Here is a 72,089-nt window from a genome sequence, read left to right on the forward strand (position 1 = left end):
GTGAGACAAAAACGTCTACCTTGTTACATGGAGGTTATTTTCAGAAGCAACCAGAAGAAAATATAATTCCTTTTTAGAGCTTGGGGGATTATTAGGGGATTAAGGAGTTATTGCTAATTTTCTAAAGTTAGGTCCCAGACCCATTCTCCTTTGACACATATGGTACAGGAAATCCCCAAAAAGGATGGTCAATGAGTAGCTTGGAGAATTCATCTCAATTCTGTCTTACTAATTTTTATATGTAAAAAAGTAATAGTACATCATCAAATATCCATCAGTCAATCCAAGAGACCAGTGTGGGTGTTCCTTTGCCATTGCTCTAAATGCGTTATTTTTCTACTGATAGTTCAATTCTTGAAAATTTTATTAGCCGTGAAAATTCTCCTACCTCAGACATGCAAGAAAACCTAAGGTTTAAGGGTGTGGGAATTTATTAAAAATTCTAATACCAAAGGTAGGCAGTAACAGGCCTAAAGAAAGCGATGCTATCACAGCAAACAGTGAACTTTGCATTTTCTTTTATTACAGTTACACACACAGATTTTTAATTAAAAAAAAAAACCTTAAAACCTAAGCTGTTAGAGTGGCGAGTCCCAACTGAGACTTTTAACAGTTCCTCCTTTCCCAACACGCCCTCAAAAATCCTTGAAGAGAAAACAGACACAAGCCAAGAGGGCGGGAGAGGAGGGGAGAAGCAGAGAGAGGAGAAACAGAGAAGGCGAGAGGGAAGTTAGGGATAAGAAAAAGTAAGAGAAGTCGGGTGGGGGGGAGGACAAAAGGACCCTTGAAGCCTCTGCTTTCTCCCTGTCTGGTAACTTAATTTCGTACCTTCACGCAGCCTGCAGGGATGTCGGAAGCGACCAAGCCACCAAAAGCCGCCCGCTGTTCCCCCTCCTTTCAGTTCCTGCCGCCTAAGCAACTAATGTCGGACAAGCATAAACTCCATCACAATGGGACCCCAAGGGTATCTGTAGGCAATGCTTCCGGCCAGCCAGAACCGCCCAGTTTCAGTTTCAGAGCGTTAGCCGCCGCGCTCTGGCTGCGCTCCCTCTGCGATAGAGGCGGCCAAGCAGAGTCCTCCTGACTGCCATTCCTTTTTTGATGTGACTCTGCCTCCAACCGAGGCAAAGTCCTAGCGCCTAGCTGAGATTTCACTCAAGACCGAACTTAAAATGAGTGCTTCGGTTCCGCACTTTGAAATGTCCTCACTGTATGTCGGAGATCTGCATCACGAAGTGAATGAGGAAATGATGTATGAGAAATTCAGCACTGCCGGCCCAATCCTATCCATTAGGGTCTGCCTTGACTTGGTCACGCGCCGCTCCCTAGGCTACGCGTATGTGAACTTCTTGCTGCGGAAGGACACCAACTGGGTCCTGAACACAATGACTTTGACATTATTAATGGCAAGCCACTGCGTATTATGTGGTCCTAGCGTGACCCATCACTTCGTAAGAGCGGAGTGGGCAATATATTCATCAAAAATCTTGCGAAGTCTATTGATAACAAGGACCTTTATGTGACTTTTTTTGTCTTTGGAAGCATTCTTTCTTGTAAAGTAGTAACCGATGAAAATGGATCAAGAGGTTTCGGATTTGTGCATTTTGAGAAACCAGAAGCCGCTGGAAGCGCCATTGAAAAGATGAATGGGATTATTCTGAAAGGTAGCTGAGTTTTTGTTGGGCAGTTTAAACCTCTCAAAGATAAGGGAAGCAGAACTCAGAGCTAAAGCAAACATATTTACCAATGTCTACATCAAGAACTTTGGAGATGATATAGATGATGAATGTCTTAAAGAGGTTTTTGGTCAGTTTGGTTCTATATTAAGTGTGAGAGTTATGACTGATGAAAATGGAAAATCCAAAGACTTTGGATTTATGAATTTTGAGAATTTTTAAGATGCCCAGAAAGCCATTGAGGGAATGAATGGAAAAATCCTTAAGGGAAATCAAATATATGTTGGTAGAGCACAAAACAAAGCAGAGAGACAATCTGAATTAAAACACAAATTTGAGCAAATAAGACAGGGTAAACTCGCCAGGTGGAGGGTGCTAATCTTTATGTGAAAAATCTTGAAGATGATATTGATAATAGACGACTGAAAAGAGAATTCTCCCTCTTTGGCACAATCACTAGTGCCAGGGTCATGATGGAGGCAGGCAGCAGCAAAGGCTTTGGCTTTGTTTGCTATACATCTCCTGAGGAAGCTAATAAAGCCATCATGGCAATGAATGGGAAAATTCTGATTGCCAAACCACTGTATGTGGCTATTGCACAAAGCAAGGAGGAGTGCCAGGCTTTCCTTACCAAGACCTACATAGAGAGAATGGTGGCTCTGAAAGATGGAGGTTATCCTATACTCAACACATGCAAACCAGTAAGAACATCATCCCGTAACTGTGTGCCAACTCATTCTCAGCCTCAACGTGGAAGTGAACTTCCTTGCAAGCCTGTGGTCAGGACCAAACGTCATGCATCTCCAAATATACATTATTCTATCCACTCAGCAGCAGTGGCACCTAAGCCATCATTCAGCATCTCCAGAACATCGCAGGGAGGCAAGTCAGCCTGTCATATCACCAATACAACCCAGACCATGGCTGTTCACCCTCAAACTTCAGCCTTGGGACGACGTGCAAATCAAAGATTCAAAAAAGTTGCAGGTGCTGCAAATGTTCGCAGGCCTCTAAAGTTTAAAGTAGGAAAGCCAGCATCCATCCAAAAGCCTGTCCCTGTTTGTATGCAAGACCATGATATGTTGAATGTGTCTATATTGGCATCAGCTAGAAGATCTTGGCCGAAAAGCTGGTTCCTCTTGTTCAATCCATTCACCCAACTCTGTCTGAAGAAATCTCTGGAATACCGTTGGAGATGGATGATGCTGAAATTCTTTATATGGTCAAATATCCTGAGTTTATCCATACCCAAACTGATGAACTCATCTTCATTCTTTAATCCAACCAAGCTCAAAATACTGCCGTGAGAGCTATTACCAGCATTGTCAATATTTGACTTGTGTTAGCTGAAATTCTCACTAGCAGAAAGTTCCAAACAATGAAAAACATAAGCATTGGAGAAAATTAGAATAAAAAAGACATTGAAAAAATAAAAGTATACTTTACCAAGCAAATTACTGGTATTTGATCATTTGCTGTTTTAAATACAGAATATAAGAACAGGGAAATAGAAAAAATGTAGGGAAAGCAAAAGAATTAAAACATTTTTAAGGATGTAGTAAGAGTAAGACAAAATTAAACAGAAAATAATTTAAATCGGTTTTTAATATTTTTTCTTTACTGTTAACAGTGCAAAATGACACTAGTGCATTATATTTCAGAATAGTGGTATTTGGATTTTCCTCACTAATTACTCAGTAATTTCAGAATGAAATGTAATTTGGATTTTAAAATTCTTATTTAGTAAAAAGTTTGGTAAAAAATGAACAGAAGGTAAAAATATGAAAGATCCCAATAGCCACAAATACCAGAATATTTCATGAATAGGTTCACAGATACTACAGTATGAAATGGAAAATACCAAAGGAAAATACAAAAAATAAATTTTGCATTGACCTAAAATTAGATTTTTTAGGAAAGGAGCTAGAGAGTAAGGGGATAAGAACAGATAAGAACAGAGACTATGCTATGTAAATTTTTTTAAAGGGCAAAATCTCCCTTCTCACTATCTTATACTAAATCCACGCTATTGACCAAAGACTAGAAAAGTAGGAGTTCCCATCATGGCGAAGTGGTTAATGAATCCAACTAGGGCCCATGAGATTGCGGGTTCGATCCCTGGCCTTGCTCAGTGGGTTAAGGCTCTGGCATTGCCATGAGCTGTGGTGTTGGTCGCAGACGCAGCTCGGATCCCGCGTTGCTGTGGCTCTGGAGTAGGCCGATGACTACAGCTCCAATTCGACCCCTAGCCTAGGAACCTCCATATGCCGTGGGAGCGGCCCTAGAAAAGGCAAAAAGACAAAAAAAAAAAAGACTAGAAAAGTAGATTAAAAAATAACGCCATCTTTGTGGAGGTTTATTTTTTCTTTTTAAATTGTTAAATACATCTTTCTTGCTGATGGAAAACTGTCTCGAATTCCACATTAGCAATTTGCAGTAAAAATTGCTGTTCAGTATAAATGATTTAGTTTTTTTCATAAGGTAGTTGTTTAGCTAAAAATATTTGATAACTTAGACTTATGATCTAATAAAACAAGACTAATGAATAGCATTCAATAAATGGTACGCTTAGCAAAGGATTATAAAAACTAATGAAGTTGTGTTTTGAAATATATTTGATTGGTATGCTACATTCAAAATTTCTATTACTAGGATTTCTTACTTAAACAATACAGCTTTAGACCAGAAGAACTGACTGCTGAACTCTTATCTAAATGGTTGGAAGGAAATACTTACCTTGCAAATGAAAGGAGAAAGTAGTAAATTCAATTTTGAAAATATATAGTTTCATATCTTAAGCTGTTGTCTGGGTATAAGTATGTAATTCTTATTTGTTAATAGAGTATCATGTCCAACTTCTTCAGTAGTCAAGAGAGCTGGTCCTTGAGGAATAGCTGCAGTATAAAACCCATCCCAAGCAGTGACCAGTCTATCTAGGTTTATTCCAAATCTTTTAGTTTCTTCATGCATGTCTCGCTACCATCTGGTAAGAATGGCTATTTTACAGAGGAATGTGTTCACCACCAAACACAGATTGCCCCTCTGGTTGAGGAGCAAAGATTTGACCTCTGAGCTAAAAAGGCAATAATTGTTCAAACACAATACAACCTGCCCAACTGGCTGGCAATAAATAAATAAATTAAATTAAAGCACTGAACCCACAAATAAAATATTAATCACTCTGGGGGTGGGGAAAAAACTCATAGTTTTATGGTTGTTTTTTGCCAGAGTGAAGCTAGCATTGGGGCTGGCTCAACAATACCCACTCCTTTTAGCTGGCCCAATAACCTGGCAGGTTTCATTGTTGTAGTTCGGGCCCACGGACTTAAGTTTTTCTAAATATTTTCTTTAAAGAAAAAAACAAGTTTTCCCTCTTCAAGGGCATACTGACTGGGTAGGATGTGTTCAGATTTGTTGGAGATTCGATTTGGACAGGGCCCTGTGCCAAATGGCAGTGGTAATGGCAGAGACCTTGGATAGGGAACCAGTATTTGTAAAGAAGCAATGGAACTGTTGGGAAAAAGTAAGCAGGAGCAAAAATCACAGGTGCTATTAGCTTCATTAAGTATGTTAGCCAAAAAATAAATAAATAAATAAATACCAAAGACTTTGAAATTGAGGAATGGAGAAAGGAGAAGGGGCAGGAGAGTAGAAATAGAGCAAGAACAGGATGCATTTCTGTGATTAGCACTTGGAGGTAATTTTAAAGATGTACAAATCCAAGGTTAGGATGAACAGGGAGATACTAAATTTGAGGCAGTTTTTGTTCCACTGTTTTGGGCCGAAGCTTCTCACTATCTGATGTCATCTGCTTGTTTCAATTCTTTACGTAAAAGCTGTCTCCTTTGTGCCATCATGTGCTTCAGAAAAGTTTTGAGAAACCTCAATTTAGTGACTCTGGTTAAAGCAGAAGCTGAGTTAATCACAGGTGGATGTCTCTTCAGCTGGGACACAAGGAACAAAAGGCCCATTCCTTGTAGCTTGCCCACCCTGATAGTGATAGTGGGATCCGATAGATGACTTTCCAGTGGGGCTTCAGGGCAGTTTTTGTTTATTTGTTTTGGTTTGGTTTTTGGCCACACCCATGGCATGTGAAAGTTCCTGGGCTAGATATTTGAACCCATGCCACAATTGTAACCAGAGCCACAGCAGTAACAACACTGGATCATTAACCTGCTGAGCCATGAATGAGCAGTTTTTTTGGTTGACGTCTATTCCAATAGACTGTCTTCTGGTTCTAAATCCAGAAGGTGGCTTCTTAAGAAAGATAGCTTGATCCTGTTGATGATAAGTGTGAATATATCACATTAGTCTTTTACATGTTCTTGGTTAATGTTAGTCCTCTGGAAGAGGGGTGGACTAATTTCAGATCACCCATCCCCTGTAAGGAGTGAGGAATCAAAAGGATAATCTTCCTAATGTTTCTGTTTGGGGTTTTCCTAAGGGAATATAAGAAAGGAGAGGCACCGTCAGGAGTGTATTGACACATTAAAGTTCTATTTATTTTTCCCACATCTGTAGATAACGTAGCCCAGAGGAAGTTAGGTATTACAGAAAGTAAATCAGAAAATGTAGATAATTCTAAGATGGAAGACACAGGAATCTAGAATTGTCAAGTGGAGTCATATAATAATATATACTTGACTATGAGAATCTTGGACAACAAGAAAAAATCCTTTGAATGTATGCCTAGAGGTAGCTCCCAATGGAATGAAAATATCCCATCTTAATAAATTAGTAGAGGTGGAAAGAGTGAGGTGAAAGTCTTTTTGAGAATTTAAGAATCGCAAGGAGATAGGCAAAGTGGGAAAAGGAAGAGAGAGAGAGGAGAAAGATAAAATGTGTTTGGTAAGTCTCACCATCAAGACTTTATTTTTTTTTTGGCCACATCTGTGGCATATGGAAATTCCCATGCAACTACTGTAAAACTTGAAGTTGCAATGGTTGGATTTTCATTTTGCTTATAGGTATTTTAGTGCAACCACATTTTTGCAGTTGTCAGAACAGCCCTTTTAAGACCTGTCTTTATTAGCCTTGCAGGCTCTCTATTAACTGCCTAATACCCGTTAAATTTCATAGGAAAGTAAAAAATTAAGAAAAAAAGGAAGAAAAAGGTGGAAGGGGGGGGAGAAAAGCAAAAAGAGAAGCAGGTAAAGTGGGATCTTTTAAAATTCTTTTGCAGTATGTTTCAAGTAAATGTTAGTTTCCTTTCCTTCCTTTTAATAGCAGATTTAATGTACTTATTCTAGCTAAAATTATTGAAAATTTTGGCATGCACAATATAATACCAAGCATATGTTAGATGCTCATTAAATAGTTCTTTTGAATAAATAGGGCAAATTTCAATTTCGTCTTGTATGAATTGTTCCTGATACTAAAACAAGCCAGATAAATTGGGGTTTAGCAAATAATTCTCTAACTTTAGAGTGTATTTTATTTTGAAATTAACTTAAAATTTGGCAACCTTAATGACTGAGTTAGGACAACTCTAAATCAATAGCAAAGATTCAAGAATTGAAATATAAAATTATTCCACTGAAAACTGAATTTTCCTACCCATATAATGTCCAGGACACTTTCTAAATAGCATATATTCATACTTTAGGTTGTACATATTCCCATTGTACAATGAACGTGGGAAAAGTACATCATAATATTTTCTGGTGCTCTACTATGCTTCCAATTTTAAGAAGTTCTAAAAGACTCTGTCACCACTTTCTGTTAATTTACTATCTTTTAGAATACTCCCATGTTTTCAAAATAAGGAATTTGGGGGTATATGCTTTAGTTTTGAAAAAAAATCCTGGTGGTATTTCTGATATGCTGGCAACAGATACTGTAATTACTTAGATAAGAGTTAAAACAGAGTTTACAAATTCTAAAATAAAGTAAGAAGGAACTTATTTCTATTGAAAAATAACACTGCTAATTAATGAAACACATATTATAATATTGGCCTCCAAATTTTACTCAAAAGTATAAAATAAATGATAATTTTGGCCACACCCACAGCGCATGGAAGTTCCCCAGGCCAAGGATCAAACCTGCTCCACAGCAGCAACTAGAACTGCTGCAGTGATGATGTGGATCCTTAACCCACTGTGCCACAAGGGAACTCCTAAAATAAATGATATTTTTTAAAAAATAAGGGTTTGGTGAATGAATAAGGCTTGCACTCAATATATTAGAATGAAGTTTCAGATACTGCTATCATATAGAACTAAAAGTTCTTGACATTGGATGAAATGATCTTTGTAGTAATGTTATCTCTTCTTCATACAATTTGATAATTTGTAATTTTTCTATCTTCCTCTATAAGAATTGTTTTGTGAACAACATCCTCTCCTGTGGAAGATATAAAATATCCTACTGAACACTGAGAAAATACACTTTGTTATTCTTATACATAAACATACAGATATTCATAAATATCTAGATAGTTCTTGTATACCAGCAAAATGAAAGGATAGTACACAGTTTTTCACCTATCATCTTAATGTTTAGCATTTTGTAGGGTTATCCTATAATTGAAATATATGATGAAGTATCACCATGATTTTACATCTTAGTCTATGTCTACATATGCAGATTTGTTGACTGAATGGGGAAAAAAGTCCATTTAAATTCTTTGGGGAATCACTGCTCCCTGTTAACTCTTCTCCAAATAGGGTTGCTTTAAATCAATTAGTCCCCTAACAAATATTTGATACTACAGCTGATTCATGTTTTTCTTATACCAATTACAAAATGAGATATTAGGATTCTCTCTTATTTATAATTCTAATTCCTTGGCAATGAGACCATGTCATTGATTTTGCTTAGAATTTTGGCTATGTAAGATCACTTTTATAGGGTCTTCTTCACTCTGATACAAGAAAGTCACTCCCTGCTTTTGTGCTGCTGCATAAATTCTGCTTCATTTGATTCCTGCTCCTCTTCCTCAGCAACTGTATCCGTTTTATAGACACATTCTTCCTGAGAACATCTCTTATGTGGTGGGTACTGTTGACTGAAAAAAGTGCACAACCTGAAAAGTGAGAATCATGTTTTATTCAATGGCTTTAATGAGGTCTATAGCCTGGGATGGCAGCCTGTCAGATAGCTCTGAGGTACTGTTCCAAAGAGATAAGGGAGGAGGCAGGATACATAGATTTGCTGAGAAAAAAGAAATATGTGGTGGAACACCAAAAGGTTGCTGCTAATCACAAAAAACCAAACACCTCAAGTTAATAATTTTAGTGCTTTTCTGTGTATGGGAAGATATAAGAGTCTGGGTTCATTTCTTTGATATGTGTCTTAACTATCTAGGGCCAGTATGCAGTTTTCCTCCATCCTAAATTCCCCTTCAATGTATACCATCTTGGGCAACTGAAATTGAGGCAACATTCATTGTCCACAGTACTATGTGAGAGACAGATGGAATGAGCACTAGATTTGAAGTTAGAAGGCCAAGATTCTTCTCACAGCTTTGCTACTTACTAGCTATGTAGCTTCAGGCAAATCACAACTACCTCATTTTAAGAGATTGTTATGGGAGTTCCCATCACGGCTCAGCAGTAACAAACCCAACTAGTATCCATGAGGATGCAGGTTCTATCCCTGGCCTTGCTCAGTGGGTTAAGGATCCAGTGTTGCTGTGAACTGTGGTATAGGTCACAGATGTAGCTCAAATCTGGCATTGCTGTGGCTGTGGTATAGGCTGGCAGCTGTAGCTCTGATTCAACTCCTGGCCTGGGGACTTCCATAAGCCTTGGGTGCAGCCCTGAGAGAGACTGTTATATATCAGGTGAGATAATAATGTACATTAAAATGCTTTTGTAAAGTATAAGAAATACCTCATAAAATAATAGATGGAAATTAAATAGTGCTTATCAAGGGCCAGGTATTGTTCTAAGCACTTGATATGCATTATTAACTCATTTAACCCCCACAAAAACTTCATGAAATATCTATTGTTATTATCTCACTGTCACAGATGTGTAAATCAAAGCCCTGAGAGTCAAAATCATTTCCCCAAACTTATATAGCTAGTTAGTTGCAGTCAGGATTGTGAATGCAAGTAATCTGGATCCAGAGTCAGTAATCACTACCCTGAACTGCCTCTAATATATACTGCATTAAAATTGTATGTAATAGTTATTTAATGCTCATTATTTACCAAGAACTGTTGCAAATGCTTTTCAAATAGTATTTAATCTTCACAACAACATCATCACCATTTTATAGGTGAGGAAATTGAAACACACAGGGATTAAACCACTTACTTAAGGTCACACAACACCTATGTGGTAGTGTCAGAATTAAAATTTAAGCACTCTAGGTCTAGAGTCTATGAGCATAACCACTATGCTATGCCATGATGACAGCTAGAAAGAATGTTTTAGGCACTATACAAATATGAAGCAGCATTATCATTAAAATAATTCTACCAGCAGTGGTCTGAATATTAAGAATATTGAAATGCTTTTCTAATTCTTAGGAGGCAGCATTGAATAATGGGAAAGGAAGAGTCTTTATAATTAGAACTGGGTTTGATTTCCATTTCTACCACTGTACTAGTTTTCAGACCACAGTATTAAACTTTCTCTCTGATCTGCTGTTTTCCTATTTTTGAAATAACCTATATATAACAGAATTGTGAAGATGCAGTAATGTGTTATTAGATGTAAAATCTTGCTGTAATTGGAACTCAATAATTACTAGTCTTCCCATGCCTCAAGTACCTCTCCACTGCTAATAAGAAGATTCTTCTAGGAGTTTCCCGTCATGGCTCAGTGGTTAACAAATCCAACTAGGGACCATGAAGTTGAGGGTTCAATCCCTGGCCTTGCTCAGTGGGTTAAGGATCTGGTATTGCCGTGAGCTGTGGTGTAGGTTGCAAACGCGGCTCGGATCCCACATTGCTGTGGCTCTGGTGTAGGCCGGCAGCTACAGCTCCACTTAGACCCCTAGCCTGGGAACCTCCATATGCCATGGGTGTGGCCCTAGAAAAGCCAAGAAAAAAAAAGAACCTCTAAAAAAAAAAAGATTCTTCTCTTGATCACTCAAATCTTTCCCTAAACTAACACTTCTGTGGAGATGTTACCCCATATAAATTGGAGGGACAATTACAACCAGTAGATGTATAGACAACATAACTTTACATGTTCAAATGGGTAAAATCACAGTGGAGCCGTTCCTGTCAACTCCCTGGAAAGAAGACAACACTGTCATCCCATCAGCTCCCTCTGAATTCTTAACATGTATATTACTTATCCTCAACTTTTCTATAGTTAATTTACTATGAAACATGTATTCATTCAGTACACATTTTGTGTACAGTCCTATGCTAAGTGATGTGTGCTAAGTATGCAAGAAAGTGGACAAGCATGACCCTTGCTATCAAGGAATATTCAAGCTAACTGGAACAATAATACACAATGGAACAATAAGACAATAAATGGTGTTGCTTGTAAATTTAATTGGAGTTCAGAGAAGTGACCTCAAAATACACTTGAAAAACATTTTTGGAGGAGGTGGAACTTGACTGGGGTAGGAAAAAATGGGCAGAATTGGGAGAGACACAGAGGAGAGGCAGAGTGTTTTTAAGATTTGGAGGGGAAAAAAGCATGAGCAAAGCAAACAGCTAGAATGCATATCATGTATATAGTATTGTAGGAGAAAATGTCCCAATAAAATGTAGAAAGGAGAGACCCCAGCCATGATGACTAAGCAAAGTCTAGCCAACTGCCCCAACCAGTCCTCCCCCATGCATCTGCTTCCGCATCTACTACCTTGCCTGACGTCACTCCAGTCCATCTAGTCAAGCTTGGACCCGGAAGACGTAGCCCATAAAAGCCTTGTGAAACCCTTCTTCCGGGCTCAGACTCTGGAGAGCGATCTTCTCTGAGCCCGCCGGCATAATAAAACTGAGTTCTCCAACTCTGAGTGCTCGCTTGGTTTCTCGCCGGGTAAAAGAGCTGATCCACTGCAGCCGCAAAGCTGCCAGAGCTGGTACGCTACAGCCACGGGGCTGTCGCCAGAGCTGATATGCTGCAGCGCAGGGCTGCTGGGTATCTGTCGTAACAGTATAGGATAATGAAATGAGATAAACTGCCTCTAAAATATTCTTCAACTTTTCCTACCTCCTGGCATCCTTGTCCATGCACTTTCACTTTGAGTATGGACTATACCTACTGACTTGCTTCTAACGAAAAGAATATAGAAAAAGCGAAGGAACATCATTTCTCAGATTAGGTTACACAAACGCTGCAGCCTATTTTGCTTGTACTCTCTGACTCTTGTCACTTCTCTGCTCTATTAAAGGAATCTGCCATGTCGTGAGCTGCCTTATGAATAGTCTCATATGACAAACAAATGAGAGAGGCCTCTGGCTAACATCCAGTAAGAAACTGAGGCCCATAGTCCAATAATCCAGAAGGAATCAAATCCCGGCCTCAGCCATGTGAGTAGATGTGGAAACTGATTCTCTCTTAGCCTAGCCTTCAGATAAGACTACAGCCCTAGTCAAAACCCTGACTGAAACTTTGTAAGAGAACTTGAGGCATCAATATTCAGCTAAATTATATCCAGGCAGTTCTTACCCACAGGAACTGTGAGATAATATATGTTTGCTGTCTTCAACCACCAAGTTTTAGGGCAAGAGTAATATGATGTAGATGACAAATATGAATATGATGGAGAAGTACAACTAACTGAAGAAAAGAATGTGTGCTTTTCAATAACCAGTGTTGGGGCTCAGGGTGGGCTGCCCCCAAATATGCCACAATGACATTTTTACTATTTTGAATTAGAATTACTTAAGAAATGGCCAATTCCAGAGGAACATTCTGATCCTACTTTCTGTCTCCCTGAAAACAAGAAATGATTCTTTCCTGTGAAAAGTGCAGTCTCTGCATCTGGAGATAGAAGAATACTTTTATCCTCAGAGATAAGGAATTCAGGCCAAGACACCTAGGTAAACAAACATTGTTACCTCTTTAATTTACTACCCCAAGCCCAAAGTCTGTTTAAATTCTTCACTAGATGTGCATCCCCAAACTTAAATTACTTTGTCCTCTTAAGTTTTTTAAAGTTGTAGTCGATTTACAATATTGTGTCAATTTCTGCTGTACAGCAAACTGACCCAGTCATTCATATATATATGTATACACATTCTTTTTCTCATACTATCTTCCATCATGTTTTATCCCAAGATATTGGATATAGATCCCTGTGTTGTACAGTATAGCACAGGGGATTGTTCGCAAGTTTATTCTTTCTTGCCTGAAAAGTATAAAAACTGCCTGCTTTGGCCATTTCTTGCCTATATTAAAATGTTTTTTTCTCTTATTAATTTTTCTTGTGTCAATTTTGGTATTAGTCCAACCATAGGAACTCAAGAGGGTTAGAGGGAGAAATAGCCACCTCTCTGACATCAATACAAAAATAAGCTTCTCCTAGACAACTTTAGATATTTCTACACTCAACATTGAATTATGGCTAGTTCAAGACAAGCATTATTACTGCAGTTAGCTGCCTGTGAAGGCAACAGTTGACAAAAGCAGAGTTGATGGTTGGAAACTTATGTATCAATCAGAGGTGGGCCAAATCAGGCATCATCCAAAGGAATAAAGGAAACTGTTAAGACTTATGAAAATAAATCAGAATAAATTTGAGGAATGAAAATTATAAACTACTTTTGTTGGAACAGTGTGTCTTTGACTAAATGACGAAATTCAGCTGTGAACTCAGCATATACTTGAACTCTTCAGCCACGTTAGGAGTGATGGACACTGACCCCCTGCGCAGTCAAAAATCTTTGTATTAACTTAGAATCAGCCCTCCATATAGGTGGTTCCTCTGTATCCATAGTCTGCATGTACAGATTCAACCAACCTCGGATCATGTAGTACCATGGTATTTACTATTGAAAAACATCCATGCAATTCAAATCTCTGTTATTCAAGGGTCAACTGTACTACTCAATAAATTTCACCCTATGGAGATAGCCATATGTTAGTCCTATACATTCTCATTGTGATGGCCCTGAAGATAACCTACTAAAGAGCAAGGCATCCTTGTATTCAATATATTTAACCATCATGTCTACTATCATGGCAAAATATTTGGTCAATGCTAGTTTTACCTCTGACTCATTAAAAATAAAACTGAATGACTGAAGTTTGAGTGGAGCTATTACAGAGTTGAACAAGCTTAAATTCATATCTCTTTGACTCTATCATCTCTTCCAGTATTTCTTTTGCGGGCAAATATAACAGCCTACTGATGAGAAAAGTGAGCTATTTCATGGAGGAAAAAAGATACATGCATGCATGAGTGTTTAGTGTCTTCATTGTAAAATTATCCACATTGATTCAGGGTCAGAGATATTTTAAAAACTATTATTCGCATATTACAAATAGAAGCCTACCCTCTTTTTATGGAGATATAATTACCTTTTTTTGCCACAGCATGCAGTGAATTGATGTTCAATCTCAGTTCCCAGACCAGGGATTGAACACAGCTTGCAGTGGTGAAAGCACTGAGTCCTAACCTCTAGGCCATCAGAGGGCTCCCCATAATTAACTATTTTAAAGTGTACAATTCAATGGTCCTTAGGATATTCACAGAATAGTGCAACCAATCACCACCTTCTAATTCCAGAACAATTTTCATCAACCTAAATGGAAACCCCAGTATCTATTAGCTATCAATCTCTAGTTTTGCCTTTCTCATCCTCTTTAAGTTTGCATTTTTGGTCTTTTCAAAATTGTGATTTTTCAACTTTGTGTTAAACATTTATGAAAAGTTTTCTCATCAAGAACAAATGCTTAAAGGAAGAAATTTACTGACATCTTCCAATATTTCAAGCAAGTGCTATTGCCTAGTGTTGAGACCCTGAGAGCTCTGAGCAACACAGGGACATCTGTCTAGCACCAATTAGCAAAAAGATGAATGAGAACATCTGTTACTTTCAAAGTGGTCAACATTTACAACTGAGAGGAAATATGAATCATTTGAGATTTGAAGCAAAGTACATTGCCTCCCTTACTATTAATAACAATATGTGACTGCATCACACATATTAAGAAACAAAGCACAACATTGGCAAGTGTACAATATTTTCTGTCTCATTCTTCTTATTTATCCCATTACCATTACAGACTTTGTGTCTATTTCCCAATGTTCAAGCCAATACATAAAGACATCTATAGTTTGCCATGCCTTAAATCAATTTCATTATTTATTGTTCAAGAAGTGCAATTGCTTCAAATAGATATTAGGTAAAAATTATAATCTCTTCTCAGTAATATGAGTGCCTTCTATTGTCCTTAGTCAAAATTAATGTATACATTCTGTGGTATACACTATATGGATGATGACCAAACCATATTAATAAAGGCAAAGATATTGATTAATGTCTAAAATATATTTAATAAATTGGCAATCTCATGTTTATCATGTGAATATCAACAATTCATGCTTATACTAAAATTACTAATAAAATGCTCAGAGAGTTCCCTGGTGGCCGAGCAGTCAAGGATCTGACATTGTCACTTCTGTGATTCATGTCACTGCTGTGATGTGTGTTTGATCCCTGGCCCAGGAACTTTCACATGCCATGGGCACTGCCCCCACACCCCAAAAAAGCTCAGAAAAAAAATTTTCCTTTATCATATCAGTTCTTAGCTAGTTAACTTGGGTCATATAAACGTTTGCCAACTCATGATTTGAACCAAAGTACGTATATTCTATAAATGAAGGTTTATTTCTTAAAGGCTAAACCTACTACAATATCAGAATACCACCTGATTAAACATTAATGGGAGTGATAGCTTATCATTTTCATAGGTACTGTCTACACTCAAGGAGCAAGAAATTATTCAAAGGTGAGGGTCTTTGGTAGTCATTCTTAGAATTCTTCCTACAACACCATCTTTCCTCAAAACAAAGGATTTTATAGAACATTATTTTTATCTTCTATACACTAAATATATATTTAAAACAATGTTATGAATAGGTGATATAAGTAAATACAGTAAATAACATACTCACTAGGATTATTCAACCCTTTCTCCCTGATTTGTTATTATAAAAGAAAAAAAAAGCAAGGTAATTTAGTGGGGCAGGTGGGAATTATGTAATCCCTGGATTAATATAATTATCCAGTATTCCTTGCTTTTTTTCTTAATGTTCTCAGCAGTAGTTTGCTTTAAGAGAGACTATGTGGGAGGAGTTCCCGTCATGGCTCAGTGGAAACTAACCTGACTAGTATACATGAGGATGAGGATTTGATCCCTGGCCTTCTGCAGTGGGTTATGGATCTGGTGTTGCCATGAGCTGTGGTATAGGTTGCAGATGTGGCTTGGATCTGGCATTGCTGTGGCTGTGGCATGGCCTGGTGGCTAGAGCTCCAATTCAACCCCTAGCCTGGGAACTTCCATGTGGCTCAGGTGTGACCCTAAAAAGACAAAAAATATATAAATAAAGAGAGAAAGAGACTGTATGAATGATTCAAAGAAATGTGCGATATTTAATGGAGTATAAAGAGAAGTGATAGCAGGAGTCATAATAGCTGTTTGGTCCTTATTCTCCCAAACTAACATTGCTTAGATCATAGAACTGATATTTAAAGGGTGGAATATTTAATATAAAAAAGTCCATTTAGGAGGTCCTGTCATGGCTCAGCTGTTAACGAACCCAACTACCATCCCTGAGGACATGGGTTAGATCCCTGGCCTCAGTCAGTGGGTTAAGGATCCGGAGTTGTTGTGAGCTGTGGTGTAGGTCACAGACGCAGTTCAGATCCCACACTGCTGTGGCTGTGGTGTAGTCTGGCAGCTACAGCTCCAACTGGACCCCTATCCTGGGAACATCCCTATGCCTCAGATGTGGCCCTAAAAAGATAAAAAAAAAAAAAAAAAAAACCAAAAACCCATGGAGTTCCCGTCGTGGCTCAGTGGTTGACGAATCTGACTAGGAACCATGAGGCTGCAGGTTCGATCCCTGGCCTTGCTCAGTGGGTGAAGGATCTGGCCTTGCCGTGAGCTGTGGTGTATGTTGCAGATGCAGCTCGGATCCCGCGTTGCTGTGGCTCTGGCATAGGCCGGCGGCTACAGCTCCGATTTGACCCCCAGCCTGGGAACTTCCATATCCCGGGGGAGCGGCCCAAGAAATGGTAAAAAGACCAAAAAAAAAAAAAAAAAAGACAAAAAAAATCCATTTATTCATCAAATAACTATTGAGAGATTGTTTTGTGCCAGAGAGTGCTATGTGCTTGAAACAGTAGAATGAACCATATATACATGATAACTGCTTGCATGTAGCTCCTGGTCTGGTGGGTAAGATGGACAGAAGGTAAGCAAGAAAATAAAATAATTGTGACAAGTGCTGATATCAAACAGGATACTGAAACAGGGAATGACAAAGTGGTTTACCCTAGTGTGGTAAATCTTTCCACTCTAATGTGGAAAGATCTTCCAAGGATGTGACAGTGTTGAGCTTTAAAGGATGAGAAGAACAAAAATGATCCAAGAGGAAATATGACTAAGATTCCAGAAATGTTGACCTTAAGTAGCCAAGCTCTGACACTTTGTGTTTATTCAAATGTAGTTCCCTCATCTGTAAAATGGGAATAATAATATGAAATATATTCTTGGGATTTCCCATTGTGGCACAGCAAAAAACGTATCTGACTAGTATCCATGAAGATGCAGGTTTGATTCCTGGCCTCGTCAGTGGGTCGGGGATCTGGTGTTGCCATGAGCTGTGAGCTGCAGTGTAGGTTATTGATGCAGCTTAGATCTGGTGTTGCTGTGAACTGTGGTGTAGGTCACAGATGTGGCTTGGATCCCATGTTGCTGTGGCTGTGGTGAGGCTGGCAGCTGTAGCTCTAATTAGACCCCTTAGCCTGGGAACTTCCATATACCTCAAGTGCATCCCTAAAAAGCAAGTAATAGTAATAATAATAATAATTCTGGACATTTCAAAGAATGGCACTGGAGCTCAAAGGAAATTATTTTGCTCATAATTAAGCAACTGTAGGAATCTAAAAATTCTATAGTTCCTATCTCCAGAAACTATATTAGTAAATTGGAATCATAGGCTAATACATTTTTTGATGATTCCTATAAGAATCTTTTTTTTCCTTTTAGGATCTCAGGTGCACAGAATTGAGTTAATCATTTTCCTGGGCTTGGGGCACATCATCATTGTTGCCTGTGCAAAGACTTTCCTTTCTCTTGTTAGATCACTTCATTTGTATCTTTATTTGCATCACTTTTCTCACTCCTCCTTCCAAGTATTCTAACCTGCTTAATATGTATTTTTGGTTTGTGTCTCTACAAAAATATTTATTGCTTTATGCTGATATATTTTAATTTAAATAAATAGTATTCTATTGTTTATATATCATTAGATGTCTTACTGTTTCACTAGCATCATACTTTTTTGTGTTTTAAAACATTTTAAATTATAGTGTACTTGTAAACTGTTAAATATTTTAGATGTTAAGTTTTGACAAACTTTATTTAGAATGGTTTTACATTTACTTAGTGTTGAAAACATATACAGGGAGCTCCATATACCCCTCTCTCAAATTTCCTTTATTTAATACCTTACCTAAACATGGAATAATTTTCAAAAAAGAAATTAGCATTAGAACAACAATATTAACTAAACTACAGACTTTAATAAGATGTCATCCCTTTTGCTTCAGGAGCCCACATTTCATTTAGTTATCACCTTAGTCTCCTCTTATCTATGGCACTTTTCTCAGTCTTCCCTTCTTTTCTTTCTTTCATGAACTTTACACTTCTGAAAAATATTAGTCAAATATTTTAGAGAAAATTCCTTAATTTTGATTTGTCTGATGTTTTCTCATGATTAAATTGTTTATTTTTTGTGAAGAATACCACAGTATAAGTACTCTTCTCAGTGCACCCTGTCATTGAAATAAGCCAGGCACAAATATTGCAAAAGTCCACTTCTATGAGGTATCTAAAATAGTTGGGGATAGAGAATGTGGCTGCCATTTCAGAAAACAAAAGATGTTGCAGCCATAAAACAATCAGCCACAGCACGGGCCCCACCCACCCACCCAAGAGCACCCTGAGGGGATTCATGATGGAGAAAAACAGATTACTGGCCCCAAGACAATTAATATCAAAGGAATGATGTCAAAAGCCCAGACTCTTCTTGCATCTTCCCATACACAGAAAAGTGCTAAATTCATTAACTTGAGATGTCCATTTCTTTAATTAGCAGTAATCTGTTGTGTTCACTACCTGTTTTTTTGTTTGTTTGTTTGTTTTTTTGTTTTTTGTTTGCTTGTAAAAGCTCATTTATATCCTGGTTCCCCCTTACCTCCTAGAACAATTCCTCAGAGCTGCCATCCCAAGCTATGGAACTCAGTAAGGGCTCTGAATAAAATATAATCCTCAACTTCTAGGTTGTGCAATGCTTTTTCAGTTGATAGTTTTGGCAACCAATGAAGGGACCCAGAATAGGCTGTTTTCCTTCACCTAAACTCTACAAGGAACTGGAAATTTGATACCTCATGTGCCTATCCAGCTCCTGGACAGCCCAGATGAATTTAGGTGAGTCTCTTCTGGTTCTTGAATCTCCCAATTATTTGTTGACCCTGAATTGTATTTTGGTCATGTCTAACAGGTACCTGACCCCCCAGTTAAAAGATACTGGGGTGTGTCCCCAAGTTGAAAAGTATTGAGGGAGCCCAGTTGAAAGTCATTGATTGTTGCTCAGTTGAGAGACGCTGAGTGGTCTGGACTGGCTATTTAAATGAGAGGTTGGTGTTGATAAAAATTCAATTAACTATCAGGTTAAGAAAAGAAAGGGAATTTTATTTCAGCTAAACTGAGAATTGTAACCCTGGAAGCAGATTCTCAGAAATCTCTGACTACTGTTTCACCTATTAGAAGTTGAAGACATAGTCATATACATTTTTTAGACAAGAGATCATATATCAAAATGATATATTTTACATACAGGTCACCAAGGATACATAGTCCAGGTCAGCACATACAAAGCAAGCAACAAGGATACATAGTCCAGGTCAGCACATACAAAGCAAGCAACAAATAACCATGACCCACTACAGAGCTGGGAAAGAACACTATTCTTTAAAAAGTTACAGTACTAGCATCAGAAAAAAGAAAAAAAAACTGATCTTTATGGTTGAGCAGGCATTCCCATCTTTGAGAAGCTCTGGTTAATATGTGATGCCGATGCACACACCACATGGTGGGGGGGGAGGGAGAAGGCCAAAACAAACACAGAGAAATTTTTTTCTCATTTGCCTTAAAATATAAATTTTATTCATCACTGGCCTAACATCTTTCCTGAATCAAAGCCATTCTCCAATTAACACCATAGCTAGGTTTATATAAATACAACACTTATATTTAAAAAAAATTTCTTGGAGTTCCCGTTGTGGCTCAGCAGGTTAAGAACCTGATATAATGTCTATGAGGATGCATGTTTGATCCCTGGACTAGCTCATGTTGCCAAAATTTGGCCTCTGTCCACCGGTGTTGAACAGAAACACAGAGACAGAGTTTTAGGGTGAGGAGAAAAAAAAATAGCTTTAGTGCTTTGCCAGGTGAAGGAGGCCACAGCAGGCTAATGCTCTGAAGACTGTGCCCTACCTTGGGAGAAATTAAGCAGTGTTTTTATAGTTTAGGAGTGAAAAATAGGGCCACAGATAATGATCAGGGTAGATGTAAGCTTTCATTATTCTTCAAAGTTGGTGTTTAGTGGCCCCAGGACTGGCTCTAGTGGTTCTCCTCTCTAGTTTTCACTTGTTGGGGGTTTTAGTTCTTCAGAACTAAAAAATATTGTTATGTCTATTCCTTGCAAAAGAACCAGGACCCTGTCCTAAGGCTTCAGTATTTTTTATTGACTGCTCCTTTCTGGTTTCTGCATCCCCTCCCTTCCCTGATCAGCAAATGTTTGAAACTGCCCTTTGGAACTCAGGTAAGGTCATGGAGGTTGAAACTTATTTCCTAAAACCAAGAAACAGGGGACTTGGAAAGGCTTGTGCCCAGGAGCTCCACAGGGCCCTGCCTGGTTTCATTCCCCCATTTTCTTTGATACTCCTCAAACTCGAGGAGAATAGGTATTGGACAGGAAAGGGAATACTTTTTTTTTGAATAAAGACATTAATCATAAACTCAGCAGAGGAACTGAAAGGCCAGTAAAAGAACAATCCCCCTCGTCGGGCTCAGAAGAGGCGACACCCTAAATCACTCACGAGAAGCAGTCTTGATGCAAACAGCAAGAGGATTTTTATTCCAAGCGCGCTGGGGCTCACAGTCGTATGCCACGCAGGGGTAGAGGACTGCGGCCCCGAGTGCGGAATCAGGACAGCTTTTATGGGGTTCACAACAAAGCTTGTGCGTCGCAAACCAATCATTTTAAAATATCGAGAGCCCGCGCTCCGTGGACCAATCATTTTGAAATATCGAGAGCCCGCGCTCCGTGGACCAATCATTTTAAAACAGCTCCGGAGGTCCGCATCTGCGCGGGCTCCTGGGCAGAGTGACAGATTGCAGTTGAGATAGGTCACTAGGGCTTTCAATGTGTAATCAATTCTTCTATGGTGCCAGTCAGTTTTACAGAATCCAGATAAGCGATTAGTCAACTCATTTCCTGTTATCTTACTTAGGCCAGGATAGCAGGCCCTGGAACAATAAGAAGTGTGACCTTCTACCTATTTACTGGCAGGGAACAGGGTCTGGAATTCGGGGGCATTTAGAGCTTTTTATTAACTTCCTGGGTTCTGGGAGGGTTAGGTTGCATTTTCATCCTTTCAGAACTTGGTTTTAGGGGGATTTGGTTTTAAATCCTCATTTCTGTTTTATCTTTCCCCAAGTCTTTTAGGGAAAGGGGTGACGACTGCTCTGGCTAATTCCTGCTGAAATGGTGCATAGTCCTACTTCAGTTTGGGGGATTGGACACCAAATTAGAAATATCCCTGAGTTACAAACCCTGGATTAATGATTAAGATCTCAATCCCTAAGTCCACAATCTCTGTGCAATAGAACTAGTTAGAGGTAGGAATGACAACTAGAACTTTAATAGACAAAATAGATCTGATTCCCTAAGGAATTCATGAGAATAAGCCTGAAACCCAGTCTGGAACTGGCACTTTGGGGAGACTTGCTGTGGACAGTTATCAAGTTTTACCTAAGTAGGTTTTAACTTCTGATGCAGCATTAACATACTCATAACAGGAGCTATTGGCCACTACATGTCTCCTCTTTCTGTGAATATCTGATCTAAAGAAATTTCATTGTCTAAAAATTGAACAGTTACAAGAGGATACTTTGAATCCATAAGGTGCAGCTACCAGCTGCAAGAAGACACTGCTTTGAGAATGGCTAGTGGCATCTGACATAGCTCAGCAATAATGAAATGTGTTTGAAATCCAAAATGGCCAGAGCAGATGTACAATACATGTCTGGAAAGCCACAAAGCATGCCTCTGGTTAGCAAAATTTAAGTTAAGCCAGAGTGACTTCCTCATACCTCAATACATGCAGATTTTCCATCATTTCTCCTTTCAATTGTAAGTCCTTCAATAGAAAGCATTGATAATCAAAACATCTGAGGAATTCCTGTTGTGGCTCAGCAGTAATGAACCCAGCTAGCACCATGACAATGAAGGTTCAATCCCTGTCCCTGCTCAGTGGGTTAAGGATATACCATTGTGGTGAGCTGTGGTGTATGTCACAGGTGTGGTTTGGATCTGGTGTTGTTGTGGCTAAAGTATAGGCCAGCAGCTGCAGCTCTGTTTTGACCCCTATCCTAGAAACTTCCATATACCACAGGTGTGGCCCATGGCCCTTAAAAAAATCTTCCCTTCAATGCCAGGGTGATTCAGCTGTTTGTCCCAGATGTAGATCATGTCCCTCAATTCTAGGCTTCCTATGTATTTGCCTAGTTAGTCCACATTTGGGGAAAACTGATCAGGTATCATGAATAAGCTCAGAAGCACATTAATGAAGAAACACTTTATAGGCCATACATTTTATCACTTATACCCACTTGTCACACAAACATTGTACATATGCTTTTAGCAGTGGACCCAAAGCAGTCGGTGATATGTCATGAGTAGTTATTCTGTGATAATTCCACAAGATAATTCTACTTTTCATAATTTTCTTTTCATCCTGAACATCAGGCCAAAATTGTGGCTAACACAATAACTTTCATAGATACAGACTTCAATGAACATAACTAGAATTTCATATCTATTGAAGCATAATCTTTTTCTCTAAAATTACCCTCATCTCCATTGAACACAGACAAACAAGTCTAATTTGTTTCCAAAACAAGTCTGCTCCATTGACTACATAGGCCTGTTACACCGATCTGGTGTAATTCCTCAGGAGTCTCAGACTGAATTCTTTTCTAGAAGTTCCCAAAATATCAAGAATCCTACACATGCCGGGAAGCAGTCTTTCCTATTCACCTGATAAGCCTGCTCAGAACCCAAGAGTCTCTAATTTCTGGGGGAAACAGGAAGAGAGAAGAAAAATATTTCAATTTTATCCACAGAGGAGTAATTTGTTCAATCACTCTTAAGTCATAAGTATCTTGAGGAGAAGGGCTTCTCTATGTCTGGAAAACACATATCAAAACCAGTAATACTCCATTCAAAATAAACCATAAACATTTATATCCACATTCACCAGTTCACTCAGTAATCCTTTGTTATCTGCTTTTTGAAATCATCAGTATCTTTTACATACATATTTAACCCAGTTCAATGGTATTGTCTGAACTATAACAAAGACCTGTACTTGTGAACTTTCTTGAAGATGAAGCACTTTTGCAAGTATTGGTTTTAACTGTCTATGAGTGACAAAAAGTCTTTAAAAGGCAAGGTTAAAGATCTGATTACAATGCTCTTGATGAAGAAGCTTAACCAAGTTGCTGTGACATACGTTTTAAGATAACTAAAATTATAAAATAATACCAGGGCATACCCAAATTTCAGAAAACTTATTTATTTCTATAATGTCTATTTAAAAAATATTTATACTCAGAGCTGTCATGGTGTGCCATTTAGTATGCTAATGCATTGCAATGAGCATATAATAAGGCTCAAGATATACTAGAAGTCAAATCATCTGCCATCTTGGCACCTAGTTGGTTCTAACCAGTTTTTGTCATATTCCTCAAGGACAATGTTATTCTTTTTAAAGGTTGGGCCCTGCCCCCTTCCTTCCTATTGCATTCCCCCCTCAGATATTTTATTCCCATATTCTTACAGGAAGCAGAGGGCAGATGGTATATCTTTTTCTTAAACTGCTTCAAGTTTGACTAGTGACATCAACCCTATCTGTCAGGGAGTAAAAACCTCCGGATACCTGATCTAAGCACCCCAGAGACAGTACAGCTTCTTGTTTTAAGTTGGATGGACTGGTTCCTCAGGTAGCCATCATCTTGATGTGGAACTGTTGTAACAATTTCCATAGCTTTCCTATGACTATCCCTGAAGACGAAGCAATTTTGCAAAAGCATCAGAGTACAGCAATGACAGAAAAAATTAAAAGGTATGGTTAAACATCTGATTAAAATGTAATTGATTAAAAAAGTTGGTTACAACAAGAATTATGACTGATAATCTTATATACCAGGATATATCCAAATTTTAGAAATTTCATATAATTTCTAGAATGTCTATACTAACATTTACCCACAGTGTAACCTAAGTGGGTTTATTGTTCTTCTGATAATGCTCTCCATGTAATTTAACATATTAATAATCCTAGTTAATTTAGTATCTGAGATGCTTCCTGGTTTCCTTGAAGAATCCCAAAGTTAGCTGGAAGTCAAAAATACTTTAATTAAAATTTGATATTTGGGAAGTTCATCAAAGTTTCAAAACACTTGGTCAAATATCATAGGTCACTGTGAGACAATATGTATTCCTTAATCAAAGCTACTAGAGATCTCAAAAGCAATGACAGGTAACTTAAAGGCAAAAAAAAATCACAGAATCTGTTATCAAAAGCAGCATTTCAAGAAAACTTTGGAGGGAGAAACCAATTCCACAACTTGCCTCGGCCCATTCCTAACAAAATCCATTACCCAACTAAATTTCCTTTTCCACAAATTACAAGTTTCTGTGTCCATATTATTTTGCCTTTTTCTTCCTCCATTCAGAAGCAGCCACCTCTGGGATAAAAATCACTCTCTTTCCCTTAAGAAAATGCAATGCCATTCCTCATACTATAAGAGAAAATGTCCTGATAAAAAGGTAGAAAGGAGGAGTTCCCATCGTGGCTCAGTGGTTAAAGAATCCGACTAGGAACCATGATGTTGTGGGTTCGATCCCTGGCTTCACTCACCAGGTTAAGGATCTGGCGTTGCCATGAGCTGTGGTATAGGTCTCAGATGCGGCTTGGTTCTGAGTTGCTGTGGCCCTAGAAAAGACAAAAAGACAAAAAAAAAAAAAAGGTAGAAAAGAGGGACCCCAGCCATGATGACTAAGCAAAGTCCAGCCAACTCCCCCTAACCACCCCTCCCCCATGCATCTGCTCTGTAAACTTGCTTCTGCATCCACTGCCTTGCCTTACCTCACTCTGGTCTGCCAAGCATGGACCCGGAAGAACTAGCCATAAAAGCCTTGTGAAATCCTTCTTTGGGTCTCAGATTCCAGAGAGCCATCTCCTCTGAGTCTGCTAGTGTGATAAACCTGAGTTCTCCAACTCTCCGAGTGCTTGCTTGGTTACTCACCAGGTAAAAGAGCTGATACACTGCAGCCACAGAGCTTCTGGGAAGCTGCCTTAACCTACTTTCCTCAAGCAACCATAGACTGTCTTCTATACCAGCACTCTGTAGATTGGTAAACCTAAATACCGATAATTTCTAAAAACATGTGTTTTCTTATAGAGCATTTTTCAGGGTGGCAAACAGTCATCAATAGTCCTAAATACCTTTAGTTTCTCTGTTTAGTAATTGATGTCTCATGTTTTTATAAATTTTATTTAGGAATGACCTAGTTCAACAAACTTGCACCATTTAACTTAATTTAGAACAACTCTAAAATGTTATATTACCAAATATCTGGAGAGATCATCCTCAAGTAGACAAGTAGACATTCTTTTTTTTTTTTTTTTTTTCTTTTTAGGGCTGTACCCATGGCATATGGAAGTTCCCAGGCTAGGGATCAAGTAGGAGCTACAGCTGCTGGCCTACATCACAGCCACAGCAACACCAGATCTGAGCCACATCAACTGACCTACACTGCAGCTCATGGCACGTGGGATCCCTGACCTGCTGAGCAAGGCCAAGGATGGAACCCACATCCTCTTGGATACTAGTTGGGTTTGTTTCCACTGTGCCACAATGGGAACTCCAAGTATACATTCTTAAAAATGATTATTTCTATAGAGTTCACCAAAGCTCTTATCTCATTTGCATTTAATTTATTTATAAAAATGATGTTATTTTCCTTGGTGGCAACAGATATAAACTCGTATTTGATCTCTAATAAATTTAGGCATGACAGAATTTTTTTTTCTCTTTTGGCCTTCCCATAGCATATGGAGTTCCCAGGCCAGGGATCAGATACAAGCTGCAGTTGCAACCTAAGCCACAGCTGCTGTGGTGCCAGATCCTTAACCCACTGTGATAGGCTGGGGATAGAACCAGCGTCCCATTGCTCCCAAGATGCTATCAATCCCCTTGCACCACAGTGAGAACTCTGCACAATAGAAAGTTTATATTTAACATTGAAAACTCTAAAAACAAGTCTATATTAATCAAACTATCTAGCTTAAGCTGCATTCAATACCAGATATTAAGCTGATGTTGAAAATTTCCTGGATCATGTAAACTTGAAATTGACCCTGTATTTTTGAAAGTTTATATAAGCACTTAATTTTTATATCCAGTTAAGTAGAGCTCACTTGAACATACTGATTTTGACAATAATATGCAAAGGTAAAGACAAAGAAAATGCACACATAACATACAGATACCACCAGGGATCTTACAGCTTTATTTTCTAAGCTTAGTTATAAATCAGATAACACAATACAAAACACTAGTTTATAAATAAAAGTTGAAATACATTGTTTTAGTCATAGGCTCATTGTAGGAGAAACTGTCCATATAAAAAGAAAGGAGAGACCCTAGCCATGATGACTAAGCAAAGTCCAGCCAACTGCCCCTAACCATCCCTCCCCCACGCATCTGCTTCTGTAAGCTTGCTTCTGCCTCCACTGCCTTGCCTGACCTCACTCTGCTCTGCCAAGCATGGACCTGGAGGAACTAGCCCATAAAAACCTTGTGAAATCCTTCTTTGGGGCTCAGATTCCAGAGTGTGATCTCCTCTGAGCCTGCTGGCAAAATAAATCTGAGTTCTCCAACTCTCTGAGTGCTCGCTTGGTTTCTCGCCAGGTAAAAGAGCTGATACACTGCAGCCACAGAGCTGCTGGAGCTGGTATACTACAGCCACAGGGCTGTTGCTAGAGCTGATATGATGTGGCTCAGGGCTGTTTTGCAGCTGACATAACATCATATCTATAGGTCAACCAGTTTGTCAAAATCTTTCCTAGGGTGCTATTAGATGGAAATGGAAAACAGTTTCCATATTGAGTTGAATTAAACATTCATGTGCAAACCTGAATGAAAAACCAGAATCCTGACCAGCCAAATAGAAGCCACAAGCCAAAACAAAAAACAAAAAAAACAAAAAAAAACACAAAAAACCCCAAAACACATAACTCTAAGTTCAAATTTGCTTCCAAGTCCTGCTAAACCTGTGGCCTCAGTCCAAGTGGTGCCTTACAAAGGAGAGCTCCCAAAAGGAAAATCCTCAAGAGGGAACCAAAATTTCCCCAAATGGACAAGGTCAAGGGGGCCTCAGAGTGCACATGGGGGGACCTACCCATATGCTGGTAGAGGTGTCACAACATCTCAGATGCCACTTTTCGCCTTCTGCCAAAAGATTTCTCAGAGTAGGAGTTTTGGCCAGTGTGGGCAGAGGGAGGACCTCAAGGTGAAGATGGCCTTGACAGTGAAAGACCAGTAGAAGGAAAATCCCCCTCATCCGGACTCAAAAGAGGCGACACCCTAAATCACTCACGAGAAGCAGTCTTGATGCAAACAGCAAGAGGATTTTTATTCCAAGCGCGCTGGGGCCCACAGTCCTACGCCATGCAGGGGTAGAGGACTGCGGCCCCGAGTGCGGAATCGGGACAGCTTTTATGGGGTTCACAACAAAGCCCGCGCTTCGCAAACCAATCATTTTAAAACATCAAGAGCCCGCGCTCCGTGGACCAATCATTTTAAAACAGCTCCGGAGGTCCGCATTTGCGCGGGCTCCTGGACGGAGTGACAGATTACAGTTGAGATAGGTCACTAGGGCTTTCAATGTGTAATCATTTCTTCTATGGCGCAAGCAGTTTTACAGAATCCAGATAAGCGATTAGTCAACTCATTTCCTGTTATCTTACTTAGTCCAGGCTCCCGCACTCAAGGGCCCATTTTACGTCCTTTCACCTAGTTTCATACAGAGAGCAGGCCCTGGAACAGCAAGAAGTGTGACCTTCTACCTATTTACTGGCAGGGAGCAGGGTCTGGAATTCGGGGGCATCTAGGGTTTTTTAGGAAGCTGGAGTTAGGGCTCTTTACTACCTTCTTGGGGTCTTGGAGGGTTAGGCTGCATTTTCATCCTTTCAACAGCTGCTAGGGGGGTCTTTCCTCTCATCTTCCACTCCAGTCTCAGAGTTCCAAGTGCTGAGATGGCAGGGTATGACTAGGGCATGGTCCTACAGAAGGGATTCCTGGAAATATGGCCTCTGGAGGTATCCTGCAACACTCCACTCTCCTCCAGAAGGAGGTTGGTGTGGAGATAAACCCCAAAGCGAACATCAGGCTGGCTGTTCATGAGTCAATAATCCCAGATGAGCCCCACAAATTTGATGAAACTTGACCTCTGTCCACTGGTGCTTAATAGAAATGGGAAGGCAGAGTTTTGGATGAAATTTCTAAATAATTAGTCTTATTGCTTTGCCAGGCAAAGAGGCCACAGCAGGCTAATGCCCAAAAGACTGTGCCCTCCCTCAGGAGAAATTAGGAAGTGGTTTTATAGTTTAGGAGTAAAAAATAGAGCCACAGATAAGGATCAGGGTAGATGCAAGCTTTCATTCTTCTTCAAAGTTGGTGTTTAGTGGCTCCAGGACTGTTTCTGGTGGTCTTCCTCTCTGGTTTTCATTTGTTGGTGGTTTTAGTTCTGCTGAAGAGCTCAAAGATATTGTTACATATATGCCTTAAAAAGAAACCAGGACACAGCCCCAAGGCTGCACTATTTTTTCTTTGACCGTTCCTCCCTTGTCTCTGCCTCCTCCCCTTCCCCTATCAGCACCTGTTTGAACCTACCCCTTGGAACTCAAGGAAGGTCATGGAGGCTGAAACTTATTCCCTAAAATCAAGAAATGGGGGTCATGGAAAGGCTGGTGCCCAGGATCCCCACAGGGCCCTGCTGAGTTTCACTCAGTGGGTTAAGGATCCAGCATTGATACTTCAACCCTTAGCCTGGGAACATCCATATGCTGCAGGTGTAGCTGTAAAAAGGAAAAAAAATTTTTTTAACTTGATCGGAGAAATTATATTAAAAGAAATCTCAACCTAAAATGGCTAAACAGGGGCTATTTGGACATTGCAAATCTAATTTTTAAAAAGATTTTTTGTGTGTGCAACTAAAAAAAAGCCAGCTTTTTAGAATTCTGATCTTAAAGAAACAAAAGCCCTTGTAGTGGTAACTTGCATTTCTCTCCCTGTGTCTTTGGGATGCAAATATCCTACCCCATCTTCTTAGTCATTTTTTGAGAGTTTGGTATCTGCCATTCAGAAGGTACACATATAGTGTACACTTGACAGCCAGTTGAATAGACTAGGATTGTGAGCAGTTTTTTGGGTTTTGTTTTGGTTTTTGATCTGGCTGCATCCTCCTTTCCCTCTTGGGATGCCTCTTAGGTCTAAGAATAAAATGTTGTCTACATCTCTGTAAACAGTCATCAGAGATTGCAGCTATTTTTAATGCCTGTGAACCCTGAGGGAACTCAGGAAGGAAACAAATACCTGCCATCTAACAGCCATCAGGCTGCAGCCACTCCCAATGGTGAGCCCTCAAGATATGAAAATGCAGGATACTGGCCTCAGATAGTTGAGATACATATCTAAGGAATGATTTCAGTGAGCCCAGACCTTTGCATCTTCCCATAGAAAAGCACAAAATTCCTTAACTTGAGATATCAAGTTTTCTGTTATTCACAGTAGTCTTTTGTTCTGAGTAACTGCCCTTTGTTACAAACCTCCTATACATCTTAGCAACCCCTGGCCTCCTCTGAGCAGTTTTCTCAGGGTTACTTGAGATGCTGCCTCCTGGGCTTGAGGCCTCAGTTTTGTCCACTGAATAAAACATAACTCTCAACTTTTAGGTTGTGTATATTTCTTAGTTTGCAGGTCTATTGTGTATATTTCTTAGTTTGTTTTGATTCACTATTAAGACATCAATGCCAGATGATGGATCCTTTAAATTGTAAAAACTTCTAAACTGATTAATTTTTAGAGCGCTCTCATTATAAACAATGGTTTTATTAGTACCTATGGAAAAAAACAAATAGAAGGTGGAAATGTTTATATATATATGCATATATATGGTTATATATATTTATGAAATATATATACTATATATGACTATTATTAGGTGGTATCTATAAACTGGAGGGAGAGTACCAAATGTAGGGTGTAACACAACTATACCATTAAGATCCCATCCAGGCTCCAGACATGATTTCAGCTGACCAAACAGGAAACAGATCCCAGCATGGATGAAGGCCCCAGGACCAAGATAATTTAAGGAGCTATTAAACCTTAGAATAAACAGAGCCAAAAGGATTGTTCAAATTCACACTTAAGACCTAAATCCTCCTTCCCTATTTCCCAAGCCCCCTTCCCTTTCTCCTTGAGACTATGTGACCCATCACATGAAACCCTAACCATAAAAAAGCTTTTGCCCCAATATCGGAGAGCCTGAGTTCTCTCTGCTCAGCGCTACTAGCCACTCTGTTTGTCAAAAAACCTGCTTGCAATCTCATTGCTCCAGCCTCTGTTTTTCCTGACTCCACCATCCTAGCAGTTTCATGTATATATATAACCTGACAACTCCCTTCATTTTGTCAGGTGGCTGTTGGGTGAGAATGCTAAACTCTAACCACTTGAAATAGGTCCCAAGAACTTTGTCCCTTTGGACTACTGAGGGTAGTGAGACAATTAAGTGTTTATTTAAAGAGAGAAGAGAGAGGATAGGTGTGGAGAAAATACAGGCACAGGCAGTGGGGGGGGTGGGAGAAAGAACGACAGAGACACAGTGAGAGAAAGAGAGGAAGAGGGGAAGAGAGCAACATATGCTCTTGGAGGTCCTTTAAATCACTCCTTTGCGGGGGGGACAGTCCTTCTGGCTTCCTCTGACCAACCATCTTGCTTCATCTGGCTCTGGCCTGACTCAGGGCCCTGCCCTCAGGATGGCTTTTAGCACAAGGGTCTCTGGGAAGTTGACAAGAAGTGCTATGGTCTGGTGCCCCTCTTCTCTCTGACCCCAGAAACCTTTCTGTGAGTGTGCAGTTCCAGAGGTCTCCTTGATCTCAAGAATGAGAAATAGATGGTCTTTATCTTTTATCCAAGCAGGATACAACTTTCATCTTGAAGTTATCTGTCTACAGGGGATAGGTTAGAGTTGCTCATCCTGGGACCCATCTATCCCCTGCTTCAACTTAAAGCAAACAAACAAAAGTTTGGGAATCTCATTTGTGGTCTTCCCCTCAATGACTCTTAAAGATGTTAATAAAAACATAGGATAATTAATGTTAATTAGGTTGAAAAAAAACCTGAAGGTGAAGTCTAGAGACTTCTCTCATCCCATATCTTAATAATAAGCTAAAGATTTTTATCTTTTAGGGATGAATTCCTTTAAGATTTTCATCTTTGAAAAAAATAAAAAATTTTCATCTCTGTTTGAAAGAAGTCTCTAGACTTCACCTTTTTTTTCCCAACCTAATTAATATTAATTATCCTGATGTTTTTATTAGCATCTGTAAGACCCATTGAGGGGGAAGCAAAGACCACAAATGAGGTTCCCAAACTTTTGTTTCCTTTAAATTGAACAGGGGATATATATTCAAACCAGCTAAAATGGAAAAAAAGTAAAAATCATTATACAAAAGAAAATAAAGGCTGTTAATTGGATTAAAACCAAGGTTTTGATGTAATGCTACCTAAGTTTGTCTGGGCCAAAGGACCCCCTTGGTACCCAACATGAAAAGGCCAAAATGACTCCACTCTATTTACTCCAATTTAAATATATGTGTGTGGGCGCCTGTGTGTGTGTGTGTGTGTGTGTGTGTGTGTGTGTGTGTGTGTGTGTGAACTGGAAGAAAATTACACTGAGATACATGACCAACAATTGCTTGGGGCAACAGGCCAATTAATCAAGTTAAATGATTGACAAAAGGCCCTGTATACTTTGGCTCAACCCTTCACTGGGGACCCCAGAGTTGTTTTGTTTTTTTTTTTCCACAAAAATAGTTTAAATGGTCTGGGGGATGAAAAGAGAGGAAAGCTTCTAGGACTCCTTGTAAGAGGAAGGCTTGTCAATGGGATCCTAAGGGAAACTGGTTAAAGGTATAAAATTTTATAATTGAGATGAAAGTTCATCAAAAAAAATTTTTTTTAGGGCAGCACTTGCAGCAAATGGAGGTTCCCAGTCTAGGGGCTGAATCAGAGCAGTAGCTGCCGACTTACACCTTAGTCACAGTAATGCCAAAAACTAGCTGTGACTGTGACCTACACCACAGCTCATGGCAATGTGAGAGACTTAACCTACTGAGTGATGCCAGGGATCAATACCTGGTCCTCATGGATACTAGTAAGTTTCATTACCATTGAGCCACAAGGGAAACTCCTAAAAATTGGTATATTTAAATGAGCTTTATATAAGATGCTTATGTCTCTTTTGCCTAATTATTTTGTGGGATAGACATTATGTCTTACTAGGAAATGCTTTCCTTGCCCGTTTTTGTTGCAGGAAGGGGGACCCCTCCCAGGGCTCTGGTGTGAGCTCTTGTCTCACACTCAGAAATGAATTGTCTGAGAAGACACACATGCTGACAAAGCAAAATACTTTATTAGGAGGGGACACCCAGGGGGAGAGTAGTAGAGTAAGGGAACCCAGGAGAACTATTCTGTCTTGTGGCTCAAAGTCTCATGTTTCATGGTAATGGGTTTAGTTTCTGATCATCTCTGGTCATCTTTCTTGGCCCATATTTGATCTGACAAAGTTCCTTCCTGGTGGCACAGACATCTCTTAGTCAAGAAGGATTCAAGTGCCAAGGATCCTGGGAGGTTGATTATCTCCTCCCTTCTATTGGCCATGTCCAAATTCTTAGATTTCAGGGCAGCACCCTGTTCCTTATTAGGACCTCCTATTGTGAGACAACTGGGCTTAATCTGTACACTCAGAAGGAAGGTTTTTGTCTAATACCCTGTGCAAACTTTTGAAGACATGATAAATTGAACCATAAATTTCTAGAAAATAGAACTCTTGAATTTCATTTTAGTTGGAAATATTCTTGCTGATATAAAAAAGCAAATTAAAAAAATATAGTTGAGAGTTTCCAACATGGCACAGTGGGTTAAGAATCCAAATGTAGTGTGCGGGTTGCCTGCGGAGGTATGGGTTCAAACCCTGGCCTGGCCAAGTGTGTTAAAGGATCTAGCATCACCACTGTGGCTCAGATCATAGCTGTGGCTCAGATTCAATCCCTGGCCAGGAATTTCCATATGCTGCGGGTATGTCCTTAAAAAAAAAAAGTTGGGCAGGAGTTCCCGTCATGGCTCAGTGCTTAACAAATCCTACTGGGAACCATGAGTTTGGGGATTTAATCCCTGGCCTTGCTCAGTGGGTTAAAGATCTGGCATTGCCATGAGCTGTGGTGTAGGTCGAAGACATGGCTTGGTTCCTGCATTGCTGTGGCTGGGGCATAGGCTGGCAGCTACAGCTCTGATTAGACCCCTAGCCTGGGAACCTCCATATGCCACAGGAGTGGCCCTAGAAAAGGCAAAAAGACCAAAAAGAAAAAAGAAAAAAAAAGTTGGGCAAATCAATCTTTTAATATAATTTATGTGGCAAACCAGTTCTTTGTGGAATTAAAAGCAACTGTCTTTGTATTCCAAATTTCTACAAATCAGAAATGTAAATATAGGAGTGGTTAAGGATTCAGCATTGTCACTACTATGGCTTGGGGTCTATCATTGACCTGGGAAATTCCATTCTTCAGGAGCAGCCGAAAAAGAAAATTGTGAATACAGCCCACAATGACCTTAGCCTGAGCCTAATTAGTTTAGTCAGGTAGAACCTGAACCAAATGGGGGAAAAAAAAAGGAAAAATGATCTCTTTAAACACAAACCACTGGTAAGACTCCCAAAATCTAGTTCACAACTTCCTAAGGATTTACCAAAGACAAATAAACAAAAATCTTAAAAATCCTTTCCACAAATAAAGCCTTTGTCATCTGAGCAAACAAATTTAATGTATTCAAACTGTTATTTACAAACTAGTAAATTTATATTGTAATACCTGACTCATAACTAAGTTTTTAAAGTGAAGCTGTGAGATCTCTAGTTTTGTCTGTTAATATGTCTGTGTGTACATTATACAAATGATGTATCTCTATCTCTCAATACTATTATCAAAATTAAATTTATGGGAAATCCACATGTGGCAAAGCAAGTTAAGGATCCATTGTTGCTGCAGCTGTGGCATAGGCCTCAACTGCCATGCAGGTTGGATCCCTGGCCTGGGAACTTCCACATTCCACAGAGTGGCAAAAAAAAAAAAAAAAAAAAAAACACAAAGAAAGAAAGAAATTAAATCCATGAAAGAGGTCAATTTACTAACTTAAAAGTAAACACTTACAAATCAAATATAATGGAAACTTCCCAGAATGAATTTCAGGTTCACATGATCTAGGAAATATTCAGCATTAAATTAATATCTGATATTAACCATAGCTTGAGCTTATTGGTTTAATCAATATGAAGCAGAAGATAGATGAGTCCCAGGATGAGCAACTGTAATCTGTTTCCTGTGGACATATTATTTCAAGATAATGCTGCATCCTGCTTGAATAAAAGATAGAGACCATCTATTTCTTTCTTTTTTTTTTCCCCCCCACTGTATAGCATGGGGACCAAGTTACACATACATGTATATATAATTTTTCTTCTCATTGTCGTGTTGCGATGTAAGTATCTAGACATAGTTCTCAGTGCTTATTTCTCATTCTTGAAGTCAAGGATACTTCCCAAACTGCAAACTCACAAAAGGTTTCTGGGGTCAGAGAGAAGAGGGGCACCAGACCATAGCACTTCTTGTCAACTTCCCAGAGACCCTTGTGCTAAAAGCCATCCTGAGGGCAGGGCCCTGAGTCAGGCCAGAGCCAGATGAAGCAAGATGGTTGGTCAGAGGAAGCCAGAAGGACTGCCCCCCCATAGGAGTGATTTAAAGGACCTCCAAGAGCATATGTTGCTCTTCTTCTCTTACTTTTTCTATGTCTGTCTTTCTCTCTCCCTTTCCACCCCCATCCCCCAGGCTGCCTGTATTTTTTGCCACACCCATCCCCTCATCTCTCTTTAAATAAACACTTAATTGCCTCACTACCCTCAGTCTTTTTGCTGAATTCTTTCTCCAAAGGGACAAAGTTCTGGGGATCTACATTAAGTGGTTAAAGTTTAGCATTCTGACCTAACAGCCACCTGAGAATAAATACAGACCTGTCTTACTTTTATTGTGTCTAGATTCACTTAAGGGTCAATAAGTTCACATTATTTCTCATGTAGAATTTATCAGCAAGGAAAAAATTAACTTGGTATGATGATATTTTCATAAGGTATAAAATAAACGTGAGACAAACGTTTTCAGGTGAACTATTTAGGAATAATTATGTTTTGGGTATATACATTTAAAATACATTCTCAAGACTGGTTGAAGTTTAGAGTTGTCTAAGTTAAATAATGGGAACTTATAGGACATCCAATTCATTTCAAATAAGATAAAATACCTAGGGGGTTCTAATCATGGCTCAGCAGAAATTAATCTGACTAGTATCCATGAGGACACAGGTTCAATCCCTGGCCTTGCTCAGTGGGTTAAGGATCCAGCATTGCCATGAGCTGTGGTGTAGGTTGCAGACTTGGCTCAGATCTGGCATTGCTGTGGCTGTGGTGTAAGCCAGCAGCTACAGCTATGATTTGACTCCTAGCCTGGAAATTTTCATATGTCACAGGTGCAGCCCTAGAAAGACAAAAAAAAAAAAAAGATGAAATACCAAAACATTAAATGCTAAGCAGATCTAAATTTACCTACTTTTATCTCCTTAAAAGAAGTAAATTAAAGATGTTTGGGTTTATCAGACACGTCTTATACCATATTGAGGAAAACAATTATGAGATTATGGAATATTCCTAAAAATGCCGATCAGGAATTGCTAAAATGACAGAGTTCACAACTACTTGCTTACTGGTTTTCACTAGAGATTAAGGTTTTTAAGGATTAAAATTGTAATATATGTAATTAAAGCTAGTGGGATAATAGGAAAACATTTCAGTATGCAAGGAAAATAGGATGTGTATTTTCATCAAAAGAAGATATGAGGAATGGAAGTGCATTTTGCTAAGGGGAAAGAAAGTGATTTTTTTGTCCTAAAGCTGCTTATTTCTAAATGGAAACAAAAAATGGAAGATAAACTTATATAGATACATAAGGTTTTGAAAAGTTTGTGGAAAAGGAGTCCTGAGAAAAGAGTTTTGTACAAAGTCAGGCTAGGATTGGATTGAATTTAGTGAGATAAATGAATTTTGTTATTAAGAGTGGGCTGATGTAGTACTGAAGTTTAGTTCTTTCTCTCTGTTAAAGAACAAAGTTTTCTTGGATTGTTGACACTGTAGCAGATTAATTGAACCCAAGGAAAGGGTTTGGGAGCCTCTGATCTGTAGACAGTCATAATAATAAATCTGGACTTTTGATTGGCCTCTAAAGCAAGTCGGGGGAGGAGTTCCTATTGTGGGTCAGTGGATTAAGGACCAGACATTGTCTCTGTGAGGATGTGGGTTTAATCCCTGTCCTCACTCAGTAGGTTAAGGATCTGGTGTTACTGTAAGCTGCAGCATAGGTCACAGATGCAGCTCGGATCCAGTGTTGATATGGCTGTGGCATGGGCTGGCAGCTGCAGCTCTGATTTGACCCCTAGCCTGGGAACTTCCGTATGTGGCAGGTGCAGCGGTAAAAATAAATAAATAAATAAAATGAGTAGGGTAAAGTGTTGTCTGGTAGGACTGAACCTTTAACCTATGATATCTGCTGGTATCTCCAGGTAGATTGTCAGAATTAAGTTAACTGTGGGACACCTGGTGTCTAAAAATTAGTTCATGCTGTGAGGGAAGCTCTTGCTATAGACAGATGGACAGACAGACAGAGAGACACACACATCAAAACTGTGTTCAGGAACCCCAAAAACTTTCTTTCTTTCTTTTTCTTCCTTCCTTCCTTCCTTCCTTCTTTCCTTCCTTCCTTCCCTCCTTCCTTCCTTCCTTCCTTTCTCTCCCTCTCTCCCTTTCTTTTCTTTTCTTTTCTTTTCTTTCTATTTACCTTTATATCCAACTGTAAACAGATAGAGTAGGGAGTCCCTGAGAATAAAATAACCAGACATACCTTTCTTTTTTTTTTCCTTTATTGCCCACGCTGAGGGATATGGATTTCCCAGGCCAGGGATCAGATCCCAGCTGCAGTTGCTACCTAAGCCTCAGCTGCAGCAACGTGGGATCCTTAATCTACTGTGCTGGGTCTGGGATAGAATCTGTGTCCCAGTGCTTCCAAGATGCCACTGATTACATTGTGCCACAGAGGGTACTCCTAGGCATAATTTTCTTGACATAAGGGGAGCCATTTTAGGTCTAAGCCATTTTGTAACCTAAGCCTGGTAACAATTCTTGCCTATGCAGAACAGGTCTCACTAGTTAATAATTGTAAGGGAACAAAAGAATGTAGGAACAAGCAGCTATTGCTAGGCCAGGGAAATAACCATATCAGAGACAATAAATCAGTCACTAAGACTCCCAGTTCTATTTCAAAGTTAAAGAATAGCCAGACACATATTCTTGAGCTGTTTTAAAGGGTCAAAGTCCACTTAAACAATCAACCACCAGACTAACTGGAGCCAGAGAGTTAATGATGCTGACCTGTGCTGGCCCTAGTGATTTCAATCATCCAATGTATGATGACTCTTGCACCAATTCTGTGGTAAAATTGCTCTTTAATGAATATGCATGAACTTAAAACTTCCCCAAATTTACTGTTTGCGTAGACACTGCTTTGGGAAGTATCCCCAATGTTCTCCTTACTTGTTACATGTAATAAAATTCTTCCTTCTCCTATTCTTTGGCTTGGTTGTGTCATCTGGCTTAATATCCACCAAGAGGCAAACCCAGGTTTTGGGTAATACAGCTATCTGTCTATCTAATTAAAATCCATGGGTTCATATTGATTCTTCCAATACCATTTTCATAGCATTTCCAGGTTCATTCAAGCCTTCCTCCTTTTTTTTTTTTTTTTTTTTTGTATTTTTGCCTTTTCTAGGGCCGCATCCATGGCATATGGAGGTTCCCAGGCTGGGGTCTAATCGGAGCTGTAGCTGCTGGCCTATGCCCCAGCCACAGCAACGCAGGATCCAAGCCCCGTCTGCAACCTACACCACAGCACTTGACAATGCCAGATCCTTAACCCACTGAACAAGGCCATGGATCGAACCTGCAACCTCATGGTTCCTAGTCGGACTCATTAACAACTGAGCCACGATGGGAACTCCTAGCCTTCCTCCTTTCTTTATTAATTCTTTAATGGTGAGAAAAAAGATTTTATTATCTATATTTCCTTCTTTGTTTAATTTACAAATAGTTTCAGAATCTCTAACCCGTAAGTGGGCGACAAGTAACTTCATTCATAGGAGTGTAATGTTTGTGTGCACAGGTTTTGTTTGTTTTTGTTTTTCTTGGTATTAGAGTATCTAGTCAAAGCACTGTTTCCCAAAGTAATTTAGGTCAGCTTGATTCTTCTCCATGTTTTTAATTGTAATTATGTGATTCATTTGTAATACAATTGAATTTATTTTTTACAGGCTACATTCCCCACCACATTTTAGTTGATTTTTAAAACTTATATATAATAAAATTAACTTTTTCTTATATATAGTTCTGTGTATTTCGAAATGCATAGAGTCATATGTCCATTAACAACCTTTTTTTTTCTTTCTTTTTTTTTTTTTTTTTTTTTTGCTTTTTAGAGCCACACCCGAGGCATATGGAAGTTCCCAGGCTAAGGGTCGAATTGGATCTACAGCTGCTGGCCAATGCCACAGCCACAGCAATGTAGGATCCAAGCCCCGTCTGGGAGCTACACCACAGCTCATGGCAATGATGGATCCCCAACCCACCAAGTGAGGCCAGGGATCCAACCTGCATCCTCCTGGGTCCTAGTCAGTTTCATTAACTGCTGAGCCATGAAGGGAACTCCCAACAAACTTCTTATAGAAGACTTTCATAACCCCCAAACTTCCTGTGTACTACCCGCTTATAGGTACCCCTCCTCATATGCCCAACATTGGCGTCCACTGACCTGTTTTCCTCTCCATAATTATGGCTTCTTCAGAGTATCATACAAATGGAAAGTATAAAGATTTTGAGTTTGACTTCCTCAACTTAGCAAAAAATATTTAAGGTTCATCCATGTTTTTTGGATTAATCAATAGCTCATTCCTTGTTATTGCTATGCAGTATTCCCTTGTATAAGTGTACCATTTTTTTTTATTTGTTCAGTGGTTAAAGAACATCAAAGTTGTTTCCCTTTTTTGGCAATTATGAATAAAGCTATTCTAAATGTTTTCATACAAGTTTTTAAACAAATTTTCAATTCACTTGAGAAGATACATGGAAATGGGACTTCTGGGTCATATAATAGAATCCTTTAACTTTAAGGAACTTAAAAATTATTTTCCAAAGTGGTTCTACCATTTTGCATTTTCAGCAGCAATGTATGAGAATCACAGTTGTTCTGCATCCTCAAAAGCACTTAGCAATAACAGAGATAGGTTTTCTGTTTGTTTTATCTTGGCTTGATTTTCTTTTTTGTCTTAAGATATTTTTATAAATGGGAGTTCCCATTATGGCTCAGTGGAAATGAATCTGACTAGTATCCATGAGGATGCAGGTTCGATCTCTGGCCTCACTCAGTGGGTTAGGGTTCTGGCATTGCCCTGAGCTGTGGTGTAGCTTGAGGACGAGGTTTGGATCTGGTGTTGCTGTGGCTGTGGCATAAGCCACAGCTGTAGACCCAATTCCACCCCTAGCCTCGGAACCTCCATATGTCGAGGGTGTGGCCCTAAAAAGACCCCCCCCAAAAAAAAGACATTTTTATAAATGTATGGTGATATTATTTTGGTTTTCATTCAATTTTCTAATGATTAATTAGGACTTATTAACATCATTTCATGTGATTATTCACTACCTATAGATCTTTGCTGGTTAATTGTTTCTTCAGATCTTTTGCCAATTAAAAAATTAGGGGTTGTTGGAGTTGCCTTCAAGGCTCAGTGGTTAACAAACCTGACTAAGATCCATAAGGATGTAGGTTTGATCCCTGGCCTTGCTCAGTGGGTTAAGGATCCAGCATTGCTGTGCCTGTGGTTAGGCCAGCAGCTGTGGCTCTGATTCACCCCTAGCCTGGGAACATCCATATGCTGTGAGTGCAGCCTTAAAAAGAAAAAAAAAAATTGGGGGTTGTTAGTTTTCTTATCTTGATTTTTATGTCTTCTTTAGTATTTTGCATATAAGCCCCTTATCAGAAATATGGTTTGCAAATATTTTCTCCTAGGTTGTGGTTTGTATTTCATTTTTAATTTATTTTTATTTTTTTAATTTTTTTTAATTTAAAAAATATTTTTGGCCACGCCATGGCATGTAGAAGTTTCCAGGCCAGGTATTAAACCTATACCACAACAGTGAAAATGCCAGATTCCTAACCCTCTAAGCTACCAGGGAACTCCTTTATTTCATTTTTTTAATAGTGTATATCAAAGATCAATGATATTTTATATTTTTCAATGAAGCCCAATTTATAAACTTTTTACTTTATGAATTATTCTTTTTGGGTTGTTTCTGAAAACTCTTTTCCTAACACAAGTAAAGCCTTACCCACAGATATTTTTTCATATGATTTCACCTATAAAGTTTACAGCTTTACATTTTGCATTTCAATCTACGATCCATTTTAAGTTAATTTTGTATAACATTAGATCCAGGTCAAGTTTCTTTTCTTTTCTTTTCTTTTTTTCATATAGTACTTCAATTGTTTCAAACATCATTTGTTGAAAAGACTCCTTTGTCCATTGAATTACCTTGTTGTTTTGTCAAAAATTAACAATGTCTGTGCATCTATTTCCCAGCTCTCTATTCTAGTCTATTAATATATGTGTTCTATTAGTACATGTGTCTAGACTTTCACCAAAATCACACATTATGTTAATTATTGTGATTTTATAATAAATCCCCCCTCCATAGCATGCAGCAGCTCGATGTGGGATCCCAGTTCCCAGACCAGTGACTAAACCCAGCATGCAGAGGTGAAAGCACTGAGTCCCAACCACTAGACCAGACCACCAGGGAACTCCCTATTGTAAATTTCAAATAAAATTGGGGAGTTTCTGTCATGGCTCAACAATTAGCAAACCTGACTAGCATCCATGAGGATGCAGGTTTGATCCCTGGCCTCACTCAGTGGGTTAAGGATCTGGCATTGCTGTGAGCTGTGGTGTAGGTCACAGATGCGGCTGGGATCCCGAGTTGCTGTGGCTGTGGCTGTGGTGTAGGCTGGCAGCTGTACCTCCGATTAGACGCCTAGCTTGGGAACCTCCATATGCTGCAAGTTCAGCCCTAAAAAGGCAAACAAAAAACAAAACAAAACAAAAATTGGCTTTGGTTTTCATTGATTTTCTATACTGCTTTATGTTTTTGTTTTATTTTACTTAATGCTATCTTAATCACTTCCTTCTTTCTCTGTGCTTATAGTTGAATGTGCTCTTCTTTTGGTAGTTTAGATTATTACTGATTTGAGACTTCCTTTTTTCTAATATAGTAATTTAACTCTTTAAGTTTCTCTCTAAACATACTACAAATTTTGGTATGTTGTTCAGTTCATTTTTTTAACTTTTCCATTTGGATTTCTCTTTGATCTATAACATGTAAAATGTGATTTTTAAACTTTCAAAAACTTGGAGATTTTACAAATATTGAATTCTAGTTAAATTTTACTATGATCTGATAATCTACTTTTATGATTTGTATTCTTTTAAATTTGTAGATATTGCTTTTGTTACCCAAAATATTATCTATCTTGCTAAATGCTCCTGGTTCAATTTGTTGACCTAAACTAAAGGCTGCCAGATATTTCCCCAGCAATGATGAGTTTTGGGATCAGTAGAGAAGAGCAATTCAGGATCTGCTACCATAGCAAGACATATGCAAGTTCCTTCACAGCAAGGGAAGAACACAATTATAGAGTGAAAGAGGAAACAGGGGGGCCATAATAAACAAAAGATTTTTCTTGGCTGAGTCCTGTCAGGAAAGGAGTCTTCTTCCTGTGGAGTTTGGCTATCATCCCAGGTCATGAAAGCCCCCCTCCCCCATCTGGTCTCCTGACTCTACTTAATTGAAGTTGCTGTTTACACATTTCCTCCTCCCTTTTTAAAAATTAAAGTATAGTTGATTTATAATGTTGTACCAATTTCTGCTATACAGCAAAGTGACCCAGGCATGTGCATATATACACACACCCATACACACATTCTTTTTCTCATGTTATCTTCCACTACGTTCTATGACAAGAGATGGGATATGGTTCCCTGTGCTATACAGTAGGATCTCATTCCTTATCCATTCTACTAAATGTAATAGTTTGTACCTACTAACCCCAAACTCCCTGTCCATTTGACTCCCTCCCACCTTCCTGTTGGCACCCACAAATCTGTTCTCTATGCCTTTGGTCTTTCTCTGAACACATGCTGATCAAGAGACAGGTTTTCTAGTGTCAGTGGCTTTCTGTGCCTCGATATCAGGAAGGACATTTTCTGGGTGTAATGTCTCATGGAAAGGAAAATGCACAGACTGGAAACCTATTAAGATCACATTCAAGTAAAAAGGAGGGATAGGAGGAAGAACCCTCTGACACTTTTTATCTAAAGTCCATGTATTATTAAGATCATAGATACTGGAGGTCATTTGAAGTATTATGTCATCCAAGGTTTAGTAACAGACTTCCAACAGGTGCCATCTACTTCAATTCTGAGAAATATTTAATTTTAGGTCACCAGATAAAGTGCAGATCCAGTCAGGTTTGGTATTTTCTTTAGGTGTGTCATATGAATCTGAAACTGACAGCGTTAATGGCCTAAACCTAGCTAGAACACAGATTGGGACTTGAACCCAAGTGCCAGGACTTGAAACCAGCCTAAACCCAGATTGGGACTTAAACCCAAGGTTTTAAATTAGAATCTCTCACCCTGTGTCTGGATCACTGAGGTTCAGGTTCTTCACATCTATGCAAAGAAGGAATTTAGTGAGAGACAAGGTGATAGGCAAGAAACAGATTTATTAAGATAGGACATTTGTGAGAGAGGCAAGTGGGCAGGCACAGAAGCTCTGCCCCGAGGATCCTGTGGGCTACAGTTTTATTATCCAAGGGGAGTGGGGATTGGAAAGGCATGCCTATTCCCTTCGGGAATAGTAGCTCCTCATTAGTATCCAGTAAGTTGGGTATTCAAATCCGAAGAAGGGTGGTCCTCAAACTCTTGCCCTTGGTCTGAATCTGAATGCAGGCCTCATCCCATCCCCTACCGAATGACCTGAGGCAATTCTCAAGGCTCCATTAATGAAGCAAGCCTGCCTTGTTCTGATGGATTTTTTGAGCAATTTATTTACTTACAGCAATTTCCCAATGTCCCCTAAGTTTCCCTCATTATCTGTGGTCCTTTACTGGGACTTCTAAAAATACCTGTGCCTAATCCATCCCTATCAAATCCAAGAGTCCATTCTTTGGAGTTTGGTGACACAATATTTGGTTAGCAGTACCTGACAGGGGCTTTTCCAATAGGTTGAAGAGTATTCTTCTGGAGGTGTCTTTTCCATTGGATGAAATATCCAGGGTGCAAAATGTGATGCTTAAACTCTTCATCACCTAAGAGCATAGATTGCTCTACCAAAGTGTAGTTATTTTTAGTAGAAGCAATTAGACCTTTGCAATATTGGGGTACCTCTCCTTTTATCAAGTGTGGGTCAAAAGAAGCAGATGTCAAGTACATTGGGTGTCCTGTGACTATCTTAAGGAGTGAGATCTAAAAGGAGTGAATCTGAGATTTAAAAGGACCAACAGAAATGCTTTTGGCCAAGGTATTTAGAGGGCCTCTACAAATATTGCCATTTGAGTCTTAGTATTGACATTAGTATGTTCAACTAAGACAGGATTGAGGATAGTAAACACAGTGAAAGTGTTATAAAACTGGTCAAACTGTGCAGACTTGTCAAAGTACCTGGCCAATTAAATAGGTTCTTCAATCATTGCAAAGCTCAAGAAGAGTTCCCCATGTAGAGAAGACAATCTTTTCTAACAAGACTTTACACACAGAAGAGGCAGTAGCCTATCTGCAAGGGAAGGCTTCAGTCCAGTGTGAAAACATACAGACCATGACCACAACATATTTATATCTATAAAACAGAGAAAGTTGTATGAAATCAATTTGCCAGAACTTGAATGGTCCATTAGTCAGGTTAAAATGTCTAATACAAATGTCTAGGAGCAGTACAAACAGGCTTCCTGGTTTGTATTTCAGACAAGTGAGACAAGTGGGGCAGATAGTTTTTTTCAGCCTTGTTAATGTTTTCCCACCAATATTGATTCATGAGGCTATCATTTTGTTAGTAGACTAATGGTTTAATGCATGTGCAATGGTGAAGAGTGAGAATTTTAGAGTTTCTGATAAGACTGGGTTGTTATTTGGCCCAAACCAAAGCTTTCTCTTTTTATCAAACTTGTGTTTTCCCTTTTATGATGCCAATTGTTGGGCTTCTCTAGCTAGTTTTCTAAGTTATTGTTTGGGGAAATATTTCTTTGGAACATGAGAGGTTTAGCTGCTCTTGGTTCCTTTAAAGGCAGTGGCATTCCCTGAGGAAACCTCAGCAAGCTGATTTCCCTTAGCTTCTAGAAAGTCAAATTTAGAATGCCCCAGAATTTTAATAATAGAAAAAATGGCAGTTAATAGTATTGCTTCCAATAATTCCTGAACATAGGGGACATTTTTAATTTTTTTTCCTCTGGAAGCAAGGAATCCATGTTACTCTCACAAACATTCCAAAATCCTGAGCTACTATGAAAACATATCTACTATCAGAATAAGTATTCGTTGTTTTGTCCTTGGCTAAAATACAAGCCCGTGTAAGAGAATATGATTCAGGCTGTTGGACCAAAGTAGCCATAGGTAAAGCTACTGCCTCAATCAAAAAACATGTAATAGCATAGTAAGAACAGTATTTGCCATTGTCACCTTAAATAAGAACCATAAGTTAACCATGAGAAGTCATCATTATCTAAAGGAATTTGCTGCAGATCATCACGAGGTGGTCCATCAGTGTTAAGCAGTGGTTAATAACTTCATCAGTGATGGGTGGGGGAGGTAAGAGTAGCAGGATTAAAGGTATTATAATGGAAAATAGTTATGATAGGAGCATTTAGCAAAAGGACTTCATAGGAGATAAGGCATCTGACTGAGAAATGCTGAGTTGAGAATTCAGAAGGTCTTCTATTGCATAAGGTTGAAAAAAAAGGTTAAAGAGGATGCCACAATGATTTTCTTAGTGGCCTTAACCAAATGGGCAGTGGTCATAATGGCTGTAGGGCAAAGGGTATATTCCCACATCACAGGATTCAGTCACTGGCTGTAATACCTTCTGGGCATATGGTGGTCTCTGTGTTTTGGGGTGAGTAACCCAAGGGCAATCCCTTACCTTTTATATTCATAAAGGAAAAAGGGAATCTTGTAAATGATATCCCTAAGGGCAGATGGATTCCTCACTCTACTTTAAGGCCTTGAAGGCTATGCCAACTGGTTCTTCCCATAAAAAATGGGTCAGGATTGTTATTGTTGAGTAAAACATACAGAAGTTTGGCCATAAGAGAGAAATTTGGAATCCAGTTTCAACAATAACCAACTAGCCCAAGAAAACCTTGTAGTTGGTTAATTTTGGGTTTGGGGAAACTTAGAAAACTATGAAGTCTATCTGGTGTAGCCCTTGTTTTAATATCAGAGGTCCTAAATATTAAACCTGGGTTTGGAAAAGGCAGTTTTTCTTTGGTGAGTTTTATGTCTCTTGAAGTCTATTAAGTTTAGCAAGTAGACATTTTCTTTCTTTATCTTTTTGCTTTTTTATGGCTGCATCTGCAGCATATGGAAGTTCCTGGGCTAGGGGTTCAATCAGAGCTGCAGCTGCTGGCCTATGCCATAGCCACAGCAGCACAGGATCTGAGCCATGTCTGTGACCTACTCTGAAGCTCACTGCAACACCAGATCTTAGATCCCTAACCCACTGAGTGAGGCCAGGGGTCGAACCCACATCCTCATGGAGTCTAGTTAGGTTCTTAACCTGCTGACCATGATGGGAAATCTGATACTGTCTTTCTGTAAGAATGCTTTACTAGGAGAGAAAAGAGGTAAATCACCCATATATTTCAACAAAGTAGAATCTCTAGAAAACTTTATGACATCCAGATGAGCCTTCAAGATTTTCTGAAGGAATAAGAAGGGCTCTCAGTAAAACTCTGAGGCATCGTTGTTCAGGTAAACTGTTTTTCTTCCTAAGTGAAGGCAAAAATGTATTGACTAACTTCATCAACTGAAATACTAAAGAATGCACAGTATTAATCAATTATAGTAAATAATTTCCTTCTGGTAGGGATGGATGTTAGTAACATATGAGTGTGAGAAACAATAAGATGTTGAGGCATAGCAAAGTTGTTTATTGCTCAGAGGACCTGGACAAACCTCCCTCAGTCCTTAGGTTTTTTTCATTGGTAAAATGGGAGTATTACAGAGGTTAGTACAAAGAATTATAAGATCTTGAGCCTTGTAATTTTTACATTATGGACTTTATGGCTTGAAAGACTTCTTTACATAAAAGACATTGATTAATTCTGTGAAGAGTTTTTCAGAGATCTATTTGAATTTTTTTGTTTGTTTGTTTGTTTTGCTATTTCTTGGGCCGCTCCTGCGGCATATGGAGATTCCCAGGCTAGGGGTCCAATCGGAGCTGTAGCCACCAGCCTACACCAGGACCACAGCAACGCGGGATCCGAGCCGCGTCTGCAACCTACACCACAGCTCAGGGCAACGCCGGATCGTTAACCCACTGAGCAAGGGCAGGGACCGAACCCGCAACCTCATTGTTCCCAGTCGGATTAGTTAACCACTGCGCCACGACGGGAACTCCTATTTGAATCTTTATGGGAGGTGTACTGTGAATTTTGCTGATATCAGTTAGAGATTTTGCCTGTAAGGAAGGTGGTAGCTGATTCAATAAGAACAAATAATTGGTGTTTACAGAATCAGCTTAATTACCATTAGAGATGGAGAAAATAAAATGTATCAAATGGTTATTTAATTAACCTAGTTGGCTACTTTGACTACAGTCAAATTCTAGAAGTTTTCCTCCATTTGGGGAGAAAGAAATTCTAGCATGATACTTCTCTAAGAATTCTCAAGCTAATACATGTATAAAGGAGAAGGATCTAAGGAGAAAATTGTGTGTATCTATCAATGGGCCTAAACAAAAAGGCAATGTTTTCAGAAACAGAAACATATTAACTTTCATTAGAGATCCCCACTATTTGAACCATTTTAGTATTTCGAGGCAGGAGCTATTTTATAGCAGTGGGGTTGATCCCTGAGAGTGTGGCTCCAATGTCAACTAGGACTGGAAGAGATTCGTTGGCAATCTGGAGAAATGTTTCTTCAAGCTGACTAAGAAGGATTATTGGGAAAAGTCCCACTAGTTCCTCAGAGTTCCATCATTGATAATTCAGAGCATATAGGAAAGACTGGTTAGAGAGCTTGAAGGCACCTAAAGCACTTCAATTTGTAACAATCTCTGTTCCAATATCTTGCTTCTTTGCAATAATAGCAGAAACTAAGCTGGTTTTGGTTTTGTTTAGAAGATTTAATTTGCTGGAGTTGAAGATTAAGAATGTTTGTGGTCTTCCTTGGAGGTGATTTATCTAGAATGGAAGAAAGCTGATATGCCAGATTAATTAAATCTGAAGTAGACATAGTTTTCCATTCCATCCATGTCCTTTTTACAAGAAGGGAAAAGTCCTGGTTCATTCTATTAATATACATAGAGTTAAAAGCTAGTTAGGTGGAATCAACACCTGGAGGAAGAAGAGAATTTTCTTTAAAAATAATCTGAAGTCAGAGTTCCTTCATGACTCAGCGGAAATGAATCTGAATAGGATTCATGAGGACGAAGTTTCGATCCCTGGCCTTGCTCAGTGGGTTAAGGATCCAGCATTGCCACGAGCTGTGGTGTAGGTTGCAGACTTGGCTCAGATCTGGCATTGCTGTGGCTGTGGTGTAGGCTGGCAGCTACAGCTCCAATTTGACCTTTAGCCTGGGAACCTCCATCGCCATGGGCGCAGCCCTAAAAAGCAAAAAAAAAAAAAAAAAAAAAAAAAAAAAAGACCCAAATTCTCTGATGGCTTTCAGGGAAAGGTTTATAAAGAGAGTGTGGGAGGGGGTCTGTGGGGTATGTGATCAGCTCACGGACATTCTTCTAATTGGTTGGCAATAAGGTAATTGGGAGTCAGCATCATCAACCTTCTGGTTCCAACTGGTTTGGGGCCTTATACTTGTGGGCAGCATACAGTTAACTTCTTCCATTTGGTGAGGGTTTCAGTATCTGCAAAACAGCTCAAAGGACATGGCTCAGAATGTTGTCCACAGCCCTTGAGGAAGAACTAAATATCCTTGACTTTGCTGAATGCCTAAAGTAATATTATTTTCTCTTGCTTGACTGTTTTCCTTTCATTTTTCGTTTTCTCACTTCTCTGATTAAATTTATTCTTTGACTAAAGTTTTTCTATAGATTAAGGCAGGCAGAGGACATGCATGAAAGTCTATTCAGGGAAGACCCCACAGGCCCCTGCTCAGTTACAGTTTGATAATGTTCAGATCTTTTACACACTTACTGATTTCTGTCTATATGTTCTATCAATTACTGAAAGAAAGGTGGAGTCTCCAAATATAATTGTGGATTAGTCCACTTCTCCTTTTATTTTCATCTATTTTGTCTCATATATTTTGAAGTTCTGATGTTAAGTGTATACCTGTCTAGGATTCAATTTTCTCTTAATAATTTCTGTGTGTTATTGTTTAATAGCCTTGATATTACTCCTCATATTAATATAGCTATTACAACTAACTCTGGGCTAATGTTTGAATGGTTTATTGTTCTCCATCCTTTTGTCTTTAACCTACTATAGCTTTATATTTAAAGTCAGTTTCTCATAATCAGGATAGAGTTAGGCCTTGGTCTTTTTACCAATCTAATCTGAAATCTCTTGTAAGTAGTGTGGTTAGGTAATTCATACTTAATGTGATTTTTGATATTTTTCTATTTGTTCTATCTATGCTTTGTTTTCTTGATTTTCTTGTATTAATTAAGATTTTTTTTATCTCTTATTATAGAAATGCAAATCAAAACTACTATGAGGTACCTCCTCACACCAGTCAGAAAGCCCATCATTAATAAGTCCACAAATAACAAGTGCTGGAGAGGGTGTGGAGAAAAGGGCACCTTCTTTCACTTTTGATGGAAATGTAAATTGGTACAACCACTATGGAAAACAGTATGGAGGTATCTTAGAAAACTAAATATAGAGCTACCAGATGACCCAGCAACACCACTCTTGGGCGTATATCTGGACAAAACTTTCCTTGAAAAAGGCACATGCACCTGCATGTTCACTGCAGCACTATTCACAATAGCCAAGACATGGAAACAACCCAAATGTCCATCAACATATGAATGGATTAGGAAGATGTGGTATATATACACAATGGAATACTACTCAGCCATAAAAAAGAACAAAATAATGCTATTTGCAGCAACATGGATGGAACTAGAGACTGTCATACTGAGTGAAGCAAGTCAGAAGGAGAAAGACGAATATCATATGATGTCATTTATATATGGAATCTAATATATATGGCACAAATGAACCTTTCCACAAAAAAGAGAATCATGGACATGCAAGGGGGATGGGGAAGGAATGGGATGGACTAGGAATCTGGGGCTAATAGATGCAAACTATTGCTTTTGAATGGATAAGCAATGAGATCCTGTTGTATGGCATTGGGAACTATATCTAGTGACTTATGATGGAGCATGATAATGTGAGAAAAAGGAAAGTATATGTGTATGTGTGATTGGGTCACCTTCCTGTACAGCAGAAAATTGACAGAACGCTATAAACCAGATATAATGGAAAAAAAGAAAAATCATTAAATAAAAAAAAGATTTTTTGTGATCTCATTATATCTCCTTTATTGATTTATTATGTATACTGTTTTTTTTAAAATTGGTTTTACTATATGGGAATGAATATGTGTATATGTATAAGTGAATTGCTTTGTCATACAGCAGAAATTAACACATTATAAATCAACAATATTTTAACAAAATTTTTTGTAAAAATTAGTTTTAGTGATTACAATTTGGTCTATAAAATACTTATTTAATTAATCAAAGCCTAACTTTAAATAATTTTACATAGTTTCAAGTGCATTATATAGAACTTAAAATTGAAAATACCCAATATCGCCCAACATTTGTGCTATTATTGTCATACATTTAACTTTTTTTTTTTTTTAAATTTTCCCACTGTACAGCAAGGGGGTCAGGTTATCCTTAGATGTATACATTGCAGTTACAGTTTTTTCCCCCACCCTTTCTTCTGTTGCAACATAACTTTTATATATACTATAAACTATATAAAACTTTGCTATTACTTTGCTTTAGACTCTATATTTAGAACATAAAAAAAGACAAAAATGAATCACATTTCTTTTCTTTTTCTTTTTAAGGTGGCACCCATGGTGTATGAAGCTTCCTAGGCTAGTGGTCGAACTGGAGCAGGAGTTGCCAGCAGATGCCACAGCCACAGCAATGTTGGATCCAAGCTGTGTATGTTACCTACACTACAGCTCATGGCAAAGGCAAATCTTTAACCCACTGAACAAGGCCAGGGGTTGATCCTGAATCTACATGGATACTGGTTAGGTTCCCTACCACTGAACCGCAACAGGAACTCCTCATTTTTTTAAACTGGATATTATTAAGTTATGCAATGTGCTGTTTTGATATAAATATACATAGCTAATTGATTACAACAGTCAGGCTAATTAACATAACCACTTCATTATGTAATTATCTTCTTGTGTGTTGGTGGGAACACATGAAATCTATAAGTGAGATCATATAATATATAAGTGAGATCATATAATATTTTTCTTTCTGTGTCTGCCTTACTTCTCTCTCCCTACTCCAATTTCTACCATGGAATGGTGCACCAGTCAAGGGTCAGGAAATCAGTGTAGACACAGGACCCATTTGATTCTTGATAGAGTCCTAAACGAAAGGCTCTGGTAGTTTTATGGATTCTGGGGTTGGGGAGATGGTGTAATATTGTAATTTATAAAAAATATATATTTGTTTCTTTAGATGACCAAAATATATTTGTCATATATATTTGGTCTTAATCCACAGTAGCAGTCACACAGCTCTCCAAATCTTTGGGATTTTCTAAGTGAAATTATCTTTTATTGCATAATTGAGAAGACCTTTATTTTATTTTTTTATTTTTTATTTTTTAGGGGTGCACTTGTGGCAAATGGAAGTTTCCAGGCTAGGGGTCAAATCAGTGCTGCAGCTGCCAGTCTATGCCACAGCCACAGCATTGCCAGATCCTTAACCCACTGAACAAGGCCACGGATTGAACCTGAGTTCTCATGGATACTAGTCAGATTCATAACCCACTGAGCCACAATGGAAACTTCTGAGGTGATTTTTAGAAGCATCTAAAAATGGGGGTTGATTGGCATATGCACACTGAGGTATATGGAGTAACTGGCCAACTGCTGTATAGCACAGAAAACTCTACCCAATATTCTGTAATAATCTATGTGAGAAAAGAATCTGAAAGAGAATAGATATGTGTATATGTATGACTGAATCACTTTCTTGTATAGTTAAAATTATCACAGCATTGTAAATCAACTATATTTCATAAATTTTTAAAAATGAAAAAAATAGGAGTTCTCCTCATGGCACAGTGGAAACAAATCTACTTAGGATCCATGAGGACACAGGTTTGATCTCTGGCCTTGCTCAATGGATTAAGGATCCAGCATTGCCGTGAGCTGTGGTGTAGGTCGAAGACATGGCTCAGATCTGGCATTGCTGTGGCTGTGGTCTAGGGTAGCAGTTGCAGCTCCAATTCACCTCCTAGCCTGGGAACCTCCATATGCCATGGGTCTTCCCCCCCAAAAAAAGCAAAAAGAAAAAACTGAAATTAAAATTAAAATGGGGGCTGGCTCCCAGGAGAAATAACTAAGTGATTATAAGTTTGGAAAATTCAGTCTCATTGCTGTTTTCTGAGGGAAGAGGAGATGGAAGTTGAGTCAATAACTATTGGCCAGTGATTTAGTCAATCATGAAAGGATAGCTTTTTTATTCCTTTTCAAAGAGCTTCAATGTGAGATAACCAGGATGCCACCATGCCATGGCACCAAGCTCCACAAGGACAGAAGCTCCTTTGTTCAGGATCTCAATTTATGTATCTCTTTATCTGGCTGTTGATTCATATCCTTTAATATCCTTTTATAATAAAGCAGTAATTTAGTGAATAAACAGTTTTCCTGAGTTCTTTAAACTGTTCTAGCCAATTAAACTAACCTGGGGAGGCGTATATGAGAACTTCTGACTTATAGCCAGTTGCGCAGAAGGACAGGTAACAACCTAGACCTGTGATTGACAGCCTGACTTGCAAGGGGTCAATGGGACCCTCCAATTTATAGCCAGTCAGTCAGAAACACAGCTAACAACCTGGACTTGAGACTGCCTCAAGTAGTCGAGAGTGGTCTTGTAGGACTGAGACCTTTATCTGAAGAATAAGATTCTATATCCTGGTAGATGGTGTCAGAATTGAGTTGAATTCTTAGATACTCTGCTGGCATCTGAGAATTGTTTGTTGCTATAGGGAAGCCTACACACACACACCCACAAACACACTGGAATTGGGTCCAGGAACCCCTTTTCAAAAGGTCAGTGGGGAGGCCTTTGAGAGAACTGGGTAAAAGTATTGGCTGCTGAGTGAGAGTGGAGAAGTATCCTCAAGATTTCTTCCTCCTCTCATGAGAAGGTCTCCACAGAGAAGCCTGAAGAGGAACTCTTCCCAAGGCCTCAGATAAAGAGACCTAGGAATACTGGGACTAGGAAGGCAAACATGTGAAGAACATGACCTGCCAGAGAAGTCTGAGTCCTTGACTGTAACTTTCTTCAGAGGTTGCCATGCATTGAATGTGTACCTTGTCTGGTGTGGGGCATGAAGCTTCCCCCATGAGGCTTGCCATGTTAAGCCCTTTTAATTGCCTGTTGTCAGGCCTAAAAAAAAAAATCACAGCATAGGTTTTTAACCAGGAACTGGACCCTTTAAGTCCAACCTTTTATTTTGTATGACCTGAGCAAGAAACTTGGGCTACCACATCATGAACCTGAATAAGTCAGATTTTGGGGTATTGTGACAGGAAGATCAGGCCTCCTGGAGGATTTAACATAATCATGAATTTTAATAATTACTTAGCCAAGAAAAAAATATCTTATAGCTCATCATTTGGGTCTACTTTAGAAAGATCAGGAGGTTATTATCCCCTTTCTTAGTTTAGATTGAAGTATATTTGATTTACAATGTTATATTATTTTTGAGTTATAACAGTGATTTGATATATTTAATAGGTTATAATCAACTTAAAGTTATTACAAAACACTAGCTATATTCTTTGTGCTGTACATTACATTTTGTATCTCATTTATTTTGTACCTAGTGGTTTGCTCCTCTTAATCCCTTTCCCTGTCTTTCCCCTCCCCCTTTCCTCTCCTCACTGGTAACCATTAGTTTGTTCTCTATATCTATGACTCTGTTTCTGTTATATACACTCTCCATCTGACTCATTTCACTAAGCATAATACCTTCCAGGTCCATCCATGTTGTTGCAAATGGCAAAATTTTATTCCTCTTCATGGCTGAGAAGTATAACTTCATATATACATATTTACATACCACATCTTCTTTATCCATTCATCTATTGATGGACATTTAGGTTACTTACATGTCTTGACTATTTTAAATAATGCTGCTATGAATATTGGGGTGCATATATCTTTTTAAATTAGTGTTCATTTTCTTAGGATATATACACAAGAGTGCAGCTGCTGGATCATATGGAAGTCCTGTTTTTAATTTTTTTGAGGAACCTTCATAATGTTTCCACAAGAAGCTTTTTCTTTAAGTTGTGTATACATCTTTTATATTTTCACATGACCTAAGCCATCAATTTAAGCACAGTTGACTTGAATGACTTCCAGGGCTGAAGCAATGTCATGATAGTCATGGCACACACATAAGAATATAATCCCAGAGGACATATTTGATATCCTTGGAAACAAATAGTTTATAGTGTTAGGTCATTCTAAACTGAACATGCATTCATCAGATAGTCAAATTAACAAGGACTTCAATGTGACTTTCCATTGTGGGGTCTCTTGCCATGGGATTCCCTATCCAGTCCATAAAATTTAGTGTAGTACATGGTTTAAGAGGGACTGCCTGAAGCAGTCAATTTTAATCAGTTGTATTTGTCTGTAACTTCAATCTATCTGCCTTGCAACTGTGGATGACATGTGGAGATGTTTTGTGTGGAAAGTGCAGGAGCTGAGGCCATCCTCTGCTGTCTTATTGTTAACATTGTCAAATGTGATCATAGGCTCAACGGTTGGTCTTAATCCAAAGTACTCACTGCAGCTTGGAAAGAGCAGAGAGAGTTATTTTTAGGAAGGGAATTCTTTCAGGAGTTGTTCTGAGGCATAAAGTTTACTAATGTCTTCTACCACCCCTGTGACTTCTTAGGTGTTAGGGATTAATTTGTCATTTTCATTATCAGTGTGTCCTATTATATTTGTAATCACTCCTCGATTTTAGGTAGACATTTTGTTTAGAAAAATTGCAAGCAAGAGGAAGAAAAGTATTTTTACAGAAAAAAATTCTATAATGTAATCATAAAAACACATCATGTTTAAGCATCAGAACAAAATCCTGAATTTTCACAAGATTTCAAAATGGCTTTTCATAACTCCTCACCTCTTGTTGTTTAATAACAATTTCAATCTCCCATTTACTTGAGTCTCTGAAAAGAAGTCAAAGGAAACAGTAGGCCCTCATGGTATCCTTCACAGTGACCAAGATGTGAATAAATGTTAAAGAAGGGTACAATTGAAGGAAGAGAGCAGACTTTTTAGTCAAACATAAGGAGCAAATGAGAATTGCCCTTTTGGGGAAATGTTGCCTTGAAAGCACAGAATGTTTTCCTGAGATGTTTGGCCTAGACTGGGATTGTCTTGTCCCCTCCCATCTGTCACTTAAGTTTGTCCTTTAATTGTCCATTAGAACACTCAACCACTCTTGAAGCTTGGAGGTGATAATGGAGCATGGAAATTCCATTGCATTTCTCATGATTGGGTCCACTGATATATAGCTTGGGCCACAAATCCAGGGCTGTTATCATATGTAATATGCTCAGGAAATCTGAACAGGAGACCAGTATGGTCTTATAGGGCCTGGATAGTGTGGTCTGAATAAATGGAACACATGGAGATGGCAGGGCCAAACCCAGAGAAAGTATCAACTGCAGAAAAATACTCTGGATAGGATGAGGGGCCCAATAAGATTTACCTACCAAGAATGACATGGTCTGTTGGGTTGGAAATCTATATCTGGGCAATATTTTGAGCCTTGGCCAGGCTCTGACAGACAAGATAGATTTTCAGGCTGTTTTGGAAACTTCTAATTATAGTGGTAATCTATATGTACTATTCTAGTTTAGGATGGTATCTGAATTTATATAGCCTGTTCTCTTGTGGACATAGGAAGTAGTTGGTTGTACATCTGATTGCTCTGGGACAGAGCCAGTCTCTACATTTAACTATCAAACATAGTCTGCTTTTTGGTTATGGTCCACCTTGTGAGCATAATGGTCTCTCTGGTAAAAAGCTTATTTGAAATCAGAACTAATTTTTATCCAAATGTCTTATTACCATGGAGGGACTTATTTTATGTCAATCTAAGGCTTTCCAATGGCCCAATCGAAAAGCAAAACAATTAGCTATAGCCAATGAGTCAGGGAGGTTTATGGTCTTCCATATGCCTTTTTATTATGGCCCCAAGTGCAATAATTCCCATAAGAGCTTGGAGGCAAATGCTAGCAGAAGTGCACATAGATATCAACATCAATAATACATTCAGTGATGGGGACCATAATGATGGAGTTTTGTAGGGACCCAAAAGGACACACCTATAATTAGGCTTGGGGTACAGTGGCCTCAAACCCCAAACCAGAGAACATTATTTTGTTTTTTTCCTCTTCTTGGTGTCAGGCATTGCAGGGATAACAGTCACTTATGCACCAGTACCTAAAAGCTCAAGAGGTATATTTTTATTTTGTATAGAACTCAAATCTTGGCATAGGTCCTCCAGTACCTCCTGGTGACAGAGGGACATCAGCTTAACTCCTAATCTTGTTTATTTCTTTCTTTCTTTTTATTTACAGCTGAACCTTGCCCTAAAAATTAGTTCCCAGGCCAGGGGTAAAGTCAGAGCTGCAGCTGCTGGTCTATGCCACGGGCATAGCAATGCCAGGTCCAAGTCACATCTGTGACCTCTACAGCAGCTTGCAGAAATGCTGGATCCTTAACCCATTGAGAGAGGCCAGAGATCAAGCCTGGTTCAGACTATACTGGGTTCTTAATCTGTTGAGCCACAATGGGGACTCCAGCCTTGTTTATGTTTAAAAGTTGAAAGTTCTGAATAAATGCCAGTGGGATAGTGCAAGCTATCCCTAGGCTCACAGGAAGGTGCAGAGGGAACCAAATCCTTGTCAATCACAGAGGCTGCTCATCAGGGTTTGATCACACATTTGCTAGGGCTGAAGAGGGAGTGAAGAGCCTGCTGGAACAGCCAGCAGGGATGGACATCAATTTTTTGTTTGGACATCTCAGGTGCCACCTGAGGTGGTACATGCACCTTCTACTGCCTTAAACATCAATGATCCTGGACCTTAGGCCTTAAGATTCAGACTGAATTACACCACCAGTTTTCCTGGTCTTTCAATTTATAGATTCTCTCTCTTTCTCTTTCACACACACACAAACTCAAGTCCAAACACATCCAATGGTTATGATCCCTATCCTGGAAAGCATAATTGGAAGAGATATCCTAAGCAACTGGCAGAATCCCTATTAGTTCCATGAGTATAGGGTCTCTACTCTGCTAGCTTCCCTTGAATATTTTTAACTTGGCCTTAATCCACAATTGTGTGAACCAAGTCCTGAAAAATATCTCTCTGTGTGTATAAATATATATGTCTTTTATATATTTTATAAATATATATATATATATATATTTCTCCCCTAGGGAAACCTGATTCTCTCTGGTTAAAAAGTCCTAGGTACTTTTGAGAGTTCCCATGGTAGCTCAATGGTAACAAAGCAGACTAGAATCCAAGAGGAGGTGGGTTCAATCCCTGGCCTTGCTCAGTGGCTTAAGGATCCAGCATGGCCATGAGCTGTGGTATAGGTGGCAGACAAGGCTCAGATCCTCATTGCTTTGGATAAGGCATAGGTCAGCAGCTACAGTTCCATTTGATCCCTAGCCTGGGAACTTTCACATATGTGGGTGCAGCTCTAAAAAGACAGGGAAAAAACATCCTAGGTTCTTTTGGGGAAGGCTGAGAAAAAGATTACCAATATAAATTTTTGTCAGTGTATGGGAATCATTCCTCTATGGAACCCAGCTTCATCTTCAGGGAGTTTTAGAGCTGTAAAGTTTCTCAGGTCTGGGAATTTGTTGAGAGGTTTCCCTCACAAATTTATTTCTCATAGTCATGGTAAAAAGATGTGTTCTTCCAGAGTTCTCTTGTGACGTAATGGATTAAGGACCTGGTGTTGTCACTTCTGTGGCTTAGGTTAATGCTGTGGCTCAGGTTCCATCCCTTTCCCAGGAACTTCCATATGCTGGGGGCAAGAGGACAAAAAATAAAATCTAGATCCTGTCAGGTTGTGTCAGAGGATCCTAAATGACAAATTCACACTAATATTTCCTTCTCCCAAAGCTTTTGAATATCTTCTTCTATAGTATACCAAAAGAGGTTTTTTTCAACTGCATTTAATGTAGGTTACATATTTGTCCATGTTGCAGCTAATCAACCAAACAATTAGATCCCTCTCTAACTCAAGAGCTGCAATATTAAATCCAGGTCCTCTGCTTAGTGGGCCCATATTAATAAATTTGACCTTATCCAAATTTGCGTTCCTTCCACTGTTATTCCATATCCATAATATTCATTCTCATACAGATTCCCTAAATTTTTTTCATCAAAATTGGAAAAATCATGTAGTTCTTTTGTGTACCACCTTATGAGTTACATTTCATACCTTATATTTAGATGCCTGCTATAACTAGAGTTTAGTTATAGGTCTAAAAGCAAAGAGGGATGGTAGGCGAGGGTCCTGAGGAGAATCAGCTTTCTCTTGCAAAGTAACTAATTCTGTGATGGCCATTATAGTTTGTCAGGCAAAGTAGGTATAATCTCATCAGATGAGGGTATAACAGCTTTTACTGGCAAAGAAGACTTATTAGAAATTAGGGGTCTCAGAGTTCCCATTGTGGCTCAGTGGTTAACGAATCCGACTAGGAACCACGAGGTTATGGGTTCGATCCCTGGCCTTGCTCAGTAGGTTAAGGATCCAGCATTGCTGTGAGCTGTGGTGTAGGTTGCAGACACTGCTCAGATCCCACATTGCTGTGGCTCTGGCATAGGCTGGTGGCTATAGCTCTGGTTAGACCCGTAGCCTGGCAACCTCCATATGCCATGGGAGCAGCTCTAGAAAAGGCAAAAAGACAAAAAAAAAAAAAAAAAAAGAAAGAAAGAAAGAAAGAAAGAAATTAGGGGTCTATTATCCCCAGATTCATTTCATTCGTGTCCTTATTCCAATTTTCTGTATCTCATCCATTCCAATTCTACGTCTTTACTTTGATAGTAGACACCCTCTTAAGTTGTAAATTCAACTAGTATTGTAATACAGCAACTCATAGAGTGAGATTCTGAGTTTCATACTTAGCAATCTCAGCTCTGAAGATAAAGGTTTTTTTTTTTTATTTTATTTTCCCACTGTATAGCAAGGGGGTCAGGTCATCCTTAAATATATACATTGCAATTACAGTTTTTTCCCCCACCCTTTCTTCTGTTGCAACATGAGTATCTAGACATAGTTCTCAATGCTATTCAGCAGGATCTCCTTGTAAATATATTCTAGGTTGTGTCTGATAAGCCCAAGCTCCCGATCCCTCCGACTCCATCCCCCTCCCATCAGGCAGCCACAAGTCTCTTCTCCAAGTCCATGATTTTCTTTTCTGAGGAGATGTTCATTTGTGCTGGATATTAGATTCCAGTTATAAGGGATATCATATGGTATTTGTCTTTGTCTTTTTGGCTCATTTCACTCAGGATGAGATTCTCTAGTTCCATCCATGTTGCTGCAAATGGCATCATGTCATTCTTTTTACACAGTATTCCATTGTGTATATATACCACCTCTTCCGAATCCAATCATCTGTCGATGGACATTTGGGTTGTTTCCATGTCCTGGCTATTGTGAATAATGCTGCAATGAACATGCGGGTGCATGTGTCTCTTTTAAGTAGAGTTTTGCCCGGATAGATGCCCAAGAGTGGGATTGTGGGGTCATATGGAAGTTCTAGGTATAGATTTCTAAGGTATCTCCAGACTGTTCTCCATAGTGGCTGTACCAGTTGACATTCCCACCAGCAGTGCAGGAGGGTTCCCTTTTCTCCACAACCGCTCCAGCACTTGTTATTTGTGGATTTATTAATGATGGCCATTCTGACTGGTGTGAGGTGGTATCTCATGGTAGTTTTGATTTGCATTTCTCTTATAACCAGCGATGTTGAGCATTTTTTCATGTGTTTGTTGGCCATCTGTATATCTTCTTTGGAGAAATGTCTATTCAGGTCTTTTGCCCATTTTTCCATTGATTGATTGGTTTTTTTGCTGTTGAGTTGTATAAGTTGCTTATATATTCTAGAGATTAAGCCCTTGTCGGTTGCATCATTTGAAACTATTTTCTCCCATTCTGGAAGTTGTCTTTTGGTTTTCTTTTGGGTTTCCTTTGCTGTGCAAAAGCTTTTCAGTTTGATGAGGTCCCATGGGTTTATTTTTGCTCTAATTTCTATTGCTTTGGGAGACTGACCTGAGAAAATATTCATGAGGTTGATGTTAGAGAGTGTTTTGCCTATGTTTTCTTCTAGGAGTTTGATGGTGTCCTGTCGTATATTTAAGTCTTTCAGCCATTTGGAGTTTATTTGCATGCATGGTGTGAGGGTGTGTTCTAGTTTCATTGCTTTGCATGCAGCTGTCCAGGTTTCCCAGCAATGCTTGCTGAATAGACTTTCCTTTTCCCATTTTATGTTCTTGCCTCCCTTGTCAAAGATTAATTGACCCTAGGTGTCAGGGTTTATTTCCGGATTCTCTATTCTGTTCCATTGGTCTGTCTGTCTGTTTTGATACCAGTACCACACTGTTTTGACGACTGTGGCTTTGCAGTATTTCTTGAAGTCTGGGAGAGTTATGCCTCCTGCTTGGTTTTTGTTTCTCAGGATTGCTTTGGCGATTCTGGGTCTTTTGTTGTTCCATATAAATGTTTGGATTGTTTGTTCTAGTTCTGTGAAAAATGTCCTGGGTAATTTGATAGGGATCACATTGAATCTGTAGATTGCTTTGGGTAGTATGGCCATTTTTACAATATTGATTTTCCCAATCCAGGAACATGGAATATCTTTCCATTTCTTTACATCTTCTTTGATTTCTTTGATGAAAGTTTTATAGTTCTCGGCATATAGGTCCTTTACCTCCTTGGTCAGGTGTATTCCGAGGTATTTGATTTTGTGAGGTGCAAATTTAAACGGTATTGTGTTTTTGTATTCCTTTTCTAATATTTCATTGCTGGTATACAGAAATGCAACTGACTTCTGAATGTTCATCTTATATCCTGCCACTTTGCTGAATTTATTAATCAGTTCAAGGAGTTTTGGGGTTGAGTCCTTAGGGTTTTCTAGGTATAGTATCATGTCATCTGCATACAGTGACAGTTTGATCCTTCTCTTCCTATATGGATGCCTTTTATTTCTTTTGTTTGTCTAATTGCTGTGGCTAAGACTTCCAAAACTATGCTGAAGAGCAGTGGTGAGAGTGGGCATCCCTGTCTTGTTCCAGATTTGAGTGAGAAGGCTTTCATTTTTTCCCCATTGAGGATTATCTTTGCTGTGGGTTTATCATAAATGGCTTTGATTAAATTCAGGAATGTTCCCTCTATACCCACTTTGGCGAGGGTCGTGATCATGAATGGATGTTGAACTTTGTCAAATGCTTTTTCTGCGTCTATTGAGATGATCATATGATTTTTGACTTTTTTTGTTAATGTGGTGTATGATGCTGATTGATTTGCGTATGTTGAACCATCCTTGTGAAGCTGGGATGAACCCAACCTGGTCATGGTGTATAATTTGTTTGATATGTTGTTGGATTCGGTTGGCTAAGATTTTGTTGAGAATTTTTGCATGTATATTCATCAATGATATTGGCCGATAGTTTTCTTTTTTGGTGGTATCCCTGTCTGGTTTTGGAATGAGGGTGATGGTGGCCTCATAGAATGTCTTTGGGAGTATTCCTTCTTCTTCAACCTTTTGAAAGAGTTTTAGGAGGATGGGCACCAATTCCTCTTTATATGTTTGATAGAAATCACCTGTGAAGCCATCTGGTCCTGGAATTTTATTTGTAGGGAGTGATTTTATGACCTCTTCAATTTCATTTCTAGTGATCAGTCTGTTCAGTTGGTCTGTTTCTGCTTGATTCAGTTTTGGCAGGCTGTAAGATTCTAGAAAATTGTCCATTTCTTCCAGATTGTCAAACTTGTTGCCATATAGTTGTTCATAGTATTCTCTTATGGTGTTTTGTATTTCTGCTGTATCCGTTGTGATTTCTCCTTTTTCATTTCTAATTTTGGTTATTTGGGTTCTTTCTCTCCTCTTTTTAGTGAGTCTGGCCAGGGGGTTGTCAATTTTGTTCACCTTTTCAAAGAACCAGCTCTTGGTTTTATTAATTTTCTCTATTGTTTTTTGAGTCTCTATTTTATTGATTTCTTCTTTGATCTTTATAATTTCCTTCCTTCTGCTGACTTTAGGACTTTTTTGTTCTTCTTTTTCTAATTCATTTAGGTGGAGGGTTAAGTTGTCCATTTGGGATCTTTCTTCTTTTTTGAGAAAGGCCTGGATTGCTATAAATTTCCCTCTGAGCACTGCTTTCACAGCATCCCATAGATTTTGAGAGGTTGTGTCTTCATTATCATTTGTTTCAAGGTAGTTTTTAATTTCCTTCTTGATTTCCTCATTGACCCATGGGTTTTTTAGTAGCATGTTGTTTAGTCTCCATGGAGTAGGTTTTTTCTCTTTGCTTCTCCCATGGTTGATTTCTAATTTCATGGCATTGTGGTCAGAGAAGATACTTGAGATAATTTCTACGCTCCTCAATTTATTGAGATTCGCTTTGTGTCCCAATATGTGGTCGATTCTTGAGAATGTTCCATGAGCATTTGAGAAGAATGTGTATTCTGATTGTTTTGGATGTAGTGTCCTGAAGATATCAATTAAGTCTAACTTTTCTATTGTTTCCTTTAGGATCTCTGTTGCTTTATTGGTTTTCTGTCTAGAGGATCTGTCCATTGATGTGAGGGGGGTATTAAGGTCTCCTACTCTGATTGTATTCTCATCAATACCTCCCTTTATGTCTGTTAATATTTGTTGTATGTATCTGGGTGCTCCTGTATTTGGGGCATATATGTTGATGATAGTAACATCCTCTCCTTGGATGGATCCCTTAATCATTAAGTAGTGTCCTTCTTTGTCTTTCTTTATGTCTTTTGTTTTAAAGTCTATTTTGCCTGATATGAGTGTTGTGACTCCTGCTTTTCTGTCATGTCTATTGGCGTGAAATATTCTTCCCCACCCTTTCACTTTCAATCTATATGTATCTTTTGTCCTAAGGTGAGTTTCTTGCAGGCAGCATGTTGAAGGTTTTTGCCTTTTTATCCACTCAGCCACTCTGTGTCTTTTGATTGGGGCATTCAGTCCATTGACATTTAAGGTGAGAATTGATAGATGATTATTTATTGCCATTTGAACCTCGTGTTCCAGTTGATTCTATGGTTCTCCATTCTTCCTTTCTTTTTTCTTTTTTTTTTGGGGGGGGTTGGATGGTCTCCTGTTATTATCTGCTTGAGTGTATTTTTTTTCATTTTTTGCAAATGCAATATTTGGTTTTGGCTTGTGGTTGCCCTGTTTTTTAAGTATGCTAACCCCTTCCCATAATTGTGTGTTTTAGCCTGATGGTCCTGTAAGTTCAAACCCTTCATTACTATATTAAAATTAAGAAGAGAGACATATATACAAACAAAAAGGTTTATTTACCTCCTAACATCCCTTGCCCACATTTTATGGTTTTGATGACTCTTTTTTATTTTTTTCTTTTTAATTTTATTTTGTTTGAAGCATGTTCATGATTAAATCTGTATGCTGGCTTATTTGAGTGACTGCTCTCTGATTGCGGTTTCCTCAGTCCTAGTTCTTCCTCTTCTTCTTTTTTTTTTCTTTTCTTTTTTTTTTTTCTTTTTTCTTCCCTTTCCTTCCTTTCTTTTTGGTTTACAGAAGCCCTTTCAACATTTCCTTGAACCTGGGTTTTGTGTTGCTGTATTCTTTAAGTTTTTGTTTGTTGGGAAACATTTTTATTTCCCCTTCTATTTTAAATGATATTCTTGCTGGATAGAGTATTCTATGTTGCATATTTTTTTCCTTTGAGCACTTTAAATATCTCTTGCCATTCCCTCCTGACCTGTAGTGTTTCTGTAGAGAAATCAGCTGATATTCTTATGGGGGTTCCCTTGTAGGTAACATTCTGTTTTTCTCTTGCTGCCTTTAGGATCCTCTCTTTATCACTAACTTTTGCCATTTTTATTATGATGTGTCTTGGTGTGGGTCTGTTTGGGTTCAGTTTGTTTGGGGCCCTCTGTGCTTCTTGTACCTTGAACCCAGTATCCTTTAGATTTGGGAAGTTTCCATCGATAATTTCTTCAAATATATTTTCCATTCCCTTATCTTTTTCTACTCCTTCTGGAATTCCTATTATGCGTAGATTGGCCCACTTTATATTATCCCATAGGTCTCTTATATTGCTTTCCAGTTTTTTGATTCGGTTTTCTGTCTGTTGACCAGATTCAGTGATTTCCATTATTCTATCTTCCATATCACTGATTCGTTCTTCTGCATTATTCATTCTGGTTTTTACTGCCCCTAGTTCAGTTTGCATCTCTGCAAATGAATGTTCTAGTTTTTCTTGGCTCCTCCTTATATTTTCTACCTCCTTTCTTAGGGTATCTGCATTACTGTTCATATCTTCTCTTAATTCCTTCAGTATTTTCACTATTTCTCTTTTGAACTCCAGGTCTGTCAGACTGCAGAGATCTGTTTCATTGCTGACTGTTTTAGGTGACTTTTCCTGTTGGTTTGACTGGGGGTGGTTTCTCAGCTTCTTCATCTTGCTTGTTGTTTTCTTTCTCCCGAGGGAGTTGTACTCTCCGTTATCGGGCAGTGTTTGCCTTGTCACTGCCGTGGAATATTTCCTGAGGGCTGGCATTGTTGGTCAATCTTTTTTGAGGCAGTGTGGCTTTTCTGGAGTGTTGATGGGGCTAACAGTGTCTCTTTGAAGCAAAGGAGGACTTCCTGAGGCAGACAGGACTGGGAGGTCCACACCACAATGGTAGCAGATTTCACTTGGTCATGCAGAGCTTGCTCTGGTGTTTTTAGGCTGTGGGGTTCTTGCAGGGGGTTGGCGGTGTTGGGCAGCTGCTCTTCAGGGGTGCATCACCCCCTGGGGGCTGGAGCAGCTATCTGGGTCACTGAGAACCTAAGAGGCTCTTCCCTAGGGCAGCCCAACTCAGAAGGACAGCCTGAGAATGTAGGGGGATCTTTTCACAGTCTGGCCAAGCTTGTTGCAGCTTTTCTGGGCTGCAGGGGCTCTTCCAGGGGCTGGTGGTGCTGAGCAGGTATTTCACGGGAGTGGAGCACCCCTGGGGGCTTGGGCGGGTAGCAGGGCCATTGGAGACCCAAGAGGCTCCTCCCCAGGGCAGCCCAACTCAGAAAAACCGTCTGAGATCTTTTCCCGACTCAGCCAGGCTTGTTGCAGCTTTTCTGGGCTGCAGGGGGTCCTGCCTGGAGCTGGCAGTCCTATGCAGCTGGTCCACTAGAGCATCCCCTGGGGCTTGGGCGGGTAGCAGGGCCATTGGAAACCCAAGAGGCTCCTCCCCGGGGCAACCCGACTCAGAAAAACCGTCCGAGAATTAGGCCGATCTATTCACAGCCTGGCTAAGCTTGTTCTAGCTTTTCTGGGCTGCAGGCCTTTTCTCGGGGGCTGGTGGTGTTTGGTGCTGCTCTGTGGGGGTGTAGCCCCTCCAAAGGGCAAGCAGGCCTGTGCAGGGACAGCCCCTGCGGTGGTAGGCTTCAGGCAATTGTTGAGGCCAGCCCTCCTGGGTGGCAGGCAGCCCCAGGTCCATGAGAGCATAGGGCATGGCGGGGGTGGGGGGAGGGGATGCACTGGGAAGCACAGCTTTCAGCTAGCTAGCGGGCCTGTAAGCTTGCTGTGGTATGGGGGGTATTCTATGGGGACCCACCCCTTCTTTTCTCCCCTCCCCAGCACGGGCGCAGACCAGGCTCTTCTCCCAGGTTCCCTCTGATGTGGCTTTCCACTTCCCCGCCCCTGGAGTTTTGCTCCCTTCCTCTGCGACAGCTTTGTTTTCTAGTGTCCCAGGCAGTCTCTGCCCCATCAACTGGTTTCTAGACCTCCCAATCAGTTTCCGCTCTGCCCCGCCCCCCTAGCCCGGGGACTAATCTCTGGAGCCGAAGTCTCGGTGCCCAGCCCCCACCCAGGCGTCACCCGGCCCTTTCTCGGGGATTAACCTTCGGAGGCGAGGTCTCGGTGTTCAGCCCCCACCCAGGCCCCCCCGGTCCCCTCTTGGGGACTAACCTTCAGAGGCGAGGTCACAGTGCCCAGCTCCCACCCGGGCATCCCCCAGCCCTTTCCCGGTGACTAACCTCTGGAGCCGAGGATTCGGTGCCCAGCCCCCACCCAGGTGTCTCAATTTTTGGTGACTGTGCCCGTAGTTCAGATGGTCCGTTGGGTTCTTGATCGGCTCTTCCGTACTCCAACTTACTGCTACACTTTTCTCTGCATCTGGAGATTCCTCTGGTTCGTTTGATCTTTCGCCCAGTAGGTGACTTTCCAGGGTGCAGGATCCCTTTCTCCTCCACAGTTCCCTTTCGGGAGCGCCCGTCCCGCTCAGATTCACTTTCTCTCACTCTCCTCTTTTCTCCCGTTCTGCCCAATAATGTCACGAACTTCTTGCCGTTATTGGAGTTTAGGTTCCTCTGCCAGCGATTGGTTGCTGTTCTGTGTGAGTCATTTATTCTGTAGTTGTGCTTTTTTTGTTGTGTTTGTGGGAGAGGGTGAGCGTGTCCCCCTACTCCTCCGCCATCTTGTCCTCTTCCAAGGTTTTTTTTTTTTTTCTTTCAAAGAAGACCTACAAGCTTTCAAGTTGTTTATGTGTCACTTGAGCTGGGGAATTGAATCCCTGAGCTCATCTTTTTCTTTCTTCACTATGTCCAGGGCAATTAGAAGCAACTAGGGCCAATTTCATTCTTCATTATGTAGAACCTTGCTTCTTGTAACTGACTGAATTTGATCAGGAATATCTGATGGTGATATTTTGCATAGCTCTATTGCCATATCATGACTTGTAGCAGAGCTCACTTTACCACTGGAAATAAGTCATCTGTGCCTTTAAAACTAATGAGATTAGAGGACCAATAACAGAAATCCCAGGACCAATTCTGAAAGCTCATCCCTAGGATTCTTTTCCTCTCAACCACCTTCAATACCAGAATCTGTATTAGAGTTCTCTACAAAAATAGAACAAATAGGATGTGTGTGTGTGTGTGTGTGTGTGTGTGTGTGTATAAAAGAGACTTTTTTTTTTGCCCCACCTACACCATGTGGAAGTTCCAGAGCAAGGGATCAAACCTGTGCCAGAGCAGTGACCTGACCTGCTGCAGTGACAATTCTGAATCCTTAACCCACTGTGTGACAAGGGAACTCTAAAGAGATATTTATTTTAAAGAACTGGCAGGTTATTTGTGGGGGCTTTAATGTCTGAAATCTGCATGGAAGGCCAGCAGCCTGAAGACCAAGAGAAGAGTTTTTTTTTGTCATTTTAGGATGGTACCCGCAGCATATGGAAGTTCCCAGGCTAGGGGTTGAATTGGAGCTGTAGCTGCCTGTCTATACCACAGCCATAGCAACATGGGATCCTAGCCACATCTGCAACCTACTCCACAGCTCATGGCAATGCCAGATCCATAACCCATTGAGCAAGACCAGGGATTGAATCCTGTCCTCATGGATACAAGTCAGTTTTGTTACCACTGAACCACAATGGGAACTCCAGGAAGAGTTGATTTTGCAGCTCAAATCTGGAGTACATCTGGAGACAGAATTCCCTTTTTCAGGGAACCTCAGTCTTTTTTCTTTAAATCTTTCAATTGATTTTATGAGGCTCAACCATTTTATGTAGGGTAAACTGTTTTACTCAAAGTATATTGATTTAAATATTAATCTCATCTTAAAAATATCTTCACAGAGATATTTAGACAGTGTTTAAGGCCTATGAAAGTTGACACATAAAATTAACCATCACACAGAGTATCTCATCAGTCTATATTTGCCTTAGGAAAGTTGCCAAATATTCTAGCTGAACTCTTGTTACCCATGTCTGCTTTCATCTCCTTCAAGTGAGCACATGATAACTTCTCCCCTCTTCTCTCTGATATTGTGTCTCCTTTGATTTTGGTCCAGGCAGTTTCTTTCCAACTTCAACTTCCTGGTAGGTTTGAAAAAAGTCGTGAATTTGAAGTTAATACAACTCTTGTTGGAAGCAAGGATATAACTCTTTATATCATAAGGGGAACACAAATATCAGTACCACTTGTAGAAATCCATCTATGTTTCAATGTAGATTGCATTCGAGGCACTATATAGGTGGTCTCTAAGATAGATATTCACCACCAGCCCACCTGTTTATACTTCAAGATTGAAATAACAATAGGAGCAAGGTAAATAACTGGATGTTGCCTTCTGTGGACACTTTAAATGATGGTAATGGCAGGGGCAGAGGGGAGCAAAATATCAAGAGGTCATGTACTTCCCATCCTTGGGCTCAGGGAGACCTCAACTCCACATGCACAGAAGGAACCCTCTGGGTCAGAAAGGGAAGGGATGCCAGGCCATAATAAGTTGAGCTAACCTTCGCACCGGCCTTGCTTTGAAATCCATCTTTCTTTTTTTTTTTTTCTTTGTCTTTTTGTCTTTTTTTGTTGTTGTTGCTATTTCTTGGGCCACTCCCATGGCATATGGAGGTTCCCAGGCTAGGGGTCTAATCGGAGCTGTAGCCACCGGCCTACACCAGAGCCACAGCAACGCGGGCTCCGAGCCGCGTCTGCAACCTACACCACAGCTCACGGAAACGCCGGATCCTTAACCCACTGAGCAAGGGCAGGGACCGAACCCGCAACCTCATGGTTCCTAGTCAGATTTGTTAATCACTGCGCCACGACGGGAACTCCTGAAATCCATCTTGACCATCAGATACACACACATATCAGGGAGCACCCTGGTTCTAGTCAGGTGTGAAAGATAACAAAAGATCATTGGCCAAAGGAAAACAAAGGCCCATAAGAACTACCCCATATAAATTGTTTAAACCACCTCTCTGACACACTCCTCATTCATGAGGATGCCTACACCTACAGTCCTCCTTTAGGTGTGTATTACTGCTTTGCTTCTGCCTTAGATAAATAGACTACTTCTCTGTACTGTATTTCTAACAATAAACTCTGTACCTATTTCTAGAGTTTTTGCTTCCTTGAGACATTCTTGCTTTCAACAGGGGGCAAGAATCAGGACAATTCTGCTCTTAGCCTCAAGCCAGTCTAGTGGCTGGGATTCCTGGTTTTCATCCAGGCTGCCCAGGTTCAATTCCCAAGCAGAGAATTAAGATCTCACTTCAAGTCATCACTCACTGCAGTCTCTCCAAGATAACTTCCCCCTGCTACATAAGACTCAGATGGGAAGACAAGAATATAGCCACTTTGGAAAAGAACTAGGCAATAGCCTTGGGCAAAACAGGCCTAGAAAGCTAAAGAACAAAGGTCCTGGGGGCCGACTCCCAGAGACAAAAACCAGGCTGGAAAGAATAGAACATTATCTCTGTTACACTAAGGAGTATACTTAGTTGCCACAAGATAAAAAGCTCAACTATAAATTTTAACCTTATCTGTTCCTGTGCTTTCTTGCACAAAATTCTCATGCATTTCTTTCCCCTCACAGAAGCACTCACAATTCCTAATAACCTCCATGGAGCCACCTGCTGCTGATAAAATTTTTTGTTTGTTTATTTTGTTTTTGCTTCTTAGAGCTGCACGTGCTGCATATGGATGTTCCCAGGCTAGTGGTCTAATCAGAGCTGCAGCTGCCAGCCTATGCCACAGCCACAGCAATGCAGGATCTGAGCTGTGTCTGCAACCTGCACTGGAACTCATCAACACTGGGTATATAACCCACTGAGCAAGGCCGGGGATTGAGCCAGCATCCTCATGGATACTAGTTGGGTTCATTACAATTGACCCACAACAGGAACTCCTGATCAAAGTGATATTATAACAGTTTTCTCAGTCCCATTTCACCATAACAAAGCATCAGAACTGTGGATATTTTACAAATTTATTAAAGCAACAGTACATTTTCAGAAAGGGGGAGACTCATGTGCACACAGATTAAAATGAGGGACTGATTCACTTCTGAAATAGTCTTTATACCCCACAATGCTCCCTGAGTGGAGACCCAATTTGCTCCTCTGATTGGTCTCGAGCAGGATACCTTATTTGCATAGGGAACAGGTTATAGAGTGGCAGGTTGAGGATTGGGTGACATTCCTTCCCTAGTAGGCAGTGAGAAGACCAGGTTGGTCAAGGTGGGGGAAGGGGCATTAAAATGAGACATGGCCAGAGATTTTTGGGTTTAATCTCCTTGAAGGGGACTTGAAGCCTATAAAAAAAAGAAGTTTGAAGACTTCTAGAAATTATCAGTGATCCCTGACAAACCTTCAAAAGCAACTTGCCCCTTCGATCCCTGGAGCTGGCTTTTTTTTTTTGTTTATCCCATCTGCCTTCTACATAAGCTATCTCTTTTAATAAAAGGCATGCCTAAGAGTCTTATAGAAGAGATATTCATTTCTATGGTATTGCTGTCCAGAGATCTGGAAAGGACTCAGTAACAACTCCATGATGTACATACATACACTGCGATTTGCTTAACCATCATGGGAAACACTACTTGTATGTGTGAACTTGTAGACATGTTTGAGAATTTCTTCGCCTATAAATCTAGTAATTTTTCCGAACTTTGAAAATGACCTATATAGAAACATAATTTTAAATTGACAAGATAAAGGGATTATAAAGATCAAAACTTTTTGTTGCTATTGTTCATTTTCCAAACCCTTCCTTTGCCATTACTACAATGCTTATTAGCCTGGGTGGTAGTGTCAACTTGAAAAAAAAATATGGGAGTTCCTGTCATGGCACAGTGGTTAATGAATCTGACTAGGAACCATGAGGTTGCAGGTTCGATCTCTGGCCTAGCTCAGTGGGTTAAGGATCCGGCGTTGCTGTGAGCTGTGGTGTAGGTTGCAGACGCGTCTCGGATCCCGAGTTGCTGTGGCTCTGGTGTAGGCCAGTGGCTACAGCTCCAATTAGACCCCTAGCCTGGGAATCTCCATATGCCGAGGGAGTGGCCCTAGAAAAGGCAAAAAGAACAAAAAAAAAAAAAAAAAAAAGAGTGTCTCAAAAAAAAAAAATGCACAAACTAAAATTTGAGAGTTAGGTGTTATTTGGGGGCAAAATGAATACTTAAGCCCAGGAGGCATCATTTCAAGTAACCCTGAGAAAACTGCTCAGAGGAGGTGGGGGGTGACTTTAGATATATAGGAGTTTTTACAACAAAGGGCAGGTAATAGGAACAAAGAAAACTACATATGTCAAGTTAAGGAATTTAGCACTTTTCTGTGTATGGGAAGGTGCAAGGGTCTGGGATCATTGGAATCACTGCTTTGATATACACTTTAGCTATCTGGGGCCAGTATCCTGTGTTTATATACCGTGAGTTTTCTCAGAGCTCACTATTGTGAGTGACTGTGGTCTGATGGCTCCTAGAGGCCAGATATTTGTTTCCTTCCCAAGTTCCCTCAGGACACATAGGTGTTAAAGTAGTATTAATTGCTGATGATTCTGACATCCTTCCTTTACTAATATGGCAGGCAATATTTTATTTCTTGGTAGAAACTAATAGCAATATCTATAAATGCATTTGTATATGAGGTAATTATGTCACCAAACAGTTGGGATGATCATAGAGAAATGTCTTTCAAAATATGGGTTCTGACCCAGGTCATGTGAAGGATCAGAAATTTTACCTTATTTGTAAACTAACAATTTAGCCTACCATAGTTCTATGGATGTTGGAAGAATGGTACAAATTTTCCGAGTCAAAGAACTTTATTACTTAATGGCACAATAGGCAGCATGATGTTCATGTTCGTATCAGTTCCTCCATCTCCAAATCCCAC

At 39.5% G+C, this 72,089-nt stretch overlaps 2 long non-coding RNA genes and 1 pseudogene across 2 annotated transcripts; 2 read left to right on the plus strand and 1 right to left on the minus strand.

Moving 5' to 3' along the window:
- On the plus strand, window positions 1,143-3,161 carry LOC100525728 (annotated as a pseudogene).
- LOC110257752 lies at window positions 18,769-20,520 on the plus strand. Its single transcript, XR_002340702.1, has 2 exons — window positions 18,769-19,689; window positions 19,731-20,520. It is a non-coding gene; the product is annotated as an uncharacterized LOC110257752 (long non-coding RNA).
- Window positions 19,635-27,873, minus strand: LOC102165634. The gene is made up of 3 exons (XR_001302663.2): window positions 27,582-27,873; window positions 25,036-25,110; window positions 19,635-24,509 (listed from the first exon to the last, which is right to left on the minus strand). It is a non-coding gene; the product is annotated as an uncharacterized LOC102165634 (long non-coding RNA).

Source organism: Sus scrofa, chromosome X, assembly GCF_000003025.6.
Source record: "Sus scrofa isolate TJ Tabasco breed Duroc chromosome X, Sscrofa11.1, whole genome shotgun sequence".
Taxonomy (NCBI): Eukaryota; Metazoa; Chordata; class Mammalia; order Artiodactyla; family Suidae; genus Sus; species Sus scrofa.